We start from the raw sequence: 72,089 nt of genomic DNA, 5'->3' as shown, positions 1-72,089 counted from the left end.
GCCATACACCGGTAGATTACCTGCATAAGAGAAGAGTTTTTATCATTAAAAATCTTGTCATTTCTACATAACCATAGCGACCATATAACGATAATCGCTTCCACCCTGATAAGACTCCTATACCTAACCTCTACCCTGTTTAGCCAACTACCAAAAATATTAGCAATGCTTCCGGGTGGGTATAAGCAAGATCCTATCTGAATGATTGACTATATAGCTCTTGCGAATTGACACTGGAAGAAGAGATGTTTTATTAACTCGTCTTCATGGCAGAAGACACATTTCTTCGAACCATGCTAGTTTCATTTTGTAAGTTTATCTTTAGTGAGGATAACACCACAGCGTAGGTACCAAGCGAACACCTTCGTTTTTAGTGGTATCCTCAGCTTTCAAATGTTTTTATTATTCAAAATCGGTTGGGCAGGTTCTGTTAATGCCTCATACATGGATCTTGCCGAGACTATTATGATTTTCATGATTCTCCATCTCATTGATGCAAATGCACTTAGTTTTAGTCAACTATTTGAACACCAGTGGTTTAACTATGCTAGATGGTCATGATTGGGGACGTGCCTTTCTAAATGACAATTGATCAATTGACATGTTCTTTGACTGGTGGTTCGGTCTCAAATATGATGAACCATTGAGCTACTGCTTAAGAAAATACACACGCCACAAGCTTGATTTTCCCCTTTGAACCTTGCCGTTGGCCTGAACATTTGAAAAAGTGATTTTCTAAATATTATGGTGCAACTCATGCCGCCTCTAGACTAGGCAACTCCATCCCGGGCTTCACTCTGGTTTCTCCTAACTCTTGATATCTTAGCCTTGTACTGGTATTCTGGTAATAGTGAGAGTGACAAAAAAGATATTAAATAAAGGAAGAAATGTTTGGCACTAAGGTGGCACAACAGTGAAGATAATTGTAATTTACTAACTGCACTATATCTTGATAGTTAACGGCTTACAAATCTTTGTTTATTGTGTCACCGCCTCTTGATTGAATTTTGTTAATTTATACATAATATGATCATAGGTATTGTTCCACCGAAATTGCTACCATGGATTTTGTTATCATCTCTGTATTCTAATCAAGCAGCTACTGAGATTGAATCCATAGTTTTGAACCAAAAGGTTCATGTATTCGAGCATCGTTTAATGTAGAGTCAAGCGTACTACTTCCACTGGTGGAAAAAGGGCCTTTGGTCGCGGTTCGCAACTGCCATTAGTCGCGGTTGCGCAACCGCGACCAAAGTAGCGCGACTAAAGGCCCCCCCCTTTAGTCGCGGTTCCTTACGAACCGCGACTAAAGGCCCGTCCACGTGGGCGCCAGGCGGCCGTCGGGGCGGAGTAAAGGCCGCCGCAGGTTTAGGGTTTTAGGCCCCCCCTAAACCTGCCCCCCCCCCCCCTAAACATATTTTCTGTTTAATTTGTATATTGTTTTATTTCTTTTGTGCTTTATTGTAATTTTAAAGGAGTTTCACATATTCTACCGTTCTACATATATACATGCATATGAATGTACAATTTCAAACAAATTTGAAACTAGAACCAAAAAGAATTCAAGAGGAATATACAATATATATTCAATATCATCGGATGACCATATACAAGTTTGAACAAGTTTCCATACATAATTTAATGCATGTATAGTTCTACGTCGTCGCAATGGTGTTCTCCTTTAGGATGGAGGACTTCCCTCCTGAACCATCCAGCTAGTTCCTCTTGAAGTGGTCGGAAGCGAGCTTCTGGACTAAGCATCATCCGGAGGTTATTCCTCTGAGCATTGAGATCACTCGGAGCGCGCTCAGAGGTGTATCTCCGGATCATCTCACAGACATAGTATCCACACAGATTGGTTCCCGGTGGCTGCATATCGCTACCATTCTTAGCCTTTGACCGCATAAAATTTAGCTCTTTCTTGAATTCACCGACCTTTGTATCTGCGAACCGTCTCCAAACCCTACGAGGCAAAGAAAATTAAATGAACAAGAGAGTTATTAGTTAATTACTTGAAGCTTAATTAGGAAATGAACGAAATAGGCCGATCGATATAGAGCGCAAATGAATGAAAACAATTACTTTTGAATCATTTGTCTCATGTCGGCCCACTCCGCCTTATCCATATCCAGAGAGTCGTGGATGAGACATTCTGATTTGTCAACTTTAATTACTAGCAGAATCCAGTGGAACCTGCGGACACGATACATGCACAGTACGTCATGCATAACTCATCGATTAGCCGGCCACATACCATGCATGGAGTAAACAAAAGAGAATGTGCTCAAGACATAAACACTCACCCAAAATGGTAAGGAAATAGAATATCACTTTTGAGTTCCTGCTTATCAAGAAACCGCCACAGGTCTTTCTCCACGTCGGTGGGGTGATGCTTTAACGTATATCCATTAACGATGTGTGGGTCAATGAACCCAACATCATGGATGCTCCTTACTCTGCATTCCTTAATCTTCAATCTGCATGTATAATAGCGGACACAACAATATAGTTAGGACATATATATATATATAGTGCAGGCAATATGAACGAGATGGGGTAGAAATAAATCACTTACAGAACGTAGCAACTGATGATAGATTTGTCGAGCTCGCGCAGATTGAAAAGCTGGAACAATTCACTCAGATGAATTTGTACACAGTATTGTTTGAAGTGATGCTCATATCCAACTTCCGCATAAATATAATCTTTGGCGTTTTTATGTTTTATGTAACCCTTGTACCAGTTCAGCAGACCTTTCATTTGTGGAGGTAGATCCTCTTCCTGCGCAGGCTCGACGAGAGGCCCATTCTTCACATATGTAAGTACTACCTCTTTCACTGGCGCCTCATCAAGGCCTAACAGTTCACGAAGAGTAATACCTAAGTTGGCCGCTTGTTCTCTGGCACTCGTTACAGTCAATCCCTGTGCTGCCGCAGCTTCTATGATTTCGGGGGCATCCGGACCGGCGGCTGTCACTATAAGCGGGGCAATCGATTGTTTACTTTGTTCCCCGAGCTGGGCAACAACTCGTTTCCCGCTTTGTGCACTTTGTAATTCCGCTTTATCGGCCTCCTCATTCTTCTCCTTGAATATGCGTGCCTGATTCTTTAGTTCACGTGCATAGTCGTCAGGCAGATTCTTCGCGGCTTGGGACGGTGCGTTCAAAAATGACTTAGCCTCAGAAAATACTGGCTTGGGCTCGGGCTCTCTTTTCTTCTTGCAGGCCGCCTTCCATTTCTCTAAATCAGCAGTCGCGGCCGCCTCGACTTCCTCGGCACTACGTTCCCAAGGCCTCGTGGGGAGAGGCTTCAGTGATGGCTCCGGTACCTTTGTTTTCTTAGGTACGTAAGGGTCCGGGTTAATAATCCAGGACTGCTGCTTCTGCTTCTTCGCCGGAGGTGGATTGGGGGGCGGCATCTGCTTACCCGCCCGGGGCGGACTAGGGGGCGGCGGCTGCTTACCCGCCGGAGGTGAATTGGGGGGCGGCGTCGGCTGACGTGAAGGAGGTGTAGGTGAAGCACCACCACCACCACCGCCACCGCCGCCACCACCACCACCGTAGGGGGGTGGACTTGTTGGCGCCTCGCCTGGAAACTTGATAAACTTCTTCTGCCATAGAATGAACTGGCGCTTGACATCTCCAAGTCTTTTCGCCCCTTCAGGTGTAGCAATGTCAATGTCCAGGTCCTCAAACCCTTGGACTATCTCCTCCACCGTGACACGAGCATAGCCATCTTGAATGGGGTTGTTGTGGTGGAGTGCTCCAGGTGGTAAAGCACTGCCGATGGCTACCTTCATGGACATGTTCCCGATAGGATAATACAGATGACATGCTTTCATCTCCTTTATATCGTCCACGGGGTAGCGAGGAGGCTCCGGTGCAGTAATTTCGACCACCAGAGGCTCCGGTGCAGTAATTTCGATCGTCGGTGCACCAGCCGGTGGGGCCTCCGTGGAAGCCACGCTGCTTCTTCTCTGCTGCTGGCTTCCGAGATCCATTGGATGATCTTCATGCTGCGCCCGAGCTGCATCTCTTTCGGCTACTAGTACACTCACGGTTTTCTTCATCACATCCATTTCCGATACCAACTGCGCCACAACATCTGCATCCCGATCCATCTTTCTCTTACGGCTTCTGTAACCGTACGGGTCATCGTTCTGGGGGAACCCTACTTTCCACGGAATGTGCCCCATGCCTCGTACACGTCCTCCGTGTTCAGGATTCCCGAGGGCTTTTGTCAGGGCGTCGTTCTCTCTGTTGAACTTGATCCTCCCCTCTTGAGCATCCCTCATTGCCTCAATAAGCTTTTGGGTGGGTTTAATTATTTTGCCCTGATAAACACACTCCCCTGTCTCCGGGTTCAGCGATCCCCCATGCCCGTACCACCAGCTTTTGGCCCTTGGGTCCCATCCCTCCGTACCTGGACGGATTCCTCGCGCCCTCAGCTCGTTCTCCATCTTCTCCCACCTAGGCTGCCAAAAGCGATACCCTCCTGGCCCCATAATATGATTGTACTCCTTCTTGGCCGCATTATCCTTATTTTTTTCGATATTTCAAGGAACTGCTCCGATTTCTTTTGCTTCACAAATTCTGGCCAATCATGTTGCAGTTTCTCATATTGTCCTTTGAAATCCGGAGTCTTGCCCTGCTTGACAAAGTCATGGGCTAGATTTTGCTTGTATTTCCGGAATGCGTTGGACATCTTAGAAAGAGCGAACTGTTTGACTAGCTTGCACCTCTCCTTGTTTTCCTGAATCTTGTTACCCTTCTCATCGTATTTGCGGTATTCCGGAGGTAGAACGAAATGTTCCATAAACTTGTTGAAGCAATCTTTTTTTGTTCTCTTATCGACAAAAGTGAAACCAAGACGTGCCTTCTTTGGCTCATTCCACTCCTGGACGGTGATCGAGACGTTGTCTCTAACAACGGCTCCGCATTGGCTGATAAACTTGGTGGCGTTCTTGCTGGGCTCCAGCGGCCTGCCGGTTGCTTCCTCGACAACCTCGATGGTGCATGTTTCTCCTGGTTTCATCGTCTTGGTTGCGCCACGCTTTGACGACGTACTCGATTTTTTCGACGATCCGGCCGAGGGCTAAAATAAGAAAGAGAGTCGCGCGCGTTAGTACACACATATTTATTCAAATCAGTTAGTTTGTATCACCAGAGGCTCAATGTATATATATACCTCGGCGCCGGAGGTGGTTGCTACTTCCAATTGAAGATCGTCGTTTATCGACGTTTCTTCGGCATCATCTTGCTGACGGCGCCCTTCATCTTCACCCTCAAGGTTCAGATAAGAAGAGATATCATCTTCTTCTTGTCCGGTCGGCACATATAGAATATCGCCTTTTATGATGCCGAACATATGGTCTTCAAGGTCCGGATCATAGTTGTCCAGAATCGGGTCAGCTCTATCGTCCGCCATATGCCAGTCCTGAAAACATGTAGTCAAAACAAATTAATTAAGTGAAGAAGGGGGCGGTGGCGGTGGCGAAAGGGCGGTGGCAAAAGGAGGGGGCGAGGAAGGGGTGGGAGAGGGTGTCGCGGTGGATGGATGGCCGAATCAAGACGATGGGCCAACAGGGCGAAAAAGAAACTCGTGCATGCGTTTTCCTTTCATTTTTTTTATAAGAAAGAAGAAGGAGAATAAACGGAAGGGAGCGGGCCGGAGACGTGGCGATGGATCCGTTTTCCGTGGCGCACCAATTAAAGCTAGCGAGGATGGATGGATCGGTCGCATTCATGCCAGCGTTGGACAGCGACGTGCGGATTCATCGGACAAGCGCTGCCCCCTCCGTATACGCGCGGCGCCCTTCTCTCTGGCCGGCGGCGCGGCGCCCCTTCTCTTGGCCGGCGGCGTGGCGCCCCTTCTCTCTCGTGTACACTGGCTGGCGGCGGCGCGGCGCCTGTGAGTGGCGGCGGCTGCGGCGAGGGCGGCGACGTACGGGGCGCGGCGGTTGCATTGAGGCGACGTTGTTCAGCGCGTCGGCGGTGATTAAATTTTTTGTTAAGTTAATTAAAAAAAGATGAGAAAGGGGGGGCCGGGGGTGGCGCCGCATGTACTAAGTCACATAATACACATAATTAGTCACATAATACACGTTTAGTCACATAATCGACGGCAATTAAATTTTTTGTTAAGTTAATTAAAAAAACTTAGTTACAAATTAGTCACATAATACACGTTTACAATTTAATTAAGTTACATTTTTAACTAAAAAACTTAGTTACAAATTAAAAAACTTAGTTACAAATTAAGTTACAATTTAATTAGTCAATTAATTAGTTAAAAAACTTAGTTACAAATTAAGTTACAAATTAAGTCAATTAATTAGTTAAAAAAAAAACGGCCGGGAGATCCTCTGCTCTCTCTCTCCTCTCTTCCTCTCTCTCTTTCCGTGCGCGCTTGAAGATATCTGGCGCCCGCGCGCATGGCGGCGAACGCGCGCGCAGCGAACAGCGGCGGTTGCGGGCGCGCGCGTGTGCATGGCGGCGGCGGCGCGTGGTGTCTTCGGTCGCGGCGGCGGTTACGCACTACCGCGCGCGGCGGTGGTCGGCGGCGGGCGAGGGCGGCGACGGCAGTCGGCGGTCTTCGGCGTGAGCGGCGTGAGGCGCGGCGGTGGCGGTCTTCGGCGTGAGGCGCGGCGATGGTCGGCGGCGGCGAGGGCAGCTCGACGGCGTTCGGGCGCGCGAGACGAGCGGACGCGACGAGGAGAAGAAGAGCGGCGCGGCGGTTCGCGCCGCGCCAGTATTTATAGCCCCCCCCCCCCTTCAGTCGCGGTTGGGGAGGCAACCCGCGACTAAAGGGTACCCTTTAGTCGCGGTTGGCCAGACCAACCGCGACTAAAGGGTATTTCGGCGGGTTTTTTCAGTTCCCGCGCGCAGCCACCTTTAGTCGGCCAACCGCGACTAAAGGTATTTTTGAAAATACTTTTCTTTTTCAAAATCAGAAAAATAAAACTAATTCAATTCAAATTCTTAAAAATACAAATAATATATCAAAAAAATCAGAAAAATAAAACTAATACAATTCAAATTCTTAAAAATACAAATAATATATCAAAAAATCAGAAAAATAAAACTTATTCAATTCAAATTCTTAAAAATACAAATAATATATCAAAAAAATCAGAAAAATTAAACTAATTCAATTCAAATTCTTAAAAATACAAATAATATATCAAAAAAATCAAAAAAATAAAACTAATTCAATTCAAATTCTTAAAAATACAAATAATATATCAAAAAATCAGAAAAATAATATATCAAAAAATTCTTTCTTCCCGCCACTTTCTTCCCGCCTCTTTCTTCCCGCCACTTTCTTCCCGCCTCTTTCTTCCCGCCTCCTGTCTTCCCGCTCCCATTTTTCCCGCCATTTGTCACTACATATAGGTAGCCCGGCTTGCCCAGCATTATCACATCTCTACAATCTCTCATCACTCTCTCATGGCTTCCACCGCACCCACTCTAACCTACCAGCAGGTGGAGGAGCTTTGCGCCTCGAACTACCCTTGCCCACCGGGCTACCGCGTCCCTGCCGGCTGGAGCCTAAGCGCTGGCGGCGTGCCGGTCCCTCCCGTCCCTCAGGGTACTGCGCGCCGGGCGGCCATCACGAACCACTACTACCTCGACCTCACGCCGGAGCAGCGGATGAATCCCCGCTGGCATCCCGATAACCAGCATACTTGGGACGCCTTCTTCATCAATCGGCGTGAGAGGGCGCTCGCCAGGTATGAGGAGGACGGTCTGCCTCCTGGAAACTTCCACGAGGCCGGCCGTCGGCTATGGTGGTACGGCCGGACTCAGCAGAGCGTCATGGACTACATCACGGCCGGCGATATCCCCCGCTGCGCTACCCTCGATTCGAGCCACGAGCGCCGCCCGACGACAGCCGACGATAAGCAGCGACGATGACGCCGGCAACTTAGAAGGCGACGACTACCAGTACAACGGCGGCGGCTATGAAGACTACGAGTATGCATATTATACGCCTAGGCAGGAGTATGACTAAATCACTCCAAATTTCATGTATGCAGGAGTATGACTTAGTCACTCCAAATTTCCTGTATGCAGGAGTATGACTTAGTCACTCCAAATTTCATGTATGCAGGAGTATGACTTAGTCACTCCAAATTTCCTATATGCAGGAGTATGACTGAATCACTCCAAATTTCATGTATCATCAGTGCTATCTCGAGTCAATTGAATCATTCGAAAATGGACACCAAACACATCACGGGTAATATAATTCACATGATTCATTCAACAAAGTTTGGTACAATAAATTATTACACATCATTTCTTTCCTTGTGTCCCTGCTTGCTTACGATTGTGCCGTATCCATGGAGCATCCTCATCATTTAACTTAATGCTTGGGTCGGTGTTCACTTTGAAGGGCGGAATTTCAGCAAACATATTATAATCTTCTGACATGTCTGTCTTGTCCTCCACTCCCACGATGTTTCTTTTCCCTGAAAGAACAATGTGGCGCTTTGGATCATCGCATGATGTACTGATCGTTTTCTTATCTTTCCGTTTCCTCGGTTTGCTACTCATGTCCTTCACATAGAAAACCTGAGTGACATCTTTCGCTAGGACAAATGGTTCGTCAAGGTAACCAAGATTGTTGAAATCCACCATTGTCATTCCGTATTGCTGGTCCACCTTTACCCCACCTCCTGTTAGCTTGAACCATTTGCACCGGAACAAAGGGACCCTAAAGGAGGGTCCATAGTCAAGTTCCCATATCTCCTCTATGTAACCATAATATGTGACCTTTTGCCCATTCTCGGTTGTTGCATCAAAGCGGACACCACTGTTTTGGTTGGTGCTCTTTTTATCTTGGGCGATCGTGTAAAATGTATTCCCATTTATCTCGTACCCTTGGAAAGTCGTTATAGTCGAAGATGGTGTCTTGGCCAACATGTACAGCTGATCTACAACCTTATTGTCACTCATTAAATGTTTTCTCAACCAACTGCCGAAAGTCTCCATGTGGGCCTTCCTAATCCAGGATTCAGGCTTCCCAGGGTTGTCCGAGCGTAAAATATTCTTGTGTTTCTCAAAGTACGGAGCCACCAAGCTGGAATTGGTCAGAACTGTGTGGTGTGCTTCAGTCAGAGAATGGCCGTCCATACATATCGTTGATTTCCTTCCGATCGTGCCTTTTCCACTTAGTCTCCCCTCGTGCCGCGATCGAGGAAGACCAATCGGCTTAAGGTCAGGAACAAAGTCAACACAAAACTCAATTACCTCCTCATTTCCATAGCCCTTGGCGATGCTTCCTTCTGGCCTAGCACGGTTACGAACATATTTCTTTAATATTCCCATGAACCTCTCGAAGGGGAACATATTATGTAGAAATACAGGACCGAGAATGGAAATCTCATCGACTAGGTGAACCAGGAGGTGCGTCATAATATTGAAGAAGGATGGCGAGAACACCAACTCGAAACTGACAAGACATTGGATCACATCGTTCTGTAACCGTGGTAGAACTTCTGGATTGATTACCTTCTGAGAGATTGCATTGAGGAATGCACATAGCTTCACAATGGCTACTCGAACATTTTCCGGCAGGAGCCCCCTCAAAGCAATCGGAAGCAATTGCGTCATAATCACGTGGCAGTCGTGAGACTTCAGGTTTTGGAACTTTTTCTCCGCCATGTTTATTATTCCCTTTATATTGGACGAGAATCCTGACGGGACCTTCATACTGCTCAGGCATTCAAAAAAGATGACCTTCTCTTCTTTGGTCAGAGCGTAGCTGGCACGACCTTGAAACCGTTCCGGATGCCGGTCATCAAGGTCTTTCAAACTTTGCTGGTCCTGCCGTGCTTCCTTTGTATCATTTGACTTCCCATACACGCCCAAGAAGCTTAGGATGTTCACGCAAATATTCTTCGTAACGTGCATCACGTCAATTGCAGAGCGGACTTCTAGGACTTTCCAATATTCTAGCTCCCAGAATATAGATTTCTTCTTCCACATGGCTGCGTGCCCGTCAGCTTCCTTCGGAACTGATTGTCCGCCAGGACCCTTTCCAAAGATGACTTTCAAATCCTTGACCATATCAAATACCTCAGCACCAGTGTGTTCCGCAGGCTTCGGCCGGTGATCTGCCTTGCCGTTGTAATGCTTGCCTTTCTTTCTTACTGGATGACCTTTCGGAAGAAATCGACGATGCCCAAGGTACACGTTCTTCTTACAATTTGGCAAATGTACACTTTCAGTCTCATGTAAGCAGTGCGTGCATGCATTGTATCCCTTATTTGACAGTCCCGAAAGGTTACTAAGAGCAGGCCAATCGTTGATGGTTACGAAAAGCAACGCTCGTAGGTCAAATTCCTCTTCTTTGTGCTCATCCCACACACGGACACCAGGTCTGCCCCACAGCTGTAAAAGTTCATCAACTAATGGCCTTAGGTACACATCGATGTCGTTGCCGGGTTGCTTCGGACCTTGGATGAGCAATGGCATCATAATGAACTTCCGCTTCATGCACAACCAAGGAGGAAGGTTGTAGATGCATAGAGTCACGGGCCAGGTACTATGGCTGGAGCTCTGCTCGCCAAAAGGATTCATGCCATCCGTACTTAGACCAAATCTTATGTTCCTTGCGTCAGCTGCAAAATCTTTGAACTCTCTCGTCGATCTTTCTCCATTGCGTTCCATCTGCGGGGTGTCTCAACTCCCCGTCCGACTTACGGTCCTCTTTGTGCCATCGCAACAACTTGGCATGCTCTTTGTTCCTGAACAGACGTTTCAACCGTGGTATTATAGGAGCATACCACATCACCTTGGCGGGAACCCTCTTCCTGGGTTTCTGGCCCTCAACATCGTCACCGGGGTCATCGCCTCTGATCTTATAACGCAATGCAGTGCATACCGGGCATTCATTCAAATTCTCGTATTCACCGCGGTAGAGGATGCGATCGTTGATGCATGCATGTATCTTGAGAACCTCTAAACCTAGAGGGCAGACAACCTTCTTTGCTTCGTGCGATCATGGCGGGCAACTCGTTATTCTTTGGAAACATATTCTTCAACATTTTCAGCAAGTTTTCAAATGCCGAGTCAGCTACACCTGCCTGTGCCTTCCATTTCAGCAAATCCAGTGTGCAGCCCAGCTTTTTCAGACCATCATCGCATCCGGGGTACAGCGCCTTCCTGTGATCCTCTAACATGCGATCCAAATTCTCCCTCTCTTTTTCAGTTTCGCAGCGTCTCCGTGCATCAGCAATGGTCCGACCAAGATCATCAACGGGATCATCACGTGCCTCTTCTTCACCTTCCCCTTCACCTTCCCCTTCACCTTCAGCATCCTCCATGAAAGTATCACCGAAATGAGCAAGATAGCTTTCATCGATGAAATCATCCCCTTCTTCATCTTCTTCCATTATAACCCCTCTTTCTCCATGCTTGGTCCAACAATTATAGCTTGGCATGAAACCGTGCCGAAGCAGGTGCATGTGAACATCTCTTGAGGAAGAGTAACCCTTCTGATTCTTACAGTTAACACATGGACAGATAACAAAACCCCCTGCTTGTTCGCATTAGCCACTACGAGGAAATCTTTCAAACCCGTCTTGAACTCGCCGGAGAGTCGGTTACCGTACATCCATTGTCGATTCATCTGCATTATTATAATATAAAATATATAATTAACCATCATGCATTTGTTAAACTAACTAGCTACAAACAATATAAATTAAACAATGAACTACACACATGTATATTTTATCAATGACACATCAAAGGTTCAAGTTGCTAACCGCGATCGAGGAGGAAAAAATAAATGAGAAAGCTCAAGTGTGGCTCCAACACTTTATATCATGTTTGTTTCATGCTCTTGGGGCATTTCATCAAACACCTTATGTGCATAAGAGGAACCAAAAGCAAACCTAACACCCACTTGTGAAGTTTGTGAAGAGAATGGCTCCAAATGGCTAAGTATTGGCTGCTGGATGGGTATATATAGGGGAGGGGCTTTTAGTCCCGGTTGGCCTGGCCAACCGCGACTAAAGGCCTTCGGGCACCTTTAGTCGCGGTTGGCCAGGCCAACCGCGACTAAAGCCCCCCACGTGCACCAGCTGGCCACCGAGCGCCCTGGGCCCAGGCCTTTGGTCGCGGTTCGCCTCCCGAACCGCGACTAAAGGTCCCATTAGTCGCGGTTCCTATAGCTTCGCGACTTATGGGGCTGGACGGAAGCCTGTTTTTCTACCAGTGTTCCAGTACTTTTGGCCAGACAGCCGTAGGTTTGAGCTGATTTTCTCTACATGGACTACTGTGCAACCTATAGGCATTGTACCATACACTGCTTTTTTGTACTACCGACATCTGAGGTTATTCGAACACATAATTGACACCATTATGTATAAGACATTGTTAGATAAAAACAAACTGCCACGACAAAATAAGCGGTGCTACCGGAGGACGACGCGGCAAAACGCGCTGGATCCATCTAGTATTCTTCTATTCGGGAGGCCCCCCAGGTCTGCAGGTATTATGGCCGAAAAATCAATGCAGTGGTAGGGGATCACCACGCCGTCTTCAGGATTTGGGGGCTCCTATGCGACTTATAAAGTAGTTTTTTTTTTGTTTCTTCAAACTCAATAACTAGTAGAAATAAATTATAATTTTACTTAAATTTATAACTTTCAAATGCACTATTCCATACAATGCTCAGAAATATATCAAATATCCGTTCTAAAGAGTAAATATAGCACTAAAGTAATAAACAAACCTCATGTTCTACCAAAAAAATTATACTAGATAAATTTGTGTAGAGCACCCTTCTGAGACTGCGCTGCTGCTTCTAATCTCGTTTTTTTTTTCCTTTTTCTCATGATTTCTCCTATTCCACAAATTAATAAACCAAGAAAATAATTTGAACAAAATTCTCATGACTACTCGACTAGATCCACGACTTTTAGGCAGCGGTGTTAGTCTGGTACTGTGGTGTGTGCGTGGCCACCTGAACTTGATGGGGCGAACCGCAAAGCGGGGGCTCGATCGACGTTGATCTGCTGCAACTGCTCGCTGTGCCGGCAAGCAGCATGAAAGAAATCAAGACAATACAAAGAAAAGAATCGCGACGGCCGGTGCGGCGCGATGCGACTCTGCGAGAAAACTGCCTGTGCGGAAACTGCGGAAGCAGAACGCGAGCCTCGATCAATTCGCAGTTGCTATCGATCCGTCTCCGGATCCTGATGAAAACCAGCGAAACCACCTAGATGGGCATGCGCCGCATGAGCATATGTTACTGGGCCGTAGGTATTTGGGGCCCCAGGAATTTGGGGCCCCTGTTCGGTCGAGCTGACCGAACATGGCCACCGACGGGGCCGGGGGCTGGCCCAAGATGAGATCTCTGACGAATGCTTAGCTGGTGCCGATGCGGAGTGTCCATCATCTTTTTGGATGTTTTCGGCCGTTGTTCCAGTTGGCCGGAATATGATCCCGAGTTTCGGCATAGATATTCGAATAAATACTGTCCGTCGCTTTTTAAGCGGCTGGCGCAATTTTCAGGAGGCTCTGTGGTGTCCTCCGGTGAGCTTCCAAAAATATTGAAGTCTGATTTTAGCAGTTTTATCTAGAACCTTGCAACACCACCGTCACTGCCTCCTAGGAGCCCAAGCTGCTGAGCAAGCACATCGTATAGATTGATAAAATAGAGTAGTCACTAGGGAACCAGAGAAAGCTAACCAACACTCACAAGTTATAACTTAGAATATATTTTAAGAATCCAATACTGAGTTCAAAGCTATCTTCCCAACAACCTTTTTGTGGATTTCCCTGGAGAATAATGTCACCGGGTTTGTTTTCATTATATAGTGTCACCAAAATAAAAATAAAAAAAGGTCACTGATGGATATAAAAAAATAGTGCTCGTTGGAGCAGGGGTATAAGTGCCCACCAGGGACATGTAGTAGTGCTCGGTGTCCGTCCTTCCCTTGGATGGCCTTTCATAGGCGTTATGACTCTAGCTCTTTAGAGCATAATACAATGACACACAGATCTTCTACGGGTCCTCAAAAAGATATAAAATATATTTTCATGTTATTTTAGTTTGCCAAAACTTATTATATTGTGGAACAACGGGACTATTTTTTGAAGCGGACTTTCTTGTTTGTAGAACCTATCATATCAGGCCAGACATCCAGTTTTATTCGGAGTAATAATATGTATAAGTACACGCACTTGAGACAATACCACTATCGGTTCAGTATAACGCAGTAACTTGTACTGCTAGGAGGCCTGCCTATGGGCTGCCTTCCATTATCGGGCAGAAGGAGTGTGCAGGTATCAGGGTTGGCCGATGCACCCGTCAGCTCGGGTGCACGGTCGGGTGTAGGGTTCACCAGGTGGACGAGATGGACACGGTTGCCTGACACACACAGGATGACCAACTGCAAGGAAAACACAAGCATCCATAAATACGCAGTAATAAGTAAGTACCAAGAACGCTAGAATTTCAAGGGGGGCGGGGGGGATGAGGATAAAATGAACAGTTTGGGAGCCCTGACCATTGATGCCGCTTGCTCCGACGCGGACGGAGTCGCTCATGATCGCAGCGGAGAAGATGAACAGGACGATGAGCAGCAGGAAACGCGCAGCTCTAGCGAAGGACCCCATGTCAAAGTTTTCTTTGGCTGGCTGATTAGTTTGAGGAGTGTATGTCCTGCTGTAGTGCTTCTTAGTGCCTACTGATTACTGAAGGCTCATATTTATAGACATCGATCACGATGGGGGCAAGCTTTGGCAGCTGCGTTGGTGCGTTTTGCCCCTGAAGATAATCGCAGTATCTCTTGTGCGCAGACGTGATGACCCACTTTTCCACGGTTAGTCAAGCCATGAAAGGGAAATGGATCAGCTAGCCGTTGACGGACGACCCATGAAATAGACGATGACGACGACTGCCTGGTAAACAAAAATGGGTCTCCCCGTCTCCAGTTGTCCTGCAACGCAGACAAATATAGAGAAAAGTCCAATTTACCCCCTTAAACTTATCTCAAAGTTCACCACATAACCTTAAATTTTCGTTTGGTTTAACTTTCACCCTTAAACTTGGAAAATCGTTTGGAATTGCCCCTTTCACCTATTTAACATGTTTTTGGTCTGGTTTTTTTTGCCACATCAGCGGTTTATTCCATCCCAAAACATACCTGGAAAAAAAATGTTTGCATCTTCCTCTGTGTTTGTGTTTCAAATGGAAGATTGTCGATCCCGAAACCCGGGAGATCGTCGATCAAGTTGGAGTGGCTCCGCCGGCTGCAGATCCTGGCAGTCCGCCGCCCTCTCCATGCCCCGCCCCTGCCCCCGCAGCCTGCCGCCCGCTACTAGGGCTTCGTCGGCGACCGACGAGGAGCGCCTCCGCCGTCTGCAATCAGTCGGCGTTGGAGCGAAGAACGGAATCTATGAATGCATGGGGCTGCCGGCGGGTTTGGCAACTAGTAGCATCAATGTCACGTACATTAGTTTCGTGCTTTGCATGTCGATCATTGCAAATCGATCTTTTCTGATCATCCGTGCTTCGCAATGCATGCAAACTTGGACGCGCGGGCGGCTCTGAACGTCCAAGCGTGATCGGCCGGCCAACGCAATGAAAGTCAATTAATGCACTCAAGGAAGCTCCGGTCTGAAGAGCCTTCCGTTAATTCAATATGTTAACATAAGAAGCACCAGGCCCTGCACGAAGTCCTGCTAGATTTGGGCATCATAAGAGTCGCTTGGTCCATGTCTGCTTCAGCAACAGGCAAGCATGCCCATGCGTTCAAGTACAAAGCCATAGCAGATGGCTAGATGTATTTGAACATATTATGTTCGATTGTCATGCGGCGACTGGGGCAGGGCGCACAGCGATGAGATCGCAAGTACAAGGCGGCGGCCTGGCCGGCGACCGACTGAATGGGCAGCGTCTTTGCCACGGACTGGATGGGTGGCGGACTGGGCAGGGGCTGGATGCTGGCAGCAGCCTTGGGTGGTGGCCTGGGCAGGGGCTGGATGCTGGCAGCGGCCTTGGGTGGCGGGCTGGCAGGAGCGCCGGGAGCTGCCTAACCGGACAGCGGCGGAGGAGATGGGTCGCCATCGCGTCTTCCTGTGATTCTCACGTACGAGGAAAAAGCCGTTGATGTGGCAATAAAAACCGCTCAAACCTGCCAAATGGTGAATGGGGGTGTATTTTGAACGGTTTTTGGAGTTCATGGGTGAAAGTTGAACCAACTCAAAGTTAAAGGTTGTAAAGTGAACTTTGAGGCAAGTTCGAGGGGGTAAATTGGACTTCTCTCACAAATATACGCTCGCCGGTTTCTTGCGTTGTCGCAATACAGTATAGCCAGAGAAATGGTACTGCTGAGCTTAAGGAAAGAAAAAAAGAAAAAGGTGTTGCGGTTAAACAACGTACATGTTCCAAATATTTCGTTTGGTATACACCTAGTCTAAAACCAAGCACACCCCAACTCACTTCTATCGAAGATTATGGGAGATGTTAAACCCTAACTCGGGCCACTCGTGTGATATATATATTAGGGACATTACATATGTTGGTCCACCTCAATACGAGGGGTATACAAGACATCATATAGGAGATATACATGAACTCTAGACAGCTACATATATACAACTTAACACTCCCCCTCAATCATAACTTATCTAAGTTAAGATTGCGACGAAATACTTCTAGCTGTCTTGTAGCAAGAGACTTTGTAAAACCATCAGACACTTGGTCTCCCGAAGGTATAAACCGAATGTCCAAAGACCGAATGTCCAAAGATTTATGAGTAACTCTCTCACGAACAAAATGATAGTCCACCTCAATATGCTTTGTCCTAGCATGAAAAACAGGATTAGCAGAGAGATATGTTGCTCCAAAATTATCACACCATAAAACCGCTGCTCGAGACTGCGGTACTCCCAACTCAGCAAGCAAATGTCTGTACCCATATAACTTCAGCAGTAGCATTAGACAATGCTTTATACTCAGCCTCTGTACTAGACCGAGAAACTGTAGCTTGCTTCCTCGCACTCCGCGAGACAAGATTTGAACCCAGAAATACTGCAAAACCACCGGTGGATCTTCTATCATCTGGACAACCCGCCCAATCAGCATCAGAAAATGCACTGACAAGAGTAGAAGATGACTGTCTCAAGGATAGACCAAGTGATATAGTACCACACAGATACCGCAAGATTCTCTTGACAGCTGTCCAATGAATAGTAGTTGGTGCATGCAGAAACTGACACACTTTGTTGACAGCAAAGGAGATATCAGGTCTAGTTAATGTTATATACAGTAAAGCTCCAACAAATGCTCCTATAGCGAGTAGAATCCTCACCACTCAGCAAATCTCCATCAGTCAAAGACAGTTTTCTGTCACGGACAAAGGAGTATCCACCGTCTTGCACATATGCATATTAACACGATGAAGCAAATCATGTGCATATTTTTCCTGAGAGAGAATAATACCATCATGTACCCTGTTAACCTCAATCCCAAGGAAATAATGAAGCTCACCCAAGTCCTTTAAAGCAAAATCCATGCCAAGATCATGAAGAAGAGCATCCACAGCCTTCTCTGAAGAACTAACAACAACAATACATCCACATAGATGAGCATATATATCGGTACTCCCCCTTTGTTGTAGAAGAACAGAGAAGTATCCCCCTTGGATGCTGAAAAACCAAGAGACTGTAACTTAGAACTGAGATGAGAATACCATGCTCGCGGAGCTTGTTTGAGTCCATACAACGCCTTATCAAGCTTACACACATGCCCAAACCAGGTCTCATACCCAGGAGGTTGACGCATATAAACATCTTCTTCCAGAACACCATGCAAAAAACGCGTTCTTCACATCTAGTTGGCAAAGCTTCCATCCTCGAGAGACAGCAAGGGATAAAACAAGACGAATAGTCGCCGCCTTAACCACCGGACTGAAAGTATCCTCATAATCAATTCCATACCGTTGTTTGAACCCCTTAGCAACCAGACGGGCCTTATATCGATCCACAGTACCATCAGCTTTACGCTTAATTTTGTAGACCCATTTGCAGTCAATGATATTCTGACCACTGGTAGAGGGAACAAGGTGCCAAGTTTGATTTTTCATAAGAGCAGAGTACTCCTCATCCATAGCAGCTTTCCAACGAACATCAGCAAAAGCTTCAGTAGTATTAGTTGGTTCACCAGTGCTACAGTAATTTCCAAACTTGACTCAATCATACCGGACAGTACCATCCGTGTATTCTTTTGGTTTGGTTATACCACTCTGCAGACGAGTGCGACGAGCAACCGGCAAGACAGGGACAGCAGGAGGCTGCACATGCGATATGGGCACCTCAGGTGTTGAAACAGCCACATCCGATCCTATGGCATGTGAGACAACAGGCGACGGAGCCGCAGAAGATCGCGGCGAGGGAGAAAGATTCCCTATCGGCCCGCTCATGGAGGGACCAGGCAGGGGCGGGAGAGTCGCTGGTGTCAACCGAGCCCCTGGAACGGACGCAGGAGGAGCAGACGGGGGCGATCCCGAGGAAGATCGCCCGATAGATGCAGACGCCGATGATTGGCCACCAAAACTATCTCCCAAATCTTCATCGGAATGTGTGTCGGAGCCAGAAAAAGCAGCAGAATCATCACCAGACTGCATGATTACCTAAATCATGTATAAATGACTCAGCAACAACATCATTAGTAGGATTAGCATCAGATGGCTCCTGTAAATCATGCCCCTCATGCACATGCAAATGGAGTGGTTGTAAGGTGGATGGAAGAAGATTTATCTCAGGCCGCAAACGAGCACCGGCATTGGAGTGTAGGGCTGAAAAAGGAAATACTTGCTCATCAAAAACAACATCACGGAGATATACACTCGGCCAGTGGAAATATCAAGGAACTTGTAGCCTTTGTGAAGATTGATGTACCCTAAAAAGGCACATTGTTTAGAACGGAATTGTAACTTGTGTTGGTTGTAGGGACGAAGATTAGGCCAACATGCACACCCAAAGATACGAAGAAACGAGTAGTCACCCGGACTACCAAACAGACGCTCCATAGGAGTTTGAGAGTGAATAACTTTACTAGGGAGACGATTAACAAGATACACAGCGGTGAGGAAATCTTCATCCCAAAATTTCAATGGCATAGAGGCATAAGCAAGAAGAGACAAGCCAACCTCAACAATATGCCTATGTTTGCGCTCGGCCGGGCCGTTTTGTTGATGCGCATGAGGACAAGAGACTAGATGGGATATGCCAACCCGCTGAAAAAAAGAATGGAGTTTTTGATACTCCCCTCCCCAATCAGTTTGCATAGCTATAATTTTATTGTCAAAGAGCTGCTCAACATGATGCTAAAAATCATGAAACTACTGAAAAACATCAGATTTCTTTTCCAAGAAATAAATCCACGTGAAGATGCTATAATCATCAATGAAACTAACATAGTATTTAAAACGCCCAAAAGAATCTGAGGCGGGGCCCCAAACATCAGAGAATACAAGTTCAAGAGGGGATGTGGATACACTAGACGACTTTGGATATGGTAGTTGATGACTCTTGGCCATTTGACAAGCATCACAAACAGACTCTTTATTCAACTCACTAAACAAGATTTTATTATCCCTAAGAACTTGATGAACCACAACCGAAGAAGGGTGTCCTAGACGCCTATGCCACAGTGATGAGGAAGACTTGACGACTCCGTGAGCTTGCCGACCCGAGGAAGAGGATGATGGTGGTGGTAGAGGGTACAGCCCGTCAATGCATCTACCTTGGAGCAGAACCTCCCTCGTGTCCTGATCCTTGACAAAGAAAGAGTCAGGCCAATACTCAACAAAAGCATGATTATCACGTGTTAGGCGACTAGTAGATAGAAGGATTTTTGTGGTTTTAGGGACATGAAGGATATTTTTAAGATGCAAGTCATGATTAGGGGTATGAAAAACAAAATGAACAATGTATATCCATACCTGCACCACTAGCCGTGTGGATTTGCTCGTTGCCATTGAATCGATCCCTCACATGTAGGTTATCCAGCTCTCCAGTAATATGATCAGTTGCTCCAGAATCAGAGTACCAGTTGGAATCAACTCCATATGATCTATCAGCTGCACCTACTGATTTTTCTGGACCACGGTAACTCTTCTGAAACCTCTTCCAACAGTTCACTGAAGTATGGCCATCCTTGCCACAAAGTTGACACTTGTCTCTAGGGCCATCACGGTACCCTTGGTTGCGGCCTCCATTGCCGCCTCCATTGCCACGCGGATTATATCCACGCTGATCGCGCTGTTCATAACCACCACGTTGGTCATAGCATTGATCTTGATAACCTCGTTGCTCATAGGGTTGATCGGGACGCTGATCTTGATAGCTGTTACGTCTGCCACCACGTCCACCTCGGTAGCCACCTCCATGACCACCACACATCGTAGCATTAACTGAAGAATCATCGGTCGGATTTTGGCCCTCCAACCTAGACTCATATGTGAGAAGCTGAGAGTACGGATCACCCAAGCTAATAAATTTCTGTGCCTTGATCAAGGCAGTGATTGCAACAACAAAACTGTTGTATGCTTCATCCTGAAGTCCGGCAAGCACATATGATATAACATCATCATCATCAAGTGGTTTGCCTGCGGCACCCATCTCATCTGCCAGGGTTTTGATCTAATTGAAGTAAACGGCTGCTGTTTTATTCTCCTTGTGACACTGATTCAGTTGTGTGCATATATGCACTACGCGCGATCTAGACTGAGACGAAAACATCTCTGTTACAGCAGCCCAAACACCTTCCGAGGTCTTGATCCCGACCATCTGAGTTAGAACTTCCCTTGACATGTTCCGAAGAAGGTAACCAAGGACAGATTGATCCTGAGCGTTCCACCGCGTGTACTCAGGGTTTGGAATTTTTACCTCCTTCCCGTCCTGATCTTTGGACGTGAGCTCCTTGTCAGGTGCCGACGTTGATCCATCCAGGAATACGTAGAGTTGAGCCCCACGGATATCAGGCAGTACCTGGGCCTACCACAGAAGGAAATTGTCCTGGCTAAGATTCTCCGTGAAAGCAACAGAGGGAAGGTTTCCAGCGGTCAATGAGGAAGATGACGCCCCGAGCGACATGGCTGCAGCTTGCAGCGACTCCCTTGATCCGTGGCGAGAACGACGACGAGCAGCACTTGATCGTCAGCAGTGGTGGCGGCGGTTTTAGATGTGTTTGGAAGAACAAGGCTCTGATACTGATAAGGGGTGGCCCGATCTTCTCAGTAAGCAACGGTGGTGATGATGATCACGCGATGAACACAGCGGAGATGTATGATGATGAAGTGGATGATAACTTGTATGACGCAACGAAGTCTCTCGATTGGTTCCTGTCGCCAATGCAACAGCTCTCAACCCTGCAAGATATTCGCAACTCCACACACTTGCGCACGTAGCCGCCAACCACGAAGCGGTAAGTTGCAACCGTCTAATTCCCAATGGAACAGCAGATCACACAAGACTTTCAGGGGTTTACACCAAATCAATGCAATATGGTGTAGAGTTTCAATAGAGTTGCAAAGCAATCAACTATGAACTAGGGTTTATCTTAAACGTGGTCTAAACCTAATTTGGGGGCGTCCTGGACACTTATATAGGGGTTCAGGACGGCCAGGGCTCGAAAAGTTACATAGAAACCCGACCCAGATTGGATCTGGTCGATACAGACTCGGACTCGGCCGGTCAGGGGGCCGGTCGGACCGGGCCTGGGACCGGACGGTCCGGTCGAAACCGGGCCAGGGACCGGGTCATGACCGGGCCACGGTAGTGTCACGCAGTACACCCTGCCCGGTTGGCACCAGTGCAGGGTCCGGTCGGAACCGGGCGCTCCCGGCGTGGGAGCCGGTTGGACCGGGCCTATGACCGGGTCGGCCGGCGTGGGATCCGGTCCGACCGGCCGTGGCTCCGGCCTGGACAACTTCTTCTTCCTCCCTCGCGCATGCCTCCCGCTCCTCCCTCGCGCGTCCATGGGATGTCTTCATGTCCAGCTTCATGTCCAGCTCCATGTCCAGCTTCACGTCCAGCTGCTCCTCTCCTCCTCGTGCGATGCTTGCTCCCTCTTCGTACCTGATCATGCATAAGTAAAAGGACTTAGGCAGTATAAAGTTCTCATCGATCAATGTATCACTTAGGAACAAGTTCACCTGTTGTTTGAGTAGCTTCGCACGAGCTCTTGTCATAGGTCCAATCCTAACTTCATTGGACTTGAGCTTCACAGCAGCATCGTCTTCATCTTGTAATGACGGAGGTAGTAGTGTAGTAGGGATGTCCTCATCAGATACCATATCAAAGATTATGGGAGGCGTTAAACCCTAACTCGGGCCGCCGGTGTGATATATATATTAGGGACATTACATGTGGGTCCACCTCAATACGAGGGGTATACAAGACATCATATAGGAGATATACATGAACTCTAGACAGCTACGTATATACAACTTAACAACTTCCACCAGAAATAAAACTTGAAAGGACCAAATCAATCACACACAAACATAGAGTCGATGTGTGGGACACCCTTACGCGATATCAAAATACCATGCTCGGTTGATGGAGTAGGCTGCGACGAGCAAATGGCTCTGCTTTTCCATGCGACCCTCCCTCGTTATCGGGACACCATCTATAAGGACACCATCCTAGCATAATATATTGTTTTCAAAAAAGATTTAACATAATATACCTAAACTCTAGTTCGACGAATTCATATATGGTTCTCCTTGCTTCCTGGAGTTGGATGGTTCTCCTTGCTTCCTGGATTGGCCTTTGACTCTGGATTTGCAAACAACAGCCTCTACGGAGAGAGTGCATTTCGGGAAACCATTTTTCATGAAGGTAGTGATCATGGCCTGCTGGAATATCAGGAAGCTGAGGAATTGAGAGATTTTTGAAGCACAAAGGCCATTTATGTTTGGGCATCGGATAAAAAGGAAACACCATGCATCCCTCATGGCCTTGAAGGCAGTCTACTGTGTAATTCTATGAGTGGTCCTTAGTCTTGTACATATAGGTAGTTTTTCTCTTTGCTTTTGTATATACCTTTTTGCAATATAAATAAATATGTTGTGGGGCTTTTGCAGATTAGCGCCATAGCGAATAAATTGTGCATAGCGTAGCGTTCATCTTCTAAATACGCTATAGGGCCGCTATAACATTGGAATAGCGTGCTATTTTTTTCCATGCTCAAGACTGAGCTGGATGTTCTCCGTATGTTTTTTTCACTGCATTATTTAGGTTATTTGCAACAAATGGTTGTCAATATGTACAATTGGTTTATTCTTGTAGATTTTGCTCACTGCACTATTCAGCACGTAATATAAAAATGTAATGGTTAATTTTGATGATGATTGATATTTTCTGTTGACTTCGCGACTGTCAGTATCTTTATACATATTAATATATGAAAATTACACCATAGGGGATTCTCCTACAGTAAAGGTGTAAAAAAAAATTGTTGCTATGCCGGGAACCTAATACTCAAAATTAAAGTGCATTTTCTTAAGGTACTGACATTAGTGCAGCACTGTTGACGCATCAGTTCTTTCCGTTTCAAGGTGTTTCTTTGAAGGCATTACAGTTTTTCTTTGGTCTTAGCTTCACGATGAGGCTAGAAACAACAAGCTTTTCATAGTAATTTTATCATGGACAATGTCACAACCTTGCAACTATTGAAAGCTTGGTGCTCATGTGTAGTACTCTGCTATACAAATATTTAAATACAAGTTTTAAGGTGATTGGCATTTTTAATAACCGTCCATCTGCCCTGATCTAACGGTGGTAATTAGACGGAACCAAACTGACGGAAACAAAATTGCGGGACCGGAACCAAATTATGTGGGAGCGGTGACGAGGCGGTTCCTCGGCAATGCCCACCACGAGGGACTTAGGGTTGACGGAAGGCGACGATGAAGATTCCGGGAGCGAGAGTAGACACGATGTACCCAGGTTCACGTCTTCGCGGTAGGGTTTAGAGCACCACCGCCGGCTGCAAGGAAGTACATAGCCCAAGCATCCATGAATATTCAGTTACAATGAACTACTCAGAACGTTAAGAGTTTTTCAACGTGGGAGGCGCCGACGATCGAAGAGGATGAAGGAAAAGTTCGGAAGCACTAACCACTAACGTCGTGGGCCGCTGCCGCGGAGCCGCTCATGATCACCGCGGAGAAGACGAGGAACGGGGCGATCTGGAGGAGTACCAGGAAACGGGCAGCTCTGGCGAAGGACCCCATCAGAGCTCAGTCTGTTCAGCTTACTAGATTCCACTCTCTGAATTGTGATGAGTTTTCAGAGCATCTCTAATAGAGCCCGAGCCCGTAAATCCCGTCGAAACTGAACTTTTTCGATGGATTTACGGGTTCGGGCCGAATCTGTCGCAGAACGGAGCCCAAAAACATGGGCCGGCCCGTAAAAGAAGTTCAGGGGCCCGAGAAACTCCCCGCACGCTGCTTGTGACGGTAAAGCACACGTCCGTTGGGAACGCCAAGAGGAAGGTGTGATGCGTACAGCAGCAAGTTTTCTCTCAGTAAGAAACAAAGGTTATCGAACCAGTAGGAGATGAAGGCCACGTGAAGGTTGTTGGTGGAGGAGTGTAGTGCGGCGCAACACCAGGGATTCCAGCGCCAACATGGAACCTGCACAACACAATCAAAATACTTTGCCCCAACTTAACAGTGAGGTTGTCAATCTCACCGGCTTGCTGTAAACAAAGGATTAAACGTATGGTGTGGAGAATGATGTTTGTTTGCAAAGAACAGCAGAGAACAATGATTGCAGTAGATTGTATTTCAGATGTAAAAGAATGGACCGGGGTCCACAGTTCACTAGTGGTGTCTCTCCAATAAGATAAATAGCATGTTGGGTGAACAAATTACAGTTGGGCAATTGACAAATAGAGAGGGCATAATAATGCACATACATATCATGATGACTAATATGAGATTTACTTAGGGCATTACGACAAAGAACATAGACCGCTATCCAGCATGCATCTATGCCTAAAAAGTCCACCTTCGGGTTAGCATCCGCACCCCTTCCAGTATTAAGTTGCAAACAACAGACAATTGCATTAAGTACCATGCGTAATGTAAACAATACAAATATCCTTAGACAAAGCATTGATGTTTTATCCCTAGTGGGAACAGCACATCCACAACCTTAGAACTTTCTGTCACTGTCCCAGATTCAATGGAGGCATGAACCCACTATCTAGCATAAATACTCCCTCTTGGAGTTACAAGTATCAACTTGGCCAGAGCCTCTACTAGCAACGGAGAGCATGCAAGATCATAAACAACACATATATGATAGATCGATAATCAACTTGACATAGTATTCAATATTCATCGGATCCCAACAAACACAACATGTAGCATTACAAATAGATGATCTTGATCATGATAGGCAGCTCACAAGATCTAAACATGATAGCACAAGAGGAGAAGACAACCATCTAGCTACTGCTATGGACCCATAGTCCAAGGATGAACTACTCACGCATCAGTCCGGAGGCGGGCATGGTGGTGTAGAGCCCTCCAGTGATGATTCCCCTCTCCGGCAGGGTGCCGGCGGCGATATCCTGAATCCCCCGAGATGGGATTGGCGGCGACGGCGTCACAGTATGTTTTCTCGTATCGTGGCTCTCGGTACTAGGGTTTTCCAATACGAAGGAATATATAGGTGAAGAGGTAGCGTCGGGGGAGCCAGGGGGTGGCCTCCCCACACCTGGGCGCGCCAGGAGGTGGGGCCGCACCGCCCTATGGGGTGGCCCCCCTGCTGGCCGTCTCCGACTCTTCTTCGATGTTCTGGAACCCTCCGTGGAAAATAGGGCCGTGGGCTTTTGTTTCGTCCAATTCCGAGAATATTTCCTGTGTAAGATTTCTGAAACCAAAAACAGCAGAAAACAGGAACTGACGCTTCGGCATCTTGTTAATAGGTTAGTACCGGAAAATGCATAAAAATGATATAAAGTGTATATAAAACATGTGAGTATTGTCATAAAACTAGCATGGAACATAAGAAATTATAGATACGTTTGAGACGTATCAAGCATCCCCAAGCTTAGTTCCTACTCGCCCTCGAGTAGGTAAACGATAACAAGGATAATTTCTGAAGTGACATGCTACTATCATAATCTTGATCAATACTATTGTAAAGCATATGAGATGAATGAAGTGATTCAAAGCAATGGTAAAGATAATGACTAAATAACTGAATCATATAGCAAAGACTTTTCATGAATAGTACTTTCAAGACAAGCATCAATAAGTCTTGCATAAGAGTTAACTCATAAAGCAATAAATTCTTAATAGAAGGTTTTGAAACAACACAAAGGAAGATATAAGTTTCAGCAGTTGCTTTCAACTTTAACATGTATATCTCATGGATAATTGTCAACACAAAGTAATATGATGAGTGGAAATAAGCAAGTATGTAGGAATCAATGCACACAGTTGACACAAGTGTTTGCTTCTAAGATAGAAAGAAGTAGGTAAACTGACTCAACATAAAGTAAAAGAAAGGCCCTTCGCAGAGGGAAGCAGGGATTACTCATGTGCTAGAGCTTTTTATTTTGAAAACATGGAAATAATTTTGTCAACGGTAGTAATAATTCATATGTGTTATGCATAAAACATCCTATAAGTTGCAAGCCTCATGCATCGAATACCAATAGTGCTCGCACCTTGTCCTAATTAGCTCGGATTTCCATGGATTATCATTGCATTACATATGTTTCAACCAAGTGTCACAAAGGGGTACCTCTATGTCACCTGTACAAAGGTCCAAGGAGATAGATCGCATTTGATTTCTCATTTTTGATAAATCTCAACTTGAGGACATCCATACCGGGACAACATAGAAAACAGATAATGGACTCCTCTTTAATGCTTAAGCATTCAACAACAGATAATATTCTCATAAGAGATTGAGGATTAGTGTCCAAGCTGAAACTTCCACCATGATACATGGCTTTGGTTAGCGGCCCAATGTTCTTCTCTAGCAATATGCATACTCAAACCATTCAACTCATGGCAAATCACCCTTACTTCAGACAAGACGAACATGCATAGCAACTCACATGATATTCAATAAAAGAATAGTTGATGGCGTTCCCAGAAATATGGTTACCGCTCAACAAGCAACTTATAAGAAATAAGATACATAAGCGACATATTCTTTACCATAATAGTTTTTAAGCTACTTTCCCATGAGCTATATATTGCAAAGACAAGGAATGAAATTTTTAAAGGTAGCACGCAAGCAATTTACTTGGAATGGCAGAGAAATACCACATAGTAGGTAGTTATGGTGGACACAAATGGCATAAGTTTTGGCTCAAGGTTTTGGATGCACGAGAAGCATTCCCTCTCAGTACAAGGCTTTGGCTAGCAAGGTTGTTTGAAGCAAACACAAGTATGAACCGGTACAGCAAAACTTACATAAGAACATATTGCAAGCATTATAAGACTCTACACTGTCTTCCTTGTTGTTCAAACACCTTTACCAGAAAATATCTAGACTTTAGAGAGACCAATCATGCAAACCAAATTTCAACAAGCTCTACAGTAATTCTCCACTAATAGGTTCAAACTACATGATGCAAGAGCTTAAACATGATCTATTTGAGAGCTCAAAACAATTGCCAAGTATCAAATTATTCAAGATAATATACCAATTACCACATGAAGCATTTTCTGTTTCCAACCAAATAGCAATAAACGAAGCGGTTTTCAACCTTTGCCATGAACATTAAAAGTAAAGCTAAGAACACCAGTGTTCATATGAAACAGCGGAGCGTGTCTTTCTCCCACACAAGGAATGCTAGGATCCGAATTTATTCAAAAAAAAACAAAAAAAAAGCGTACAGACACTCCAAGTAAACCACATAAGATGTGACCGAATAAAAATATAGTTTCACTAGAGGTGACCTGATAAGTGGTTGATGAAGAAGGGGATGCATTGGGCATCCCCAAGCTTAGATGCTTGAGTCTTCTTGAAATATGCAGGGATGAACCACGGGGGCATCCCCAAGCTTAGACTTTTCACTCTTCTTGATCATATTATATCATCCTCCTCTCTTGACCCTTGAAAACTTCCTTCACACCAAACTCAAAACAATCTCATTAGAGGGTTAGTGCATAATCAAAAATTCACATGTTCAGAGAGGACACAATCATCCCCAACACTTCTGGACATTACCCAAGGCTACTGAAAGTTAATGGAGCAAAGAAATCCACTCAACACAGTAAAAGAGGCAATGTGAAATAAAAGGCAGAATCTGTCAAAACAGAACAGTCCGTAAAGAAGAATTTTTTTCGAGGCACTTAACATGCTCAGATGAAGAAGCTCAAATTGAATGAAAGTTGCGTACATATCTGAGGATTACTCATGAATTTTTACAGAATTTTTAGATTCTCCTACAGAGAGAACAGCTCAAATTCGTGACAGCTAAAAATCTGTTTCTGCGCAGAAATCCAAATCTAGTATCAACTCTCTATCAAAGACTTTACTTGGCACAACAATGCAATAAAGTAAAGATACAATGGTATTGCTGCAGTAGTAACAAGCACCTTGACTCAAATATAAAACAAAAATTGCAGAAGTAAAATAATGGGTTGTCTCCCATAAGCGTTTTTCTTTAACGCCTTTCAGCTAGGCACAGAAAGTGTAAATCAAGTATTATCAAAAGAAGAAGCATCAACAGAGGAGTTGGGAGTTTTCTCAACAATGCATTGTATCTTATCTATGTAAGTTTCAGAGGCTCCTCTTTTATTACTTTTAGGCTTACTATCCTCCTCAAATAAATTTTCAGGAACAATCCAATCAAAATTCTTTTCTAGTGCCTCATGCATTCCTATGAGCTTATAAGGTATTGGTACTTTAATCTCCCCCTCACAATTGACTTTATTAGTGTACTTTAGTCTATCTTTTTCCATCTTTTCAAGGGTATTTGCAAAATTGGTATAAAAGCCAAGCATCTTATGTTGAATAAAGACTTTTCTAGCTTCTCTAGCTACATCACCAAATTCTTTAAGAAGGGTTTCTAAAACAAAATCTTTCTTCTCTCCTTCTTCCATATCAGAGAGTGTAAGAAACATATGTTGCATTATAGGGTTAAGATTAACAAATCTAGCTTCCAACATGTGTACTGAAGAGGCAGTAGCAATTTCATAAGTAGGAGCAAGTTCTACCAAGGATCTATCTTCAAAATCTTTAACTGTACTAACATGAGTGAAAAATTCTTCTATATTATCTCTTTCAATGATAGACCCATGCCCTACTGATATATCTTTCAAAGTGAACTTAGGGGGAAGCATGATGAAATAAACAAAAGGTAAATAAAGTAAATGCAAGTAACTAATTTTTTTGTGTTTTTGATATAAAGAAAGCAAACAAGACAGAAAATAAAATAAAGTAAAGCAAGACAATAAACAAAGTAAAGAGATTGGATGTGAGAGACTCCCCTTGCAGCGTGTCTTGATCTCCCCGGCAACGGCGCCAGAAAAAGAGTTGCTTGTGACGGTAAAGCACACGTCCGTTGGGAACCCCAAGAGGAAGGTGTGATGCGTACAGCAGCAAGTTTTCCCTCAGTAAGAAACCAAGGTTATCGAACCAGTAGGAGATGAAGGCCACGTGAAGGTTGTTGGTGGAGGAGTGTAGTGCGGCGCAACACCAGGGATTCCGGCGCCAACATGGAACCTGCACAACACAATCAAAATACTTTGCCCCAACTTAACAGTGAGGTTGTCAATCTCACCGGTTTGCTGTAAACAAAGGATTAAACGTATGGTGTGGAGAATGATGTTTGTTTGCAAAGAACAGCAGAGAACAATGATTGCAGTAGATTGTATTTCAGATGTAAAAGAATGGACCGGGGTCCACAGTTCACTAGTGGTGTCTCTCCAATAAGATAAATAGCATGTTGGGTGAACAAATTACAGTTGGGCAATTGACAAATACAGATGGCATAACAATGCACATACATATCATGATGACTAATATGAGATTTACTTAGGGCATTACGACAAAGAACATAGACCGCTATCCAGTATGCATCTATGCCTAAAAAGTCCACCTTCGGGTTAGCATCCGCACCCCTTCCAGTATTAAGTTGCAAACAACAGACAATTGCATTAAGTACTGTGCGTAATGTAAACAATACAAATATCCTTAGACAAAGCATTGATGTTTTATCCCTAGTGGCAACAGCACATCCACAACCTTAGAACTTTCTGTCACTGTCCCAGATTCAATGGAGGCATGAACCCACTATCTAGCATAAATACCCCCTCTTGGAGTTACAAGTATCAACTTGGCCAGAGCCTCTACTAGCAACGGAGAGCATGCAAGATCATAAACAACACATATATGATAGATCGATAATCAACTTGACATAGTATTCCATATTCATCGGATCCCAACAAACACAACATGTAGCATTACAAATAGATGATCTTGATTATGATAGGCAGCTCACAAGATCTAAACATGATAGCACAAGAGGAGAAGACAACCATCTAGCTACTGCTATGGACCCATAGTCCAAGGATGAACTACTCACGCATCAGTCCGGAGGCAGGCATGGTGGTGTAGAGCCCTCCGGTGATGATTCCCCTCTCCGGCAGGGTGCCGGAGGCGATATCCTGAATCCCCCGAGATGGGATTGGCGGCGACGGCGTCACAGTATGTTTTCTCGTATCGTGGCTCTCGGTACTAGGGTTTTCCAATACGAAGGAATATATAGGCGAAGAGGTAGCGTCGGGGGAGCCAGGGGGTGGCCTCCCCACACCTGGGCGCGCCAGGAGGTGGGGCCGCGCCGCCCTATGGGGTGGCCCCCCTGCTGGCCGTCTCCGACTCTTCTTCGATGTTCTGGAACCCTCCGTGGAAAATAGGGCCGTGGGCTTTTGTTTCGTCCAATTCCGAGAATATTTCCTGTGTAAGATTTCTGAAACCAAAAACAGCAGAAAACAGGAACTGGCGCTTCGGCATCTTGTTAATAGGTTAGTACCGGAAAATGCATAAAAATGATATAAAGTGTATATAAAACATGTGAGTATTATCATAAAACTAGCATGGAACATAAGAAATTATAGATACGTTTGAGATGTATCACACGCCCCGTATTAAAAGGGTTCGCGGAGGGGAGTTCGGTTCGCAAACCCTACTCCCCTCCGTCGTTCCTCTCCCTCCGCCGCCGCCACTCACCATTTCCGGCGAGCAATCCAGCTCGCCGCAGCCAGCGATCCAGCGCCCGCCGCCACGCGATGGCGTCCCGTGGAGGCTCCGACGGCCGTGCCGCCGGATTGGGCGGCGGCGACTCGCCGCCGCGTCCTTTGTCTTCCGCATCGGTGCGGAGCGGCGCAAGTGGAACCGGAGCGAGGGCGCGCGCAAGCGCAGCGCCCGCCGGTGGACGAACTAGGTGCTCACGCCCCCAGGGAAGCTCGCGCGCTACGGCAACGCCGGCGAGGGCTCCTCGTCCGGCCAGTCTAGCCGCGCACCGCGGCTGCCCGTCGTGGAGAGCAGCGACGAGGACGACCTCGTCCCCGCGCGGTCGCCGACCTTCTCCGCCGGGGACTACGTCCACGGCAGCGACGAGGAGGAAGCCATCCTCGAGCAGACGAAGGCTGTCAGCGCGGCGGAGGCTCGGGTGCGCTTCCGCCGGGAGGAGGCGGACGCCGTCCGCCAGGTCAGGGAGTACGAAGCTTGACGCCGACGACGCGTGAAGATCTTCCACGACAGCGTCGGCCCCGTCTGCCGCCGACAAGCTGCGCCACCACCGGCACCGCCGCACGCCATAGGTCAATATAGGCCGCATTTTGCTTTAGCTAGGTTGCGCTTGCTGGTGTACCACTAATTTAGCTTCAATTTGTCGAACAATGTAAGTATCGATGCTCAATCGGAGCATCTATGTCATGTCGAACTATGATCATCGCCTAATTTACCCGCGCCATTTTAAATTCCGCTTTTCAGTTCCATTTTTACGGTTTCTATTCTGCGCCACTGCGAAAATCGACAGAACTTACATTTTCAGTGAATTTACATTTTCAGTGAACTGAACTCCTCTTTTTCAGTTCGCGTTTTTTCGGGCTCTACTAGAGATCTTTCAGCTTTGTATATCCTGCTGCGCCTGCCGGATGGCCGTATTAATAGAGATCGATTGGCTTGATGGGGGAAAACATCACATTGGACCCTCAATTTCCACATTCTTTTTCAAGAGCAATGACTTTCGAGCTGTATAGGGAACAGGTGTGCATTTTTGTGTGCGCACAAGGGTGTAGCCTGTAGGCTCCTAGTGCGTTTGTGCATTTCGCCGCTGAAGATAATGGTGGTCATACAAGATAGACTAATTTTTTCCACGGTTAGTCAAGGCTAGTAACAACTGTGACATGCAATAGACAGCCACAAAGAAAAATAGATCAGCTAGCCGACGACCTGACAAACAGACGACGACCGCGCGTCTTGTCACGCGAGAAAATATTCGCCTCGCATTATCACCCAAAATAAAAAAATATCCAATACAGGGTCACTCTAGTTAAGGAAAAAATAGAGGCTGGTATATCAAAAATGATGGAGTATTACCTCCTGTCCAAAATATTAGCAGCATTTTAATTCTCTGCATTTGAGATTGACTGATTTTTTCTCATACAATTTTACAAAGTCACGATCATGTGAAAGTGCATTTGCACACGAATCCTTTTTTTTTTGTGCATACGAATCTAATTATGCCTAATCCTCCATTTTGGTAAGGCCCAAAGGTATTTTAAGAAAAACTCTAACCATCAATTTGATCTACAAAATGTGAGCTATATGCCACCCAAATTATAAAACTCGAAACTTGTTTAAATGTAAATCCGATGAGATATACTCTTTGTGGCGTGTTACTCATATATTCTTGAGAAGTGGACATTCCTTGAGTGAGAATTATACTTCATGTCAAAACATCTCATCAAAACCTACCACATGTGATCTAATATGAAAGATATCGACACCAAATGATGAAAATGTTATGTAGTTTTGAACTATATACAGACGGATTTCGTAGGGTCAGAGGAGTCTGGAGGCTGAAGGGTGCTGCTAGGAGGAGCATCTCGTGGTCCCCTCGAAGGTGCCCCTCCTTGGATGCACCATTCGGGCACCAGTGTGTCACATTGGGCCAACGTGGCATGCCTCTACCAGCTTTCACTTGTTTATTCGTGATTCTTCCCATGATAGTTTCCCCTAATCTCTTTCCTTTTTATCTATTCAAATCTTTCTAAGGGAAATAATTGTATATTAGTAAAAAAAAGTAGATAAATAGCATTAGAAATATGGAATTAAATCTCGAAAAGGAATTGATCTATTTATGGCATAACAGATACCATTGCGTGCCCTCCTAATACCGAGAAGTGTAGATGTCGTTTTTTTCTCTTTCAATAAATAATTGTGTCGAACCCAACAAGGATCATACAGTATTTGGTATATGAAATTGATATATAGAAACATCTGAAATTAATGCAGATGACAATTGAGTATTTGACGTCAGTTAAATATTTGTTTTGTAGAGTTGCAGAGTAAATAAAGGTGATAAAATTACATTTATTTCATAGATGGCCTAATCATCGGAAGTTCCAAGAGGATTAATCGGTGCTTGTACTTAATAAGACTAAATGCTCCTTAACAACACTTAGTATTTGCTATTCAATTGGTTCCATAATCGTTTAGTTTCGATATATGATTTGTTTTTCTCATGTTTGGGAAGCCAATGCTCGGTATACCTCAATATCATGACAATATACCACATATTCTTATAGTTCCAACAACAAATCCGTGCCCACATCAGAAATAATTAAGGCAAAACCTTACCTTAGCATTATGTTCTAGGGTCGCCACCTCTATGATGGCAAAGCCGGATGAATGAAGTGGCGCCAAGCTTCCGGCATTCTTTGTGATAAGAGAGTGCCACAAAAGCTAAAAGGAAAATTCTATAGGACGGCGGTTTGACCCGCAATGTTGTATGGCGCAGAGTGTTGGCCGGCTAAAAGGCGGCATGTTCAACAGTTAGGTGTGGCGGAGATGCGCATGTTGAGATGGATGTGTGGCCACACGAGGATGGACCAAGTTCGGAATGATGATATACGCGATAGAGTTAGGGTAGCACCGATTGAAGAGAAGCTTGTCCAACATCGTCTAAGATGATTTGGGCATATTCAGTGTAGGCCTCTAGAAGCTCCAGTGCATAGTGGATGGCTAAAGTGTGCTGATAATGTCAAGGGAGGATGGGGTAGACCACACTTGACATGGAAAGAGTCCGTAAAGAGTGATCTGAAGGACTGGAGTATCACCAAAGAACTAGCCATGGAGAGAGTCGCGTGGAAGCTTGCTATCCATGTGCCAGAACCATGATATCTTATGGGTTAGCCTACCCCAACTTGTTTGGGAATAAGGCTTTGTTATTGTTGTTGTTGTTGTTTGTTGTTGTTTCTTATCACTTCGGCATCCCCTTCATAGTTTATTACAACATGGGGCACTCCACTATGATCATAACTAGTGAAGTAGCTTGCATTCATTGTTCGCTTATTGCTATTCGAGAATTATGACGCAAGAGGTAATTGGACTAACAATCTTATTGCATATTCGGAAGAAACCAACAACTAGGAGTTCTACCATGTCCTTGGTAACGTAATAAATTGCTCGCAATTAGTAAACATTATGAAGTAGAGTGGAACAACGGTATGGATGGTATCAAGCAACAACCATAACAAAAAGGGAAGTTACTATAGTTTACGATCTAAATTGATTCCATGTGAAGGACATTGAAGATGAAGACAATGTTGTGGACGGCACTACTAGGGAAAGGCCCATTGCCGGCGCACCTAAAACCCTCATTGCCGGCGCACCACGAGCCCGCCGGTGCGAACGCGCCGGTGATAAACGGACACTGCCGGCGCACCAGGCTGTGCGCCGGCGATATCTCAGCTACTGCCGGCGCACCACCCTGCTTCGCCGGCAAAGATCTATTCCACCGGCGCACTATCAGGTGCGCCGGCAGTAGTGCTTCCAGCACTGGCGCATGCCACGTGCGCCGGCAATGTGTCATTTAGGTGCGCCGGCAATTAATTCGAAAATTCTTTTTTCCACTTTTTTCCAGCATATTACAATACAATTTTGACAGCAGTATATATTTACAACGCAGTTCATATTTATACAGTATTACATGCAATATGAGAAGCACATAGAGAGCCAAGTTTCATTTCGGTATCAGTACACAAATACGCAAGTCTCGTTTCGGAATGTGTTGATTCATACAACACATGTGCATATGCAACACCGAACGGCGAAGTTTCACAAAGTTAGAAGTCTTGGTACATAGTCGTCACAAGTATCGTCATACACCTCACAATGTAGGTCCTAACCTAAACTAGAATCACATAGAACATGACCAACATGGTCATGACCATCATCACGAAGGCCATGGTCTTCATCCGGTTCCTCCTCATGTCCCTCATCTCTCCCGCTAGATAACGGGCGTATCTTCCTTCCGCCTCCACCCTAGTGGGGTATCCCTTGTAGCTGTTGCCGCTGAAACGGTGCACCTGTCTCCGACAGTCCTCCCAGTCGTCGTAGACTCCAGGAACCCTCCCCTTGTACACGACATATGTCGTCGGCATCTCCATTCACAAGACAAGTAAAACGTTAGTACCAATGCAATGAACAAGTGCCAACTCAAATAAGAGACAAGTAGTATGAACTAAATAGCATGTGCCTCATACTTTGTTGGTCGAAATAAATAATAACATACAGGGATGGGGTCAGTGAGGCTAGGTAGGATGCACAATAGATTGATATTTGTGGCCATCACACCAAGCCTCACCGGCCCCACCCGGAGTGTACAAGTGACCGAACATTTTAATCATCGGCCAATGCAATTAAGAAGTGCGAACTCAAATAGAAGACAAGTAGTACGAATTAAATAGCGTGCCTCATACTTTGTCGGTCGAAACAAATATTAACATCCAGGGATGGAGTCAGTGAGGCTAGGTAGGATGCACAATAGATTGATACTTGTGGCCGTCGCACCAAGGCTCACGGGCTCCCACCCCGAGTGTACGATTGACCGAACATTCTAATCATCGGCGAACTCCAAATACGAGGCAAGTAGTGGTCGAGTAAATGCAAATAATTATTAAGCTATGTACGCCATAATCTTGAAATATATAGCAAAGTAAATGAAACTACAGACACATGTTCACATGCACATTCATACAACTAAATAAAAGCAACTAGTCGATTCTATGGGAATATATAACAATTATTACAGTACGGAAGTTCAAGGACATATCGTTCAAGCTTTAGCAAGTGTTCCCGTCGTAGGATCAGGTTGTACGCCTAGGGGGGAATGGACGGCAGCCCTCAAGCGAGTTGAACGGCCTCTCATCACGCGACATCTCCAAGCGGAGGTCTATCTCGTCATTAGGTGGTAGACCATAGCCGTAGAAGAACTCGCCAGACCTATTGTTGACATCTGCAGGATTATCGTGCAAATGAAGCTGCTGGATGCGACCGATTCTTTCTAATCTCTCTATCGGGGACATCCGCCATGTTTGCAAACCTGTTTACGAGATTATCTGGCAGCAACATGTCATCTGCGTACTTTATGTACTCCTGCATCCGAAGGATGGCGTACCACGCGTCCATCCCATTGTCGGGCGTCGTTGCCTGAGGCGAGGGGAAGTTGGTTGTGTGGGTTAAGACGAAGCCTCCTCGGGATTTCCTCTCTACTTTGAGGGGCCTGCCTTGTTGGCGAAGCCGGTGAGAGCATCATTGAGAAGGGCCTGATGTGGGAGTAGTCTTTCTTGCGGTCCCTACCCGAGTCGAGATAGGCGCATGCGAGTGTTGCGGGTGCACGACGATGAGGGTGCGTAACTTGTCTCTGCGGAAAACACACGGATTAACCTTTGGAAATGCAAATGGAGATATAGGATAGAATGGTGATGGGGGACTAGCGAGTGATTACTTACTCGGGAAGTAAGGGATGAGAATGGCGCCCTTCTTAATGTTCGCCAAAGCATGAAATCCTCGACCTGCTTTGGGTGGCAATCGCGCGATCCCCGTGGTTGCGAGATGATGCTCTCCCGCATATAGAAGGGGTCCATGATCGCGATGGTCGGCGTCCCTCCTTAACAACTGGGAAGACATGCTAAGAGCAACTAGGCGAACCACACTAAAGTGGAGCGCTTGCATGCGATAGATGCTGAAGATGTCGTTGAACCGGATGAAGCACAAGTCCGCGGGTACTTCTCGACGAAGTTCATGCCGGTTGGCACCTTCGCCACGAAGAGAGGGTAACCAGGGATCTTTTGATTTGAGAAGAAGGTTCTCCACATGCAAGACAGTCTCATGCAAGCTCCTCATATCCGGGGTGAGTTTCTTCACGACATGCTCCGGCAGCATCGGTTGACCCAAGTGATGCAGAGGTCGCCAATTGTTTGGCAACTTGTCAAGGAGTGGGACCTTGTCCTTGGATTTGGCCGCCGCCGCCTTGTCTTGGGCGTCCTTCTTATTTGCCCTCTTCCTCTTCTTGGGTTGTAGTCTTTGGACCATCCATCGCCGTAGTGGCCGTAGCACGGAGTGTGTTTGGGCTCAACATATTTTTGACGGCGGCGGTGGCGACCTCCTCAGGATTTTCCTCCTCATCAGCCGTTTCTTGAGAATCGAACAGCTTCTTGGAGCACACATATTTGAAGCCCGGCGCATCCTCATGGACAACTTGTGAAGACGTAGGAATATCCCATTGGAAGTTGTCACGTTCATATTCCTCGGCCTCTGGCGCAGCTGGCTGTTGTGGTGGGGCGCTGACCTCGGCGCACCGGCCGTTCGGTGGGGCGATGACCACGGGCGCCGCTGGCTGTCGTGGAGGGACGCTGACATGTGGCGCCGCAAGGTGCTTGTCTTTGCTTGCCGTCGACCCCGAGTAGGTGTTGATCCGAATTAGGGTCTTCGGCCATAGCAGTACCCAACCCTTCAGTGAGGCCAGATTCAACGGGCTATCGTCATCGGCACCATGCGGTTGATTAGGAGGAAACAAATCCTCATAGCCCGGTAACGCCCGATCCACTTCAACCCGGTAAACGTCATCCGCCATATCTCGTGTGTGCCACTTCTTATCCAGGGGCCGAATGATGGACCCCCTCGCGACGTCTTTGAGTTCGTCGTTTACTCTCATCAAAAAGGTGCATGGCGTCGAGAGCGCCTGCGAGAACATGTGTATGGCGTTAGAGAGAGGGCAAGGATGACGAAACTAATATATTAACTTGATGTACACATTAGTTAATTACCGTGAGGGCGTTGAGCTCGGCTAATGTCGACGGGCCAGCACATGCGGCGGCGGGCGTGCAAGTGACGGAGGGGCTGCTACCCGGCATGGACGGTGAATCCCTAGCACCAGCGACATTGCCGGCGGCCGGAGGAACTTGTATCGTGCGTGCAACCTCGCAATGAGCTGGGCTCGCAAAGGCGCTTTGCTCTCAGCTCGGAGGTCCGTCTCGTTGAGATTGACGACCTCTCGGAGGATACATGCCAGTTGGTTGCCGTACCCCTTGGCAACATCCTTAGGCAACACCGACAAACCACTGGCGGGGTCCACCTCTGTGACTGTGTCTCTGCCGGTGCCGAACCTGTGTTGGCGCCTTGCCTTCCGCGGCCTCTTGGCTCCACTTGTCCCGGTGCCACTACTCCCGGCGGCGGCGCTAGGATCGTCGCCGCTTGTCTCGCCGCCACCCCCGGCGGCGCCGGTTGCCTCATCGCCGCTAGGCTCGTAGGTACTACCCCCGGCGGCGGCGCTTGCCTCGTTGCCGCTCGGCTCGTCGGCACTACCCCCAGCGGCATCCTCCATCTCATGGTCTTCGTCGCCGCCAACACCAGCGGCCTCGGCATCCTCCTCCGTCCTAAAGAAGTGCCTATTGTAGTGCTCCTCTAACTCTTCTTGAGACGACATGGTGGCTTGCACTAATAGAAGACGAAAAAGAGTTAGAATTCACGGAAAAATTCGGCATGACCTTTGCTAAAAATTGGTCATGCCGAGTGCTAGAATTGCCGGAACGGAAATGAATCGACATTCCGGCACTCAATAGCAACTCAATCCTCGTAATGTAAATGCAATTCACATATAGGAATTTTCTCCAATTACATAACTCAAAATGTAGCAGCAACAATAGTAGCAGAAACATCTTAACTCTCAAGTTACATAACTCAAAATGTAGCAGCAACAATAGTAGCAAATAGTAGCAGCAGCATTGCATGTACTACAACCAGTATAGTGAGCATTTTACATCCCTGGCATCCCTGGCAGCATTACTTCACATATATGATACATGTGACTTCTCCAACAAACAGTGCCAAACAGAGCTTGTACATCAACACCATGCTACTCTCTGGCTACATTTCATTTACACTATAATAAACAAAATCAATTTTCATTGCATTGACAGTAGCATGAGCATGAGAGCATAAATGGCAGAGAGCATTTTCTCTGGAACCAGTAGCATTTCCATGACCCAACTCAATTTCTTTTTTCAACAAGACTTAGTATATAAAGCATTTTATTAAAGCATTTTATTTTTATTGCTAACATAATTTGTGAGTAGCATGAGCATGAGAGCATAAATGGCAGAGAGCTTGTACCCACACTTATACAAAATACACTAGGTACCTTATCATTTTCATTTTGTTTTAAATGAACCAGATAAGGAACATAGCACCAATTTTCATTTTCTTTTAAATGAACCAGAGAAGCTCACATGTGTCATTTCTCATTTGTGGATTATCAGAAAGCTCCAATTATAAATCAACTAAATGAACCTAGCTAGCTACTGTCCATTTGCAACAAAGACATCATATATTTGCAAAAACACAATTTTAAATGAACCAGAGAATGAACATAGCACTTATTCTTCTTAAATTAAGTAAACCAGTAGCTAAACCAGTAGTAGCATTTGCTACTGCCAACTAGTGTTCATTTAATTTAAATGAACCATGTACTGCTAGCAAATTTTATTAACTAAACCTACTAAATTATTTTGACCAGAGAACCATCATATTATTATGAACATACCTAAGAAACATGAACCTAGCTAGCTACTTCATTTGCATTTCATCTAAACCAACTAAACCAACATATATAAAGTTCATTTTCAACTTGATTCCAGTAGCATAAGCATGAACCAGAGAACCATGTACATCATTTTTATTTTGTTTTAAATGAAACACAGAATGAATTGAACCCTAAAGTGTTCATTTCATCATTTTTTAAATGAACCAGAGAGCATTATTGCTATATCAACCAGCCAACATCTAGAGAATTTATAGAATTTAAATGAACCAGAGAGCATTGTCATAGAAGGCACTACATTTATAGAATTTCAGGCAGCCAACATTTAATAGCATTGCCATAGAAGGCACTACATTTAAATGAACCAGTAGCAATTTATTTTAGTGCTCTCTCAAAATTTCAAACCAGAGAATGAATATGAGTGCATTTCATCATTTTCTATCGCATTTCATCATTTGCTACTGCATTTCATCATTTTATGAACCCTGATTCTTGCATTTCATCATGAGCACAACATTGAGTAAAACTAACTAATCAACCTAAGTACTTAACTCATATAGACAATGATGTGCTTAATTTTTCAAATTTGAACTTCAAAATTGACTCTTTCACCTCGCTATTGCATTTATTTAATTCTTTAACATGAATATATAGCAAATTGAGCATGAGCATTATCAAATTGAAATCAAATTGAGCATGAGCAGTAGCAAATTGAGCATGAGCAGTAGCAAATTGAGCATGAATATATAGCAAATTGAGCATGAGCAGTAGCAAATTTGCAAGGGTACAGGGCATCAAATCAAATTTTCTATGAGTAATACAAGAATCGGCGCAAGATCGAATTCAACTACTCCAAGAACAACGGCGCAGAGAGAGGGAAGGAAGAGGGGGATGGAGAGGGAAGGAAGAGGGGGATGGAGAGGGGAAGGAAGAGGGGAAGGGAGAGAGGTTCTTACCAACGGCGATGGCCGGCGACGCCCGTCTGCTCCTCTCCGCGACGGTGGCCGGCGATGGTGGCGCGCAACGGCCTCCTCCTCCTCTCCGCGACGGTGGCCGGCGCGTGACGCCCTCCCCTCCTCTCCGCGGCGACGCCCTGCTCCTCCTTGCGTGGCGGCTCCGGCGTGCTGCGAGGTCGACGACGGCGCAGGGCGTGCGAGGTCGACGACGGCGCGGCGGTGCTAGGGTTCGGCGCGTGAGATTGTGACTGGTGGGAAGAGGATCGACACACGCGGTGCGGCTAAGTCCCACGTATAGCCGGACCCATGTTATTGCCGGCGCACCACCCGTTTGGTTCGCCGGGGACAACTCTACCCCCGGCGAACCAAACAGGTGGTGCGCCGGCAATAACATGGGTCCGGCTATACGTGGGACTTAGCCCCCACCAGCCCCTGGCTGGCCATTTCTTCATTTCTTTATTTGTTTTTACTTTTACTTTTTCTTCATTTCTTTATTTGTTTTCACTTTATTTTATGTTTATTTTCTTTCCTCCCAAATCATATACAAAAAATGAGTTATGCATTATATTTATGTTCTTATCTTTTTAAGATAATAACAAAGCAATATGCATGAGTTATGTAAAAACATGAAGATATGAGTTATATATACATGCATGCATAAAATATTGACCAACACAAATCCTATACTATTTTTTTCCTTTTCTAAAACATTTCCTTTTTCTATTTTATTTTATTTTTCTTCTTTTCTTTATTTCTTTTCACTTTCTTTTATATTTATTTTCTTTTCCCACAAATCCTATACTATTTTTTTCCTTCTCTTTTCAAGATAATAACAAAGCAATATGAGTTAATTAGGCATTACAAAAAAATATGAGTTATATATACATACACAAAATATTGACCAACACAATATTAATTAGTCATACATAAAATATTGGCCATGACCATATGAGTAGTTATGAATTACACAAAATATGAGTTATAGTTTGCAAATAAATTTTTACATCATCGATTGAGAAGAGTGTTTCGCTTTCTTCTTGCTTTTCTTGCTCGTCGTTGAATAATTTAGCCCCGTGTCGTGACTTCTTCTTTTGAAGGGTCGACCTGACCTCGGTAGCGTGGTCCTGCTTCTTCTTGTGGTGTATGTTGTGTCTTCATCCTCGGATTCTTCCATCATTGGGTCTCCGACTTGTCCTTCGAAGTCTTCCTCGTTGGCGACTCCATCCATTCCGACGATGGTCCTCTTGCCTCTCCTCACGATAACACGGCTAGGCTCGGATGGGTCGGTTATGAAGAAGCATTGGTGCACGTGTTCGCCAGCACCCATGGCTCATTCTGCGCGGTGGCGTTCGTGGATTTTGATTTGTTGGCTTCGGTAGAAACATGGTGGTGAAATACCGGTCTTCTTTTCTCGACGCTCTTAGCCCATCCGATACGGAACATCGGCACTTTCTCCCCGGCGTAGCTAAGCTCCCAGATTTCCGCGATTCTTCCGTAGTATCTAGTCTTTACGTCACCCGTCCAGGAATCCATCGTTACCCCTGAGTTCTGGTAAACACTGTTCTTGTCTTTTTCTTCCGTGTAGAATGTGTACCCGTTGATATCATACGCTTGGTAAGTCATGATGTTGGGCGCGGGGCCATGTGACAAGGCCAATACTAGTTTATCCTTGTCAGAATCCATTGGTGGGGGATTAGCAACAATGTGGTCTTTGAACCAGCGCGCGAAAGAGGAGTTGTGCTCTCTGTATATTTCTCGCTTCCGTCATCATCGGCTTGCCACTGTTCTCTATCATGGTTTTGTGCTCTTTCAACCAAGGATCGATCAAGTCAATGTGTTGTAGCGCTACTAAGTTGGCCTGTCAAAGTCGGAACTCCGACCGGACATGTGCACGTGCAGTTCCTTCCTTCCATTTTTGTGGCCTACTCCCTCGAACCTACGGAGGTACTTGTTTTGAGGCAAACCAACAGGGTCCTCGATGTCTAGATAATTCGTGCAGAAAGAGATGCACTCTTCGGTGAGCCAGCCCTGTACGATGCTTCCATCTGGATGTGACCTGTTACGAACGTATCCTTTAATGACCCCATTCATTCTTTCAAACGGCATCATGTTGTGTAAGAATGCCGGCCCTAGATCGACGATATCATCCATGATATGGACCAACAGATGGACCATCACGTCAAAGAATGCAAAGGCGGAAGTACATCTCCATCTCACATAGGATCACCACGATCTCTTCCCGGAGCCTTGCGAGTTTCTTCACGCTTATCGACTTCCGAGTTATGACGTCGAAGAAGTTACAGAGCCCACCAGCGTTGCACGGACATGGTCATCCATTATACCTCGGATTGCAACCGGAAGAATCTGCGTCATCATCACGTGATGTCATGAGACTTCATGCCGCTGAAGTTTCGTTTCTTGGGGTCCAGGTATTCGCTTATTAGCCCGGAGTAACCGAAGGGCACTCGACTCGTACAAGGCAATTGAAAAATTGATCGACCTCGGCCGGACTAAAAGTGAAGCAGAGGGGGACAGAATAGTCTGGCTGCTTAATCCTTTTGCGCTTCGACCGCCGTCCGCCTCCTCCTCCGATCGTCCCTCTTGGGCCGGCGGGATCCGAAGCTCTTCCCCGATGCCCAAAACTTTCAGGTCTGTCTTGCTTTCGGCCCATCTTTGGTCCGGTCCGGCATGTTGAGAAGAGTGCCAAGCAAGCTCTCGCACACGTTCTTTGTAATATGCATGACATCAAGGCGTGAGGTGTATCGAGAATTTTCCAAGACGGCAAGTCCCAAAACACGGACCTCCTTTTCCATACACCAATGAGCGGCGTCGTTTCCTTTTTCTTCTTCTTCTCTCCGTGCTTTTGACGAATCTTTCCGGCGCAGGGCACTCCTTCCAACCTTTCGGTAATGTATCGATCTCTTCGCCGCTCTTCTTACGTGGAGGTCCTCGGGGTTCATTTGTACCATCGAACAGATCTCCACGCTTTCTCCACGGGTCAGTTTTACGTAGCCACCTTCGATGCCCCATGTAAACTGTTTTCGAAGAGCCATCCTTACCAAGCTGCAAAAACATCGTCTCTTCCATGCACCTGACACATGCCTTGTGTCCATGGCACACCTGGCACGAAATGTAACCGTATCCGAGGTAGTCCTGCACCGTCGTGATCAACGCGGCTCTCAAAGGGAAATATTCTTCCGCGACGGCGTCCCATGTATCTACCCCTTCCTCCGCCCACAACGTTTCAAGCTCCTCCTTTAATAGTTCGAGATACATGTTGATATCGTTTCCGGGCCGTGTCGGCCCTTGAATTAGCATACTCATCTCGTATGTACTTCCTCTTCATGCACAGCCAGTGGCGGGAGGTTGTAGATCCATACAAACACGGGCCATGTGCTATGTGTGTCGTTTCGGTTTCCGAACGGATTGAATCCGTCCGTGCTCGCACCCAACCTGATGTTTCGGGATCTCGCCCCAAAACTTCCGAATTCATTGTCTAATGCTTTCCATCGGCTTGCATCCGAAGGGTGCGTCCAAGACCGGGTGCTCAATCCGCTCTTTATCATTCAACACCGCCTCCTTTCTTCTGCGTGCCGCCGCATGAGCTTTGCTTCCTTGCGGTCCGCGTAGAACCGTTGAAGCCGGGGCGAGCGGGAAGTACCACACAACTTTCCGAGGAGCTTTCTTCTTCCCTTTCTTGTACCGTTCAGCTTCACACACAGGACATTTGGTCTTGTCCATGTGCTCCTTGCGATACATGATACGGTCGTTGATGCGTGCGTGATACTTTTCGTGGGGTAAGTCGAGAGGGCACGTGATTCTCTTGGCCTCGGCTAGACTACCAGGACACGTGTTCCCGGCAGAAGGAGATCTTTCACGTATTCCAGGATGTCGTCGACGCTTGTGTCCGTCCATCCGTGTTTCGCCTTCCTCTGCGGCACATCGAGAGCTACTCTCAAGCGAGACTCCCCCAACCCGCGACCTGAGTCGTACAACGGAGTATTCGAGTCTATCTCGAGTTGCTCAAGCTTTGATTTCCGCTTGGCGCCTTTCGTCTTTTCGAGAAGCAGATCTTGAAGATGAGGGTCCCGCACGACTGAAGCTAGCGGCACCTCTTCGTCGTCGTCAAGGTTATTGTCGTCGTCAAGGTTATTGTCGTCGTCAAGGTTATCTTCATGTGCGACAAACTCTTCATCGTCATCAGTATCATGATGCCCTCCTTCTTGCCGGCCATTCTTACCACCTGCCGCCGTCGCCCCATTGACCTCCGCGCCATCATCACTCATCCATTGAGTGTGTCCATGCATGAAACCATTAGTGAGCAGGTGCCCCTGCAACTTGCCTGAATACGGGTCAAACCATTTCCCTCGTTTGCATCTCCGGCACGGACACAATACCTCCGTGCGGTTATTTTCATACATGTCGATGATCGCGTGTTTCAGATATCTCATCACGATGCTTTCACTCATCTCGATAACCATTATCGCCTGCATGGTAAGATTACATAATTCATTAGAACCATGCATCCGTCGGTAGTTTTCACGGAAAATTTCGGCATGACCTTCCTACACGGTAGGACATAGGAGCGCGTAAATGTGCCGAAACGGAAACTTGAAGAATCAACATTTCGGCGCAACGTTGGCAACTCATTTTCAACGCCAACACACACACAAGCACAAGCACAACATATATATATGCCACACACGAGAGCTTTTCTTCAAATGTCCAACATACATCGATTTCATTCCTTAATTTGTTCATTAATCACCTATTTGTTTGATATATTCGTCGATAAGATCGAGACGACGCGCCGCGACAATGGCGTATGGAAGCCGACTTTCTAGATCTAGATCTAGATTGAGCGGTCAATGCGGGATAGTAGATCTAGATCTACATAGGGGGATGTGGGAGATGCATGTAGGAAGGGAAGATTTGCTCAAAAAATATAATTTTGTTTGGTCAAATTGGTGAAATTGGGGATAGAAATGGGCAAAAATGAGCTGGGTTGGGAGAAGGCTCGGGTTTGTGTGGAGAAGTGGAGTGTAGTGAGTGTGTGAGTGAGTGGGCTGGTTGGTGGCTGAAATAACTGCCAGTTATTGCCGGCGCACTGGACCATGGTGCGCCAAGCAACATGTACCCTTTCGGCTATATCACCCCGGGCCAGGCCCAAGAATCATTGCCGGCGCACCGGCCCAGGGGTGCGCCGGCAATAGCATATTTTCCACCGGCACACCACTGGGCCGGTGCGCCGGCAATGATTCTTGGGCCTGGCCCGAATCGGCCGGGGCCATGCCAGGAAATAGCGCCGGCGAGCCTTTCCCCGACGTGCGCCGGCAGTACCCCTTCATCGCCGGCGCGGCTGAAATGTGGTGCGCCGGCAATGCTTTCCACCGGCGCATGCACAAGGTGGTGCGCCGGCACCACTTGCCTCCACCTATAGGCTTTTCCCTAGTAGTGCGGTGATGATAATGGTGTAGGTAATCCCCACAACAGCAAGAGGTTAGTGATGACAATTGCAGAGATTCCCCTATAGAAGTGACGGAGCCAACTATCTGGCAAGCTATGTCTTCTACCACGCCTAAATTTCTATATTTTACATTGTATGTATGTCTAAGTGTTCATAGATTAGTTAAGTTTCCGCCGTACATGTTCATTTCGCCAGACCTAACTATCGATTCTACCTCCGCTACTACCCTAGAGGAAACAACAAAAATGGCGGTAATCTACCTATACTGATGAAGGAGTGGCTTCTCTGTTTTGCCGCCACCTCTAAAAAATCATAAAAAACTCCACATAGCAATTCGGCTAGGAAAAAACCAGCCTAATAGGAAAAGGGCACTATGTTTGGCCCACATGATTGGTGCACGCGCGTGTGGCTACTCACATGCCGGGTCGGGTGAGGTCAATATGCTTGGTCGACATCAATCAATATTTTGGCCAGCACACCCCGTGTTTTTTTTTTAGTTAGGATTATTTTTGTTGCATATTTCCGTGTTATAAATTTAGTCATACTTGCTTCATCTTTTTCATGTAACCCCAACTTAGCAGCAATCCATCTAGAGATCGGTGAACCCTAAGTATTTGTATCATGATTGAGACAATAAAATTCTTTTTGTCAAAGAAGATTTCTCTCATCAAGATCTATCATCTCGCAAAGGTTACACGAGAAATGTGTACGTTAACCACGGTAGGCACACATGGAGACCATGAACTCATTTTTAGTTTAACTTGCAGGCATGCAGGCAAGCATCGGCCGGCACACCTAGACTGAATCTCATAGGTACGTAGCAAGAGACAACCACACGGTGAACTCAGCCGTCAGTCATCACAACCATTCATAACAGTGCGACATATCCAAATTTTATTTGCGGTGTTAAAGTATACAAGTTCAGTACAAGATCATGACAGTAATTATAACCTATATAAAAGCCAGCTGATTTCGTGCACTCTAATTGATTCAGACACTGTTCATGTGCTATTTATCCACTCTTTACTTCGGTTGTTGCCTGACACGTAGTAGCTATTTTTTTTTTCCTTCCATCATTCACTCGGTTAGGAGTTTCCGGGCCTTTTTTTGTGGGCGGACGGGGCAACCGGTTACCGGCTGCTGGCCTCCATCTTTCCTTCCTATTATTATGGATCGCTTCCCATTACGTCCAAGTTTCTGGTTGATTCATCAATGCGGCAGCTGGTCAAAGCGGTGCCCCCGAGCCCCCTACCCCATCTCTCTTCCAGTCTTCTTCCCTATTGCCGCATCCTCATTCTTCCCTAGGGCCATCGCCCTCTTTTCCCTGTCTGGCCGCCGAGGCGGTTGATGGCGTGGAGGAGGAGCTCGCATGGGATGGCCATGAGGGTCCTGCGTGCTGGAGGGATTGACTGGCCGGCCCTTGCTGCCGTGCCCAGGCCACAACCTGATGTGTCGTGTTTCCATGCCGATCTGCGGCCAGGTCTTCACGTGCGACAACGATTCGGCTGGGAAGGGGCGCTGATGAGTCCTTGAGAGAAATCATGGGTACCAGGATGTTGCTACGCCTCCTCTCCATCCCGTCGTTCATGTGGGTCTTCTCCCCCTTTCCTCTTACTAATTCCATTTTTCCGATCTATTCGTGAGCCTAGGTTATTCTTCCCCTCTCTCTTATCGATTCCATTTTTATCTGTATCTTTTGGTTTGCCCAGGTGCTGGCTTAGATTATTGTGTTCTCAGCATACGTTCTAAGGGATCAATTTATATTTGATTTCTGCATCTTCAAAACTACAACTTCTACCGTAGTTCATATCAACCAATACTAAAAATAATATTTTACAGGGAAACCAATAGGGTGACTATGCAGCAATCCTTGGTGAAAGATTTGTTGTCCGGAGGGTATCAAAGAAAAATCATTGCCCGTGTCGCCCAAATCTGGCAAAAATTATTCGAGTTGGACTTTATTATTGTTAATAAGATGTACCTTCTAAATATTCAGCTACTTCACTTACTTATTATATCACTCATAAACACAATGCATACAATTAGCTACAGGAAATCATCTTAGCATTTGTGAATGCCCACTCCATTATTGAAGAAAAATAAGTGAACACTTGTGTTTTTTTGCCGACAAACATGCACTAATTTCCAAGTTCAGAAAATGACTACAGGAAGGTTCGATCTAATATCTTTTGTTGTTGCTAGGTTCCATGGTTCCATCTACAGGTTTGAGTCTTTTGTTGTTGCTGCAGCGCGCCTAAAGTTTTTACTCTGTTCGCATACAAGGAGAATTTGATTGATGTTCTGCAGTCCCAACACCGTTCTATCAGGTTTCCAGTGAATTCAGACTGTACATTCCACATTAAATTACATGCTTTTTGTGCCCACTTAATTCTCCCTTTTCTTCCAATTTCAGATGTTGCTGCACTGGTGATAACTGTTAATGGATATTTCACATTTCACTCCGTCGAAGACAAATCAACAGCGAAGGAGGCATATATGCTAAAAGATGCTAGGTATGGCTTTTGGTATAGGTTGCAATACTTCGTCAGGCACTGCATGAGTACTGATAATGTACACTATTGTTAGGCTGCAAACGCAAGCATGTTCCCTCTAGGTATTCCAAGGTGTTAAGTGATTTTCTACATAGAGTGCTACAAAGTATGACTTGGATTGTTCTTGCAAATTGCTCTGTCAAAAGAAGCAATTTGGAATCTACTAGAATGATATATTATCCTCATATCAGGACCTTAGAGGCAAGAAAAAAGAACACATTATGTTTGGCATATGATTCTCACTTCAGTTTTTCAGTTTATGAATTTCTGTAATTTTGATGATTCTTTGTTTCATGACTTTTAAAGAGCATAATGATTGCAACTATTTTCATACCAGGTTTTGGAAATGTGTTGCTGGTGTTTTAAGCCCATCGCTGCCCAGTGCAGAGCATGCCTCCAGTGATCTTTGATGCTAATTTATAAAACAAGGTGTCGCAAAGGTATTGGTGATGTTCTATGTCCATTGCTGCACAGATGCAGATCATGTCTTGGGTGATTTTCCATGATAACTTGAAGAACAAATCAAGGATAACTTTTTGTTGCATGATGCTTTATATATATATAGTCCTAATAACACATCTGGTTATTGTACATACTGCGCCGCTCTTCTTTTTAACATAAACTGTGGCTCGACCATATTCACTGAAACAACTCTATTTTCCACTTACCTTTCTCAAAATGTATTTCTTTCATTATGCTGCAAGAAATCTGCTACTATGATTCCTTCAATATCAGTGTTCCCACCATTTTAAATATGCACTGAATCAGATCAATATGGGAGAATATTAGATGATGTTAGTCTTGACATGATGCTATATCACCACTTTTTGGGTAATAGATTTACAAGTTTCCAAATTTTGTTTGTTATTTGCCAGGAAGTGGGTTCGATGGAGAGGAAGTTGGTGCTGGGTTTCCTTGAATTGGTTGCTATGCGTCTCCTTCTCACAAACATGATGTTCCTTGGGTGATGTTAATTTGGTTGAAAGATTATTCAGACTGTTTACCACATGCTATTTTTCCAAATGGGTCGTTCTGGTGGCGAGACGTGTGCAGTTTGTATAATATTTTCAGAGGAATCACTCATTGTTCAGTCAAGGCTGGAGACACAGTATTATTATGGAAATATCTCTGGACTGGAAACGATATCCTGCAGCATTAGTTATTGCATTTATTCTCCTATTCGGATCAAGAACATGTTTGTGTTGCAGAGTAGTTGGAGAATAATGACCCAGCCATGCACTTTGCCGTGGTCTCTGGAAGCTCATGAGGAACTGCATATCTTCGACGAGCATGTCAGCAATATTCAGATGGAGGTGTTGCAGCCAGATGAATGGAGTTATGCGTGGGGAGCTACGGATTTCAGAGCACAGAAATACTAAAAGTTTGTATTCAGAGATGTATGTCCTGTTCCTTTTCTTCCTAAGATTAGGAAAACGAAATGTATGATGTAGCACAGATTTTTCGCCTGACTTCTGACTATGGATAAACTCAATACCCGAGACATGTTGTTTGGAGAAATTGCCCTATTCCCAATGTTAATTTTGTTATCTATCAGTTCCACAGGGAGACAAGTGACCATCTGTTTTTCACTTGCCATTTCAGTGCAGCCTGTTGGTTGGCTTTTGGGGTTGCTTGGGACATGAGCCTTGATCTCAGTAGTAGAATATCCACAGCTGCATGACTACTGAATAAGCCACTGTTTCATGAGTGTGCTATCCTTTGTGCTTAGAATATTTGGAAACAAAGGAGCAGGAGGCATTTTGATAGTGTGGAGCCGAGTATTCAGAGTTGGTTTGCTGTGTTTTCAGTAGATATTGATAAGCTAGGAGCCAGGGTTAAACATGAGCTTAGAGATGAAATAAAAGCTTTTGTAAGTGCGCCCAGATATTGACATAGTTGCAAGTTGATAATAGGATATACTCTATGCTATATATTGTACTTCGTGGAACTTCCCTTCAGGTGCAAGCAATTGCTAAAAGAAATAAAATCGATTTTATCGAGCAAGTACAGAGAGAGGTGACATACTGGCTGTTGATGACTGAATCCAGACTGAATCCACAGTCGCTCGAGCTCATCTTTGGTCCGCTGCGACCCCCGCTTCGCCCACCTCGCTGTGTGCTCCCGTTGACAACACAGTGTGCCGCACCAATAGACTTTAGTGGCTCCCGATGCACGGAGCTTCTTCCGCCGCGACGCCCTCTGCCCCAAACACACAGACCGTCCCTGCTCACGCCGATTGACCTTCGGGCTTGCGAGATGGGCGGCAAGCCGAGGCGAGAGAACATGATGTTCGCCGCCATCCCTATCGCCTCCGCCCCCTCCTTCGCCTTCCCCACGGAGGGCTCGCACTGCTCTATTACTCGACCCACTGCTTTTTCCCCGTTCCTCTCCACAATCGTTTGGGGCTTGCCTGGGGTCGACGAGGAGTAGCCGACGAGCTCCGCGGGCGCGAGTCGGCAAGCCCCCATGCTACTAAAGATGGCGGTGCTGAGATTGAGAGATCCACGGCGTCATGGGCTCCTCCATGGACGGAAATCGATGGGGGCATAATAGACCTGACCGCCAATCCGCCATGCCGTGGGCGGGCTGAAATCGCAGCAGCCGGCTGCTCAACGGATTTTGGCAAGGCGGAGGGAGGATGCTGGATGCAGGATGCCGGTCACGAGGCTGTTGTCCATAGTGAGAGCTGGGCAAGTGAGGAGTGAGCAAATGGCCGTCGCAACTCGCAAGCGTGTCGTGAATCTCGATGGAGAGTCAGGATGCTAGCGGCCATTCTCCTATTTTTCTATATTTCCACTAGCGCTTCACAATCATGTGTATTCCGTAGTATACTTGGATGTTGATAATAATTCGTATTTGCATCAGTTGTTGGTCTCACTACGGTTACCGCTTAGGCTATTCACTTCCCCAGCATCATTTGTGTTAATATTGTTTGAACCATCTAAGCAATTCAAGACACAAAAGTCACATGACTTAACATTGTTACATCATTTCATTCGTGAAGCTAGCTACCATATTTCTGGCATGCATAAAGGTCCCCACATTGTACATGCAGCCTACTGTTTCATCCCTCTCCTCTTTTTTCTCTCAGTTACATAAAATTTCCTCCGTAATATATCTTAGAACATGATAATTGTTGCCATATGGCTTAATTATTTGGATTGGTTGGCGTTTGTGCTATGATCTCTCATACTAAAAAGAATTAGTACTATGTATTTTTATATTTTCAGAAAATGTTTTCTAACTATGTTGAAATTATACGTGAACATTCAAGCAGAGATGTAACATTTACAACGTACACTTAAATATAAGTACTCACTGCCCAAAATGCGACGGGCGCGGCGTGCCGCCGCGCCAATGCTTCCTAGTTAAGTTGTACTGTTAGAAGGATGCATTCATCAAAGTCGAGCAGTATATCCTTCTATTATTCTGGTTCTGGAGGGGGTCCTGGGTCTGCAGGTATTATGGCTTAACAGCCGGTGGTATGCACCTGTACTTTACACTGCACGGTCGACCAGTATAGGGATCACCACGTCCGCACGATCCGTTGATGCACACTGCAGGACGGTTAGGGTCCATAGCGCCACCTGCAACCAAAACACAAGTATTCAGCTGAAACCGTGTTTCTAGGATCGAGGAGATGGCGACGAAGTGGATGAAACTAGCAGGTCAGAAGCACTAACCACTGATCCCTCGGGCTCCTTGGCAGACGGAGCCGCTCATGATGACAGCGGAGACGACGAACAGCGCGATCTGAAGGAGTACCAGGAAACGAGCTGCTCTGGCGAAGGACCCCATCGATCAGAGAGCCCCTTTTGGCTGGCTTTGCTAATTAAACCTCTGACGATCTAAGATACAGTATGTGAATATCCTGGTCCAGTGCAGATTCTCAAGGCCGTATTTATAGACATCGATCCCAATAGAGCCAATAATAAAGAAGATAATGTGCGCAGACGTATGACCCTCTTTTCCACGGTTAGTCAAGGCATGAAGGGGAGACCCAACAAAACGACGATGACGACGACTGCCCTCTCCGGTTCTCATGTAGAGGTTATTATAAAAAGTTCTAAAAATTAGGAAAACAAATTCTCATGTAGAGGGACATGTTCTATGTGCACACGTAGATTTTCACGTAAAACCGACATTATTTTTACACTGTGTAAAAAGGACAAAAAAAATATCTCAAGAAATGGATACCATCAAAATTTGTCTTTTTGCATGCAGAGGGCACATAACATGTCGGTTTTTTTCAAACAACTTTATAAGCATGTAACATATCAAGATATACATGAGATTTTTTTTTTCGAGAATACACCTTGAAGAGGTGTATCAATCACATAGAAGGGGTGCCAAGAGGCAAAGACGGGCTGGCAACAAGAGGTGGCAGGTCCTCACCCTAAGCCTACTCTCCTAATTGCCACGGTGTAGCTACAGGTTCTGGAAAAACAAAAAAAGAGCTACGGAAGAGCTTCGCAAGCTTCCACCTATCGCACTCCTCTCTGATCTTCTCCTTGATGCAAGCCTGGGATGGTGCCGCCCCATTGAAGACCACGTCATTTCGATGCCTCCAAATGAACCAAAACACCAGGACCTGGACGTCCACCACACCACAATATCTGAATCAGCCAGCGGAAGCCAGTCCATCTTGTCCCACTGCCGGAGGACCCACATCCAGACCTCCCGCGCGACGACACATCCAAGGAGAAGGTGCTGCAGCGTCTCCGGCTCCTGGTCGCAAAGGGGGCAAGCCGCAGGGGGCAGAAAACCACGGCGTAGTAATCTGTCCGCCGTCCAGCAGCGGTTCTTCGACACCAACCACGCGAAGAACTTGCAACTGTAGGGTGCTCTGGAACGCTAGATCTCATCCACCACAAGGGCTCTGATAGTCCCGCCAAAGAAAGACTCGTAGGCTGACTTGTAAGAGTAGCAGCCGTCGCTAGTCCACCTCCAAACTAGTTTATCCTCTCGATCGGGGTGGAGGACGACAGTGGCTAGCCTGTGCCATAACAGAAAGAACTCAGGCAGAGCTCGCTCACCCAAATCTGGACCGCAGTCCAGGAGCCACCCACCTGCCAGCCCTTCTTTGACAGAACGGGCATTGGCCCTCCGCTTGGAGACCAACAACGCCACATGTGGAGCTATATCCTCCACCTTCTCACCTCCCAGCCACTGGTCTTTCCAAAAATGCGCCCGCTCTCCATTGCCCAACTCGTAGTAAGTAGCAGGGTCAACAATCGTGGAGCACAGGCTGGGTGTTTGGATGTTAAAATCTGCCCAAGCCTTGGAGGGATCCACCTTCTGGAGCCACGACCACCGGCACCTAAGCGCTAGGTTGAGGAGCTTGAGGTTCGGGATCCCCAGACCGCCCAACAGCTTAGGCAAGGCCACCTTGTCCCACGCTACCAAACAGTGTCCTCCCTTGACCTCTCTCCGGCCTTTCCACATGAAAGCCCTACTGATCTTGAAAAGCGACTCAAGAACCTTGGGAGGAATGTCCAACGACATCATAGCGTGAATGGGAATCGCACATAACGTCGTCTGAACAAGGATCGTCCTCCCCCCTCTGGTGAGAAGGTTCACACACCACGGTTGCAGCCTGCCGGCCGCATTGTCCACGAGAGGCTGAAGCTGGGCCGCCGTCACCTTTTCGAAGCTCCAGGGGAAGGCCCAGGTACTTGAAGGGGAAGGAGGCGACCTCATAGCCCAAGATCGAACGCGCAAGATCCACTTGCTCCGCCGAGCAACGAATGGGGTGGATGGAGCATTTGGCGAGGTTGGCGCGGAGCCCCGATGCCACCCCAAAGTACTCCACAATGGAGGCACAAGTCAGGAGGTCACCTTTCCTAGGCCTGATGAAGGTGACCACGTCGTCGGCGTACAAGGAGGTGCGATGCCGGAATCCATTAGGGGCCAACTCCTAGAGGAGACCATCCACCGCCACCCGCTCAAACAGCAGATGAAGGACATCCATGACCGTGCCAAATAGCAGGGGAAAGGGGGGTCGCCCTGCCAGAGGCCACGCCAGTTATAGATGAGGCCACCTGCCACCCCATTCACCACCACTCGAGTCGACGCAGAGTCGAGCAGCCCACAAACCATGGTGATCCACTTGTGCCCAAAGCCAAGCTTCTCCAGGACTTCTAGAAGAAAAACCCAGTCCACTATGTCAAAGGCCTTGGTGATGTCCAGTTTCAAAAGAATGGCGTCCGTCTTCCGAGCATGCAGCTTGTGTTGGGGGGATGACCCCCGGTATGCCAAAGGCATGCCGAACCGGATGGTTTGAGCCATCAAAGTACCGGTTTAAAAGTTATTCCGGATAACAAGAATTGGTTCTATGCAAAGTGAATCATGCCGGTATCCTAGGAGGGGTATACCAGAACCGGCTAAGAAGGTACCGGAGTACCGGTACAGGCTACACTGTAGCACGTCGGCAAGACTGGTCAAAGATTCTCTCGAGAGCTAGAGGACAAGGATGAGCGAAGCACTTCAGCTTTAAACGAAGCCCTGACGTCTAAAGCAGATGATGACGTAAAGGGAACCGGAGGATGTCACCGCTCCTGATTAAAGACATACCGGCGTCACCGGTAGCCAAAGTGGCTTTATAAAGTAGTTTGTCTAGTCAAAGATGCCATTAGGGTTTCCTAGGGTTTCTTCCCCTGTAAGCCACCCTCTCCCCTATATAAGGAGAGGGATCACCCCCTTGCGCGGGTACGTGTTATGGGTCATATGCTATCTTGTATCCAGAAACCTGTAACCTCTTATGATCAAGGAATAGAGAGATCTGAAGGGGAAATAGTTCTTGTGTTCTTCTTCTTCTACCACTGGCCAAGGCCAAGTTCTTGAGGAAAGCATCCGGAATCCATCCCATCCTTACCAAAAACCCTCCCCCGAATCCTCTAGCACACATTTGGCCCCAACTTAAGCCATCCCATGGCATCTGTTTGTTCACCACGACGACAGTTGGCGCCCACCGTGGGGCCAGCAGCTGCGCTTGCTGGAGTTCATATTCGGGCGAGACTCCTCACCATCTCCGGCGAGCGTGTCGTCACTGCGCTCGTCGACCGCGTCCTCTCGACGGACTTCATCAACGACAACACTGGCTGCTTCGCCAACGGCGGTAAGTTCCCCAGGAACGGGAGCATCATCGAGTTCGGCAGCCTCCGCATCTACTACGGCACCGTCCTCGAGCGCCAGTGCCTCTCGCCGGTGCTGGTAGCTCCGGACCCGCCAAGATCTGCAGTTCGCAGCGGCCATGCCGCCGGCAGTGTGGAGGTGCTGGTGGTTGGTGCAGCTGGCGCAGGCAAGGAAGCTGCGGCGGAAGGCGCTGGACAGACAAGGTCTACGCGCACGGCCAAGCCACCGACCGAGCGCGACCAGGAGGTTGCGGGTGCATCTGCAGCGCCACCGGAGACTCCTCTCCAAGCGGCCATGAACGTGCTGGCGACGCCCATCGCGCAGAACATCGATCCGGCAGCGGCTCAGGCGGAGCTGGAGGCGCAACGCCAGAAGCTGCTCTCCGGGGGCGCGGACATCATCCGGGCGCAGCGCGAGCTGAACCTAACCCTACGTGAGTATAATGCTGCCCATGGCTTTGCTTCTGTTAGCGCTCAGCCTGCTAGAGTACCGGAAAACTGGCTTAGAGCTCGCAATCTAGATCAGGATCTGCGTAAGGAGATTCTTACCGGAAAAAGTACCTCTGCATCTTTGAGCATCGTAGAAAAACCTAATTACAGTAGTTCGGATAAAACCATAAAAGCTGCTAGGGCTGCTGTAGAGCTGTGTGATTCGCTTACCGGAGATGCTTTAGCAAAACAACAAGATCGTGTTAGGGAGCTGCTTGACATAATACAGGAACAAAATGCTGAGCAGCTTGCTAAAATGAACAAAGCTGCAGCATCGAAATCTGTGCGTTCGGCAAAGAATGCCGAAAGCAAGTCCCATGGGCAGGCATCGTCCCCCCATCCGGACAGAAGAAGAGAAAGAGATGTGAATGCACAGTAAATGACTGTGTATGATCCGGTACTTGCCGGAAAACAACAAGCCGGGCAACATGAGGCCGGTAGAAAAAGCCAAGGGGCAGTGCGTGGTTATGCCGGAAATGGCTATGCCGGAAATGATTATGCCGGTAAAGGTGAAGCCGGGCAAAATTATCGCGCGGCAAGAGCAGCGTATGTTGAGGAGGAAATGCCTCCGCCAAGGTATCGGCAGGCAAGAGCCGCGGTACTGGAACGTTACGAGGAAGCTGATTCAGGAACTGAAAGAATAGCAGCCTACCGGAACCCTTTGGGGGTACGCGTAGGAGAAAGATGCCTGCCAGACCGGGATGCGAGGCACAGGCTAGACAGAGTGTATTTATCTGAGATGATCGAGGCAGAAGGTCCTCCGGGCCCAAAATACTTTGGCCCACGAATCATGAAAGAGGAACCACCGGTTCGCAACTTCCAGTTGCCCCGTGACACAAAAACATACGATGGCACCACTAAGCCGGAAGACTGGCTTGTGGATTATGTAACCGCAGTGTACGTCGCAGGCGGCGGAGGAACCGTAACAGGTGGAGGAAACCGGCGTTGGGCCGTGAGAATCATACCATCCTTCCTGGTAGGACCAGCACGCATTTGGCTTAACAACTTGCCGGCAGGGAGCATAAATGGCTGGTTGGACTTTGAGGAAGCTTTCGTAAGCAACTTCAGCAGTACGTACCGAAGGCCAAACAGGCCGCAGCAGCTCGCCCTGTGTGTGCAGCGCGCGAATGAAACTAACCGGGATTACCTGACCCGGTGGAACTCCACAAGGAACTCCTGTGAGGGGGTGATCGAGGCACAGGCCATTGCTTGGTTTTGCAATGGGTGCAGAAGAGGTTCACCGCTGTGGCAAAAGCTGCAGAGAAACATGCCGGTATCTTTGGCGGAAATGATACGTGTGGCAGATAGCTACGCATTGGGAGACCCAATGCAACCGGCGGTTCAAGCTGAACCGGCGCAAACGAGCCAACCGCGCCAGGATCAATACCGGGACAACCGGCACAACAAAAGAAGGGAAGATTTTCCGGATCGGAGGTATGGTCCGCAGCAAGTAGCCGCGGTGCAGGATAATTCCGGCGCCGGCGGAAGCCAGAGGCAAAAAACCGGATCGCAGCCATGGGCGGGTCCTAAAAAACAATGGGTTGAAAAGAAGCCGTGACAAAATGATGAAAAGTACACCATGGAATCCGCTATGGATCAGCCATTGACATAGGCATCCCCAATGGGCCTGCCGAAGATGGTACCCGGGGTTTACTGAAGGCCCATAACTCGATGAATATGAAGATTCGGAAGCCCAAGTTAGAATTAAGGAAAGCTAGACAAATATACTTGTAAACTTACGGGATGAGTTAGAGAACTTCCCGAACTCTGTAATGTGTGTACTACGAATCCCTCGACTCCACCTCCTATATAAGGGGGAGTCGAGGGACAAAGAAAGGATCGATTCATTGTCTCACGTAACCCTAGTTTTTACATCGTCGAGTACTTTTCGGCTGAAACCTTCGAGATCTACTTGCCCTCTACTTCCGCTAAAACCCTAGTCTACAATCCGTAGGCATTGATAAGTTAATCCCTTATCAATTGGCGCCGTCTGTGGGAATTGGAGGTGTCAAGGATCTGATCTCGATGGCACGATCAAGATCGTCGACTTCGTCAACTGCAAGCAACGCGATGGACAGAGGTAAACAGATCGAAACTGGTCTAATTGATTTTGTTCCTCACCCGCCCTCCCGTTTGGATGCATATGCGTATCTGGAGGAGCCCATGGAGATGACGTTCGGAAAGTTCCACTTCCGTGTCGTGAAAGAAGGAGCGTATCGTCTTGAAATTCCGATCTCGTCGGGATTATCAGCGGTCGATCCCGATCTTTTGAGTTCTGCATCGTCAATCGAGTCAGGCGACGAGGAGACTTCGTCGCCACGCTTCATCAGTACCGCGGCAAGCGAAAAACTCGCCAAGATCTTCAGCGACATGTCTTTCGAGTCATCTGCGGACTCCGATATAAGCGATGACCCGAGCAACATAGACAGCTTCAACTTCATCGACATATTCAATGTTGTGGGGAAGGTCTTCACCACTCTTTATGATGGTGTCACCAAACCCGACAAAGTTCAGAATCCAACATATCATCAGATCTATGCCATTGGAGAAACAAGTCGCCCACAGGAGGAGACGTCAGAGAATTTCGACGATGCGGGAAATCCGTATGTCGACCCTGCAGATCTCACTCGAGGTTTAGGGACAAAATATGTTGGGCCTGGAGTGCGGCAGATGATACAATTTCCGCAGGCAGTATGGGATAGAGTGGCGAGAGCCATTAATGGCACAGAACCAATGACTGTAACGGCGACACCTGAGGAGTTGCAAGCATATCAATATAAGCTTGCGCGTATCAGGCGGGAGCTCGAAAAACAAAAAAACGAGTTGGACAGGAGGCAGGAAGCGGCTTCCGCGTCAAGCAGGCGAAGGGCGGATTTGAGTCGACAATCCGGCACTTCGGGAGATAGTCACAGAGCAGCTCGAAATAGAGCAAGATCGCGGCTGCAGAATATACCTGAGGCAGATAGGGAGAATCTGGTTCAAAACCTCGACATATCCTTTATGTCGATAGACACGAGGGGGAACATTATCCACAAGACACCAGAAGCTGGGTACATGGCAACGCAAGCTTTCATCCTCGCATCCAAGCCACCTCCCGGAGATCCAAGAGAGGCATTGTACAATATGGCCATGGCAGGAGTTGGTGCCATGGGAACGGCGTTTATAAATTCGCCTCCCGAAGGATCAGCAAGGCAAAATAGTTCACGACCTACTGCAGCAGCACCAGTTCCCGAGAGAACAAGTGGGGCAAGAGATACAGCAGCCCAAGCACGGGTAGATAGAGCACGACAAAATAGAAGGGAACATCGGCATTCCCCAGAGATAGATGACGATGATATGTGTGGGCTACCGTGCTTTACAAGGAGGGTCCGGAAAACTCGGGTCCCTTCAGGATTTAAGTTACCCGATAACTTCAAGAAATTTGACGGCCTGCAAGATCCCGAGGATTGGTTAGTCGATTACCTCGAGACGGTGAAGCTGATAGGTGGAACCAAAGCAACAGCCATGCAGAGTATTCAAGTACACCTGAGTGGAGCTGCAAGATCTTGGATAAAGAAGCTTCCCCCAGGTTCCATCGACAGCTGGGACAGTTTCGAGGATGTATTCGTCAAGAATTTCCGATCCACCTGCAAAAAACCCGCATCACTAGAGGAGTTGAGATCGTGTCGACAGAAGCATGATGAATCAATGAGAAAGTACATCCAGAGGTGGAACATCATTAAAAACTCGGCAGAGAACATATCTGACGAGAGAGCAATAGATGCGTTCGTAGCAGGAATTCGACGAGGAGATTTTGTCGAAGACTTGGGGAGAACTAACCCAAGGACAATGTCAGCATTGATGGAGATAGCAAACAGATGGGCAGACGGAGAAGATGCTGTCCACAATAAGTGACACAGGTCACCGAAGGAGGACCGTGGTCGAAATTTTCAAAATAGACGACGATTCCCTCGGCAATTCTCGAGTTATGATGCTCCTGACCAAATATCGGCTGGTTTTCGGGGAAGCACCAGAGGAAACAATAGAGATGAATATCAAAGGAGTAACGAGCAGCGAGGCGACAATAGAGATGACTCTCGGAATAACAGACAAAATAGTGGACCAAGGTTTCAAAGACCTTTTGTATCTCCCGAGGATATGATGAATGGGCCATGTCAGATGCATTTTTATGTCGACAATAATGGGAAGAGGCAGTCAGGACATCTACAGAAGGACTGTCAAAATTTTCAAGCAATGTTGAGGTTTGCAGGGCAAGCCAATGCTCAAGCAACAAATAGAAACCCCCAGGGGCCCAGGAGTGAGATCTACCTGCCACCTCCTCCCGCAATTACGGACGAAAATAGACACCAGCTCAGAATAGCGGCAGCACCACACCCACCTCCATATGTTGACCCCAATTCCAACGGCGTGGTCTCGATGATTCAGAAAGCAAGGACGTCTAACAGGGCTCAGAAAGTAATCTCGCGACAAGTGTTCATGGCAGAGAAGATGCCTCCACCAACGACTGAGTATCTAAATTGGTCGGGACAGGACATTGGCTTCACAATAGCGGATCACCCGCAGCAAGTTCCTCGACCAGGGCAGTCAGCACTTATCTTACCAGCAGTGATTGCAGGATTCGACGTATCTCGAGTATTCATAGATGGAGGCAGCAGTCTAAACCTTATGTACGCAGATACACTAAGGAAGATGAACATATCCCTAGCAAATCTGAAACCAACTGATACACGTTTTCATGGTATCACGCCAGAGAAGCCAAGTTATCCGTTGGAGAAGATCAGTCTCGACGTTCAGTTTGGGACCCGAGAAAACTACAGGATAGAAAAGCTGGAGTTTGAAGTCGTGGATTTCCCGTTGCAGTATCATGCCTTGTTGGGACGACCAGCATATGCCAGGTTTATGGCGGTACCACACTACACGTACCTGTTGTGGAGGCTACCTGGGCCTAATGGACCAATTACAGTCAAAGGAAGTTTCGCATTGGCTGATAAATGCGACAAGGATTTTCATCGACTATCAGAAACTGATTATGATGTGTTGCCAGATGTAGGAAGGCCTCTCAGGGAGCCAACCTTTAATACCTCGAAAGATTCCAAGGAGGTGCAGATTCACCCGACAGACCCAAAGAAAACGACGTCCATTGAAACAAACATGGACCTCACATAGGAAAGCGCGCTCGTCGAGTTCCTCCGTGAGCACTGGAAAATCTTCGCATGGTGTCCAGCTGACATGCCAGGAGTACCCAGGGAACTTGCCGAGCACCACTTAAACTTGGATCCAATAGCGAGACCAATCAAACAACCTTTGCGGCGTTTTTCGAAACCAAACCATAAAGCTATGTTGTCAGAGATTGATCGACTCAGAGAAGCTGGTTTTATCAAAGAACTACATACAGAGGCCACGTGGGTAGCTAACCCAGTGTTGGTCCCGAAGAAAAACACGAAAGTCCTTCGCATGTGTGTCGACTTTACGTGTCTCAATAAACATTGTCCAAAGGATCACTTTCCCCTCCCAAGGATCGATCAAATCATCGACTCCACGGCAGGATGTGAACGTCTTTCCTTCCTGGACGCATATTCTGGTTATAACCAGATTAGATTAAAAGAAGAAGATGAGGTCAAGACAGCGTTCATTACACCTTATGGCGTGTTTTGTTACAAAACAATGCCTTTTGGTTTGAAAAACGCGGGAGCAACATATCAGCGGATGATGCAAAAGTGCTTGGCAACACAGATTGGAAAAAACATACAAGTATACATTGACGATGTCGTTATAACATCAAAAAAGGGGTCAACATTGATCGAGGATTTAAAAGAAACCTTCGACAATCTTGACAAGTTTTGCCTCAAGCTAAACCCGACGAAGTGTTCTTTCGGCGTCCCTGCGGGAGAACTTCTCGGGTTCCTAGTCTCAGCAAGAGGAATTGAAGCCAATCCAGAGAAAATTCAAGCTATCGTAACAATGAGGAAGCCAACAAAGTTAAAAGAAGTAAAACAGCTGACTGGGCGAGTCGCAGCTTTAAGCAGATTCGTCGCCAGACTAGGAGAAAAAGAGTTACCGTTATATGCTCTAATCAAGCAAGGAGAAAAATTCCAGTGGAACGAAGAGGCCGATAGAGCTTTTGAAGATCTCAAACGCACAATTTTGACACCACCAATCTTGGTGGCGCCCAAGGAGAAGGAACCCCTCTTGTTATACATTGCAGCCACGCCTCAGGTGGTCAGCACAGTACTTGTAGTTGAAAGAGAGGAAGAAGGAAAACTCCATGGAGTACAGAGGCCAGTATACTTCATCAGTGAAGTTTTATCTCCCTCAAAATAGCGGTATCCGAAGTACCAAAAGCTAGCATATGGAGTGTTTACAACCGCAAGAAAATTGCGGCACTATTTTTCGGCACACCCGATAATAGTGGTCAATAAGGCGCCTTTATCGAACATACTAAACAATCCAGAAGCAACGGGTCGTGTCTCCCTTTGGGGAATAGAGCTTTCCCCTCGGGACATCACGTACGAAAAAAGAAAAGCAATAAAATCGCAAATTCTACCAGACTTCATCACAGAGTGGATGGAGTTACAAAATACGGGACCCCCGGATTTATCGAGAACCTGGACCATGAATTTCGACGTGTCCAAGAGACTAGAGGGAGCTGGAGCAGGCGTGATACTAATATCACCTGAAGGCGACAAACTAAAGTATATCTTACGAATGACGTTTCCAAATGCATCTAATAATGAGGCAGAGTACGAAGCCCTCATACACGGGATGAAGATGGCGAAGGCTTGTGGTGCAACTCGATTAAAAATCTTTGGCGACTCACAGTTGGTGGCTCAGCAAGTCATGAATCAATGTGATGCAGTCAACGATAGCATGATAGCATACAAGGAAGTTTACAATGAGCTGAAGAAGCTGTTTGATGGGTGCGAGGTAAATCATATCAGCAGGCTAAGCAATGATGAAGCCGACGTTCTGGCAAATATTGGGTCGCAGTGTCTCGCGATTCCACCAGGCGTATTCTGGGAAGAGATAGCCGAGAGATCTACAAAGCCGAAGAAACCAAGGAAGAAGGAGAAGGATGAGAAACCCTCGGGGGCTATAAAAGTGACACTGGAAGAAGAGGAGGAACAGGACCTGGTAATGATGGTACAAATTCCATGGATGCAAGCATACATATCATACATCCTAAGGAAACAAATACCCGACGATCCAGTTGAAGCAAGGCGAGTTATTAGGCGGTCCAAGGCCTTTACTGTGGTCAAAGGGGAGTTATACAAGCGAAGTATTTCGGGAGTGTTACAAAGGTACGTGACACCCGAAGAAGGAAGGATAATTTTGAAGGATGTACACGAAGGAATATGTGGTCATCATGCAAGCAGTCGAGCTATAGCAGCCAAGGTTTTCAGAGCAGGATTTTATTGGTTGACAGCAATAGAAGACGCGAAAGAGATAGTTCGTACCTGCGACACGTGTCAGAGATTTGCCGCAAAACCTCATTCTTCGGCAGCAGAGTTGATGTCAATACCGCTGTCTTGGCCCTTTGCTCAGTGGGGTCTCGATATGGTGGGAAAATTACACAAGGCTTCGCCAGGAGGATACGAGTATATGCTCGTCGCTGTCGACAAATTCACTAAGTGGATAGAAGCAAAGCCGATAAATTCACCAGATGGAGCATCGGCAATCAAGTTCGTGAAAAGTATCGTTTTTTGGTTTGGAGTACCTCATAGCATCGTCACGGACAATGGTAGTAACTTCACATCCAAGGAATTCAAGGCATATTGTGCAGAGGTAGGTATCAAACTACATTTTGCATCAGTTGTGCACCCGCAAACCAATGGCCAAGTCGAAAAAGCCAATGGAATTATCTGCAATGGTATCAAGAAGCGTTTGCTGGCGCCATTGCAAAAAGCTCGACATACCTGGCCTGAAGAGTTGCCCAGCGTGTTATGGAGTATTCGAACAACACCAAATACAACGACACAGGAAACTCCGTTTTTCCTGGTCCATGGAGCTGAGGCAGTATTGCCGATAGAAATAGAGCACGATTCTCCAAGAGTAACGGAATATGATGAAGAAGCTTCAAGACAAGCACTGGAGGATGATGTCGATGCACTTGATGAAGCTCGAGATGAAGTGCTATCACGGGTCACCAAGTATCAGCAAGACCTGAAAAACTACCACAGTCGACGTTTGCGACCAAGATCCTTTCAGCACCAGTGCTATGTTCAGCATAACTACCCCTCACAAAGAATTCTGCATCCATCCGAAGAAGTTCGTCCATCATCCTTTCTGCTACAGGGCGCACAATGTCGTCGATTTTGTCAACGTTCCTCTTCCGCTTCGCCTGTTTGGCCAGACACTTGGTGACAATTTGAGTAAGATCTAACTTCGGGTAGCAGATCTGTATCATAATCATGGCGAATCTTGCCCCAGCTTCTAGCTGAGCCCGCACAAATTGATGAATACGGGGAGCATCTCGAAATTTCTCCATTAAAGCAGGAAGGGTGTCTGGGATTTTGTTGCGAGGAAACATGGTACTGTAGACTAAAGACAAAGTCTTCGTGCAGAAGTCGAGAAAATCGCGGACCTGACTGGCGCGATCCTGAAATCTGACTATTTGGCGAGTACGCTCAGGAGTGACCCAGAAATTGGCACCGTGCTCACGAGCAAGTCTGACAAGCACATTGGTTCGGGCTTCAACACGCTGATCTTCGGCAGCAGTATCCAAGAAAGAACCTGTTTCACCGGAAACATAAGCAAGGAGTAAAAGTAAGGTTAAACTAACATATGACCAAGTTTTGCGGAACATACCCGTCATATCCAAGCTAGCATCATTCATCAGATCAAGCATATGATTCTCTCGGCGTGTAGCTTCGGCAGCCTCAGCAATTGCAGTTTCCTTCAACGCTATGGCTTCTTGAGCCTGTTGAACAGCTCGGTTTTCATTCTCAGATGATCTTCGAGACTGTTCCATGATCACGAGAATCTGTTTTTTCGTCGACTGCAGTTGTTGACGGAGTTCGTCCAAGTCTTCATTCTGTGCAGCACTCGAAGAACCTCCAATATACTCGACAGCGGAGGACCTTTTAGAGCAAGACGCAGCAGGCAAGGGAGTTGAGGAATGAGGCCCAGTGGAATAGTTGTCAAAAATCAACTGGAGATAAAATAATTCGATATCAATACCTCGGCAACATAGCTTTTTCATTAATAAGGACAGATGTGTACATGGCTATTACAAAAGGTTCCTATTGAACTATTGGGGAAGTTGTCGCCAAAGCTACTTTGGCGACAGCATTAAAAGAGAAGTAAAACAAAATAGAGACAAGGTGGTCTACTTGACCTCCGGCTTCGATGAACTAGGAGCTAGAGTTGGCTTGAATCCAAGGAAAGCAAGGATTTTCTTCGAGTTTGGCTTGGCAGCCTTAATCAAAGACTGCCATTTCTTCGTCTCCATATCCTTTACATCGCCAACTTTGGCCCAGTCGACATCCTATTGGCTGTTAGCAACCAAAGCTATGGTGCCTTCAACACCAATCTTTAGGCCTTCTTGTCGAAGACTGGGTCCAAGATCTTCTTTGGATTTGAAGCAATTGGCGAGAGCAGTAAAAGTCTCGGGTTCTTCTTTCTTCACGAAGTAAAAGGGAAAAAGCTGAGACAGAACTGTTCTAGCATCAGTAAGACCTTGGCGTGCTTCATCTCCATGAATTTCAAGAAGGGAGAGCGCGTCGAGGAGGCGATCACCTTCAGGATTCTCTAAATCATAATCTTGCTGCGTTCTCCCTAATAAGGCAAAAATATAGCTCGTCAGAAAACAAGCAAAGGAATCATATGGTTACCCGAGGAAATCATATTGATCCAAGTACTTACTGACAAAACGTCGACTTTGCGACTCCAAGCGAGTGATGATTTCCTCTTCACGAGCTGATTGCTGAGTAATGTGCTCGCTTAAGGAATTTTCCGCGTCATGAAGTCTTTTTCGAAGATCTTTGACAGCAGCAGCATCTGATTCAGCTTTCTCGCGAGCTTTTTCGCTTTGCTCCAATTTAAGAGCAAGAGCATCAGCACGTTTGTTAGCTTCCGCAAGATTGGCTGGCAAAACAATTGACAATAAACAAGTGTCATGGCAAAAAGTGAAGGAGAGTATTCAACCAAAGAAAGCAGCAAAAATAGTACCTTCAAGTTTGTTCGCATGATCACGATACCCGACAAATTGGGTACCAAGACGGATGAACTCCTTCATCAAAGGCTGAAGAGCCAAAGAAAGAAAAATCAACGTAGTGCGCGAAAGTTCGACAGTGACAAGCGAAAAAGGTGCAAAACACAAAAAAGATCCGAAGAATATCGGAACAAAAAAAAAGAAGGGAAACTTACATCATCCAGTGAAGGACTCGTGGAATCACCAATTAATTGGGAGGGTTCCTCGGCTGGCTCAACCCTAGCTCTCTTCGGTGAAGAGGCACGGGGGCTCAAAACTGGAGCAGTGAGCTCGATGTCTTGATGAGGAGTCGAGGTTTTATCCCTATCAGATTGGGCCTCAGAAATAACCAAAGTACGAGACGTACTCGTTCGAGCAGTCACGTCAATGGGGGGATTTTCATCCTCATCACCACTACAATAAACAGGCAATAATATAAGAGACAACATAGACAAAACATCGGGAGTAAACAACAAAGAGCAACAGAGAACTTACGAGCTGACAAGGGCATCCTCGTAAGGGTTGAAAGTTGTCCTTTCTTCAGTAAGAACAACTTCTTCGGCAGGAGCTGCGCCGGTTTTGGAGGTGCCAGAATCGGCAACTTCGTCCCTTTTTCTCTTGTTCCTTGGAGAAACAGCGGAGGGGAGGGAGCGTGTCGATTCGGTAGCCTCAGAATCTTCTCTTTCAGAAGAAGCCGCGGATTTCTGAGAACCCGCGACTTCACTCTCAGGGCGAGAAGTACCCTGGTTGTCGTCAGTGACAACAGCCTGTTCTTCGACTTCTCCATCTTCAGGAAGAGGAGGAAGAGAAGCTAGAATTGGATGATTCTACAAAGGCAAGAAATGTCGACAAGAAAGTTATGCAGGGGAAATCAGCAAAAATAACAGTCGACAAATAGTAAAATAATCGGGAAGACAAAAAAAAATCGAGAGGATAAAAAACTAGTTGGAGAAAATACCTTAGGGAGTGGGTTGGAGACACTATATGGCTCCACACGGCAAGAAGATGGAATAGGATTTTTCTTGCTGAGTGATGAAATTCTTCGGATAAGTTTCTCCAAGTCCTTTACAGAAAGGTCCTTGGAGAGCCTGTTAGCATCTTTTTCGCCAGCATACGTCCAAAGGGGATTCTTGCGAGCCTGCAGAGGTTGCACCCTAATCCTAAGGAAGTAAGCTGTGATTTGGATACCCGACAGTTCCTTGCCGCGGGTATTCTGAAGCTCATGAATACGAGACATTAGCGCCTCTGTCGATGCTTTCTCTTCTTCGGTAGCTTCAGCGTCCCAGGAACGGCGGCGAAGAATCTTGGCGCTCCCATCAAAAGGAGCTATGTTGTACTCCACCGAGTTAGCGCTTTCTTCGCGCACATAGAGCCATCTTCTGCGCCACCCTTGGACGGAGTCGGGGAATTTGACGTCAAAATATTCGACGTTAGGGCGAACGCAAATAACAACACCGCCTATGTTGTAGGCGATGCTGTGGGAGCCATTACGGCGGAGGTAGAAGATGCGCTTCCACAGAGCCCAGTTAGGAGGGACTCCGAGGAAGCATTCACAAAGTGTAATGAAAATTGCGACATGGAGGATGGAGTTGGGAGTCAGCTGATGCAGCTGCACCCCATAAACAAAGAGAAGACCACGGAGGAAATCGTGAATGGGGGTAGAAAGGCCGCGAATGAGGTGGTCGACGAAACTGACCCGATACTCGATTGGAGGCGAGGGATAGCTTTCTTCGCTGGGGAAGCGCACCGCGTCCTTCGTCTTCATGAGCCCGAGCTTCTTCATCAAGTTCAGGTCTTGGTTGGAGATTTTGGATCTCTCCCACTCCAGATCTTCCGCCGCCATCTTCGATTCAGGAGTGGTGTGGCGAGTGAGCCGCGCGCGTAATGGCATTAACAATGGCGAAAGCGCAACGTGCGAGTGGCTGAGCTCAGGAAGTGCTGGGCGCAATGGGGGTTTTTGCAGAGGAGAAGCAGAGGTGCGGCGCAAGCGAAAAGGTGAACGGAGGAAGAAGACGACCTTATATAGGGAATTGGCGAATCGACGCACCGTTGGATGGAATAAATTTGAGATGGATGCTGTACACGTGGCTAAGGGGTAAAAGTGTATTTTGACTGTGAAGGAACGGAACAGGCGTTACAGTGCGTGCGCCAGGAAAAGCGGAGGACGTGGGTCCCCCACTTGCACAACGTGTGAACTTGGTGGGGATTCTGGGCCCGCAAGACAGAGAAAGAGCAGTACTCGCGTTTTTCCGATACAGCGGTCGCGGCTATCACCTTGTCAAGAGAAAACCTCGGCCGTGAAGACTAAAAGAAATTGGCGGCAGGGAAAAATTATAAATTATTTCGAGCCTTTGATCAAATACAAGTTTTTGCCCAAATGCTCGGGGGCTACTTTGGAAAAAAGAAAAATTCGAGTATGACAAAATAGAAATAGCGAGAGCCTATGATCAAACGCAAGCATTTGTTCATAGCCTCGGGGGCTACTTCCATCGGGAGCGCTGGTCGCGCACCCGATAGACATAAAAAGTTCGAGAGAGATTGACAATATAACGGCATAAGATGTTGAGCCTACAACCAAGCACTAGTCCTTGGCTGTAGCCTCGGGGGCTACTCCCATCGGGAACGCTGTTCGCGTGCCCGATGAAATTATAAAAAATATAGAGAGAAAGAAGAAGTGAGCATATTTCGAGTTATACAAATAACTCGAAACATACTCCCATCGGGAAGGCAATATAAGTCATCCGTTGACTCAATAAAATGTGCTATTCCAACAGCCGAAAAAGCACTCGACAATATATTCTCAGAGCGCCAAAGTTGCAAATAATCTCTGAATGCCGCAAAACTCTGCGAATGTAAGACCCCAGATCCGTTCTGAGCGGCGTGGCACCGTCTCTGACGTCGGTTTGCTACTTTTTTCCGTATCAACAGATACGAAGAAAAATCCTAACGGACGCGTTAGGTACCCGATAAAACATGACTGGGACTCGACAGAATGGTAAGACCTTAAGCGGCGCCTGTCGAAGTTTACACCAGTATCCCGAGATCATGTCCAGGGACGTGATCTTGAAGTAGGTTTTTGCGGATTGCCACTAGAGCAGTTAACTAGTACCTGATCCGTCAGATGAACTAGCCCCAACTACCATTATCCCTGTACAACATATAATTGCATATCCAAAGATATGTGATAAATTTGACAGTTATTGAATGACTACAAAGTTGGAGATTTTCCTTGATTCTTCGATTCAAGCAAAATCTCGGGGGCTACTGACATAGGCATCCCCAATGGGCCTGCCGAAGATGGTACCCGGGGTTTACTGAAGGCCCATAACTCGATGAATATGAAAATTCGGAAGCCCAAGTTAGAATTAAGGAATGCTAGACAAATATACTTGTAAACTTACAGGATGAGTTAGAGACCTTCCCGAACTCTGTAATGTGTGTACTACGAATCCCTCGACTCCACCTCCTATATAAGGGGGAGTCGAGGGACAAAGAAAGGATCGATTCATCGTCTCACGTAACCCTAGTTTTTACATCGTCGAGTACTTTTCGGCTGAAACCTTCGAGATCTACTTGCCCTCTACTTCCGCTAAAACCCTAGTCTACAATCCGTAGGCATTGATAAGTTAATCCCTTGTCAGCCATGTCGGTGGCACACACCAAATCCCGCAAGACCCGCGAACCATTTGACAAAAGATTGTACTTGGACCAAAAGATTGATGGAAAGAGGCATGATGAAAGATGCAAGGGACCAAGGTACCGGAAGACTTCCACCACCACCCCCGCTCACCAGAGCAAATGCTCTACCGGTACAGCCTCAGCCGAACCGACAGCAGCAACAAGTTCATTAGGTGGCACAAGGTATTAACCAAGCTCCACCACCGGCACCTTTAGGCCGGAATGTTTATCAGGACCCGGACATGTGCTGTGTTGTGTTCGTTACTGAGCCAACAGATAAGCAAAGCATGCATCGCCGTTCCATGGAAGTGAACGCAGTGATGCCGGCAGTTCCAAAATACATGCTGTGGTCAGATCAGGAAATTACCTGGTCATTCAAGGATCACCCTAAGATAATGCCGAATCCGGGTGGCTACGCTCTCGTTGTGGACCCAATCATGCATGGGCCAACGACTCGTGTCAAATTCAGCAAAGTGCTGATAGACAATGGGAGCAGCATAAATATCATGTACCGGCACACCATGCATACGCTTGGGATAACAGAAAACATGCTACAGCCAACTCACACAACGTTCCACGGAATCGTTCCGGGATTGTCCTGTTCGCCCATGGGAAAAGTCCGGGTGGATGTATCGTTTGGAGGACGTGATAATTGCCGGGTCGAAAATATTCTGTTTGAGGTGGTGGACCTAGAGAGTCCTTACCATGCACTGCTGGGGAGACCGGCATTGGCTGCGTTCATGGCTTCAACTCATACGGCGTATCTTAAGATGAAGATGCCGGCACCTTGTGGACCCTTGACTGTGGTCGGTAACTATAAGGTCTCGCTGGAAACCGCCTCCGCCGGATCAAATCTGGCAGAATCGCTGGTGATTGCAGAGGAAAAAAGAAGGATGCAAACTGCAGTTGCGCTGGCTCAGTCCTCACAGTTGAGCTTAGCGGCAATGAGTGGCAACTTGGGCGCACCGGCATTTAAGCCAACCAAGGAGACAAAGGACATCGTGCTGGACCCGGCATACCCTGAGCGTACCATTCGTATCGGTGCTGGCCTGAATGAGGCATAGGAAAGCGCGCTCGTCAACTTCCTCCGTGAGAATCGGAATATCTTTGCCTGGTCTACTGATGACTTGGTAGGTGTTCCGAGGGAGTTGGCTGAGCACTCTCTAAACGTCCGGAAGGATGCGAGGCCTGTGAGACAACCCTTACGCCGGTTCGCTGAAGACAGGAGGAAAATCATTGGAGAAGAGGTGACAAAATTCCTGGTTGCTAGCTTCATTGTGGAGGTACTGCATACCGAGTGGTTAGCCAATCCGGTGCTGGTCGAGAAGAAAAAAGAGGAAGACCCAAAAGCTCCTAAGGTGTGGCGCATGTGCATTGACTACACCAACCTGAACAAGGCTTGCCCGAAAGATCCTTTCCCTTTACCCCGGATTGATCAAGTGATCGATTCTACTGCTGGCTGTGAGCTGTTGTCTTTCCTGGATGCTTATTCCGGTTTCCATCA

General features: G+C 46.7%; 3 long non-coding RNA genes across 7 annotated transcripts; 1 reads left to right on the top strand and 2 right to left on the bottom strand.

Annotated features, from left to right (window-relative positions):
• Positions 1 to 14,019: 14,019 nt before the first annotated feature.
• On the bottom strand, positions 14,020 to 14,775 carry LOC127313372 (uncharacterized). The gene is made up of 2 exons (XR_007858946.2): positions 14,527 to 14,775; positions 14,020 to 14,409 (listed from the first exon to the last, which is right to left on the bottom strand). It is a non-coding gene; the product is annotated as an uncharacterized lncRNA (long non-coding RNA).
• A 32,826-nt stretch (positions 14,776 to 47,601) lies between these two features.
• Positions 47,602 to 50,680, top strand: LOC127313371 (uncharacterized). 5 transcript variants are annotated; one of them, XR_011748283.1, is made up of 4 exons: positions 47,602 to 48,132; positions 48,384 to 48,871; positions 48,958 to 49,536; positions 49,972 to 50,680. It is a non-coding gene; the product is annotated as an uncharacterized lncRNA (long non-coding RNA). The 5 variants fall into 5 exon arrangements; XR_007858945.2 differs by having other exon boundaries at positions 47,604 to 48,871; positions 48,958 to 49,057; positions 49,131 to 49,536; XR_011748282.1 differs by having other exon boundaries at positions 47,608 to 48,132; positions 48,747 to 48,871.
• A 309-nt stretch (positions 50,681 to 50,989) lies between these two features.
• LOC127313370 (uncharacterized) lies at positions 50,990 to 53,060 on the bottom strand. The gene is made up of 2 exons (XR_007858941.2): positions 52,780 to 53,060; positions 50,990 to 52,683 (listed from the first exon to the last, which is right to left on the bottom strand). It is a non-coding gene; the product is annotated as an uncharacterized lncRNA (long non-coding RNA).
• Positions 53,061 to 72,089: the final 19,029 nt, after the last annotated feature.

Source organism: Lolium perenne, chromosome 7, assembly GCF_019359855.2.
Source record: "Lolium perenne isolate Kyuss_39 chromosome 7, Kyuss_2.0, whole genome shotgun sequence".
Lineage (NCBI taxonomy): Eukaryota > Viridiplantae > Streptophyta > Magnoliopsida > Poales > Poaceae > Lolium > Lolium perenne.
This window is presented reverse-complemented; position numbering and strand designations above follow the sequence as displayed.